We start from the raw sequence: 72,089 nt of genomic DNA, 5'->3' as shown, positions 1-72,089 counted from the left end.
TCCTGTTTCCTGTTTCCTGTTCCTAGTTCCTATGATTTCTGTGTTGCTGATCTGTTGACGACCCGGCTTGCCTTTTGGACTCTCCTGACCTCCGCCTGCATTTGACCCCGGCCTGTTTTGACTTCGCTTCTGCCTGCTCCTTCTGTACCTCTGCTGGCCGCCTGTTGTCAAACCCAGCCTGTGTACTAACCTGTCTCCAGCTCCTGCTCAGCATCTGTTGTCTGTGCCACTGATTATCATCTGCTGTTTGAAGACTGCTAGCTTCCGGAACACGGACTCCTGCACAGGCTCTCATACCACTCCGCACTCGTGGGCCTCCTGTCTGCTCTACCAGGGGCCGCGAGTCGGATACGTAAGGGAGCCTACCCTCTGCCCAAGTGGACTCTCCGGTCTGGTAAGTGAGAGACCTGATAGCTGGGGTGGCTGCTACACATAAAAGGTTTTTTATCTTAATGCATAGAATGCTTTAGGATAAAAAACCTTCTGTCTCCCACCCCCTTCACAGCTAGTGAGCTCTAGTGAGTGCTGGAGGGGCAGAGCAGAGAGTCAGTGAATGACAATCACTGCTCTCTGTTCAGAGTGGAGGGGAGAACTGAGTGAACAGCACAGTTTGATCGATCAGTTCTCAGGGTAGAGCCGGCGGGGGGACAGCTGCAGCTTGGATCGGTACTGCATCATCTAGGTGAGTATATATATATATTTTTTTATAACCATACTTACTTTTTAAGCATCCATCTATACATAACAATACTGTATTTAATGCCAAATGATAGCCACAAACCAACCCCAAGACTTACATGTTTTCTAAAATGTCCTATCTCATTCATGCTCAGTGTGAACCTCACTGATAGACAGGGCTGATAACATCTTTGTCCATTTGTTTATTTGCCTTTTTTTGACTTCTTTTCCCTAGGGTCCTACCTTCCCCTCTCATCACTGTGATAATGAAATGTTTGAATAGAACCTTACTGCTTTTGTTATTTACTTTATATTAGATCCAATTATGTAATTGTTAGATCTCTGTTCTTCTCTTTAGGCAGATCATGGCTGGTGGTGGGGGCCAGCAAGGGTGCTTTACACAGCTTTCCAAAAAGAATAACAGCAACCTACCTTAGTACTCAAGAGTCTTAAAAAATTGATGCAAAGAGTGGACAGGATTTTAGGAAAGGTTTTCCAAAAATTAAAGTACCTTGATGGGTGGATGCCAATGTAGAAGTGTGGACATTCCTTGGCAAGAGACCTCCCTTGGTAACACCCAGGGCTTTTTTCAGCAGGAACGCAAGGGAATGCAGTTTTGGCACCTCCAGCACTGATTGTAAGTAATAGCAAGGGGTGTTGGATGCGCTGGAGGGTCTATTGATGCTTGCTGCTGGGGAATCTATTGTCACTGGTGGGGATCTGTTTTTTTGTAAGGGTCTATTGATGTGGGGGGGCTTATGTTGCTGATAGGGACCTGCTGTTGAAGGACAGTCCTATTGGTGTTGGCTGCTGGAGGGTCTATTGATGCTGGCTGCTCAGTGATCTGTTGTTGCTGCTAGGGGGGTCTAATGTTGCTGGGGTGAATCTTTTATTGCTTGTTGTGGTATTTTGTTGTGGGTGGCCCATTGGTGCTGTGTGTGTGTGTGTGTGTGGGGGGTCTATTGTTGTGTGGGGGATCTATTGTTGTTGGGGTGAAGTTTATTGCTGCTGGGGTGGGATCTATTGTTGCTGCAGGGATCTATTGTTGTTGGGGTGGAGTCCATTGTTGCTGAGGGAGTGTATTGTTGTGTGGGTGATCTATTGTTGCTGTAGGGTCTATTGATGTTGGCTGCAGGGGATCTATTTTACTGATTTTCTTGTTATCATTAACACATTCCACATAAATTACTTAGCACCAAATGATACCTGGTTCTGTATTCTCTAAAATGGGTGGTACTAGGAGGTGGGTAGGGAGTGGAACCGAAAGACGGTGCTCAGAGTTGGCTAGGGGGCGGAGACAAGGGGTGACTCAGAAGGGGGGAGTTCCTGCACCTATTCTCTGAGAAAAAAAGCCCTGGTAACACCAGTGTGTGATACTGAGCCCCCAAGACTAAAAGAACTAAAATCTAATTAATGAAAGAGGTGTAACAGTCAGGCTGAAGAGGAAGGGCTATATGATGCTTGATGTCTTTCATTGCAGAAATGAGGTGGGCTTCATCTAACTTGCTGCAGCTTCCAGGATTTGTACAGGAGAGGAGCCTCTACAACTGTGCATGACTGAAGGCTGGAGTTCAACTTTAGTTATTATTTTTAGCAACAGCAACAATATACAATACTTTAGTTGTTTTTATTATTTATTTATTTATAGCTCTGCATGTACAGTATACCTCAATTTTTTTTTTTTTTATAAAAGAGCAGTGGAGGTATTACCCCCTACAACCAAATCCCATTTGCTTTATTAAAAAAAGTTTTTATAAAAATGTATGTATAGCCACAATTTTTTTAGTTTTTGATGGAATAGGAAAGGCTTAAAACCCGTCAGGTTATTTTTGTCAGCTGTGTACTAGATTTCACTTTAATTTCTGCTCCTAAAGGGAGGCTTTTAGACAATTGTCACTGGGACAGACTGGTGAACTCAGAATTTGGTACAGTTGTGCATGGTAGCCAATCAGCTTTTAACTTCAGCTTGTTCAATTAAAGCGCAACTCCACTTTCGTGGGAAAAAAAATAGCAAATAAAGAAGAAATAATATAGCGCATATCATTGCGACACTAATCATATTGTAATTGAATGTTATTAAAAATTATCTTTCCTTTTCACTCTGCAGCCACTGTAATTTTCTGAGAATGCATTACAATATAGCTACCTGAACTTTTTCTGTACACAGAATGTGTAATGACCACTCCCCATAAATTTCCTGCTTGTGAGATTGGGTAAACAATTTTCCCAGAAGTCTGCCTAAGCTACAAGTCAGATTTCAAGCATCCCTTGCAATAAAAATGTCATTTTTTGAGAGATACTTTCAATAGGAACACATCTAAAGGGATGCAGGCCCAGCAGATTTCCTCATTGGTGTTGTGCAGCTCCACACCTGACAGTTAATTATGAAACCACTCCCATTAGACCCACTCAGAACAGAGGCACAGAAAAACACACATGGATTTCTTCAGAATAACAAAAGGTAGGAATCTGTAACAAAGTTTGTTATAATCCTTGCAATGTACATAGATCACCCAGGAGGGGGATGTTTTTTCTCAACAAAAGTGGAGTTACGCTTTAAGCTTTGGCAATAAAACCTGGAAGCTGATTGATTTCTATGTAAAGTTGCACCAATTTTTGCACTCTCCAGTTTTAGCAAATATTTCCCACTGTGTACTGGCCTGAATTTAGCAGAGTGAATTCTGTGGGTTACTGCAGTTAGTAACAAGGACCAATTATCCAGTAAGTCCATATGCACCATTTTTATATTGCAGGGTATAAAAGGGAAAGCTATTATCTGGAGGGGATAGTAACAGCCCCTCCCTACTTTACTAAAAAGGTGTTAAAAAAAAGGTTGCATTGCAAGTAAAATGCCCACAATCCTATTAAGAGTTTTTTTACTGCCTAATAAAAAAATTATTATATGATTTGAAGGCTGGGATATTTTCTAACAAACTAAACTGTAATGCCCCGTACACACGGTCGGACTTTGTTCAGACATTCCGACAACAAAATCCTAGGATTTTTTCCGACGGATGTTGGCTCAAACTTGTCTTGCATACATACGGTCACACAAAGTTGTCGGAAAATCCGATCGTTCTAAACGCGGTGATGTAAAACACGTACGTCAGGACTATAAACGGGGCAGTGGCCAATAGCTTTCATCTCTTTATTTATTCTGAGCATGCGTGGCACTTTGTCCGTTGGATTTGTGTACACACGATCGGAATTTCCGACAACGGATTTTGTTGTCGGAAAATTTTATCTCCTGCTCTCCAACTTTGTGTGTCGGAAAATCCGATGGAAAATGTCCGATGGAGCCCACACACGGTCGGAATTTCCGACAACACGCTCCGATCGGACATTTTCCATCGGAAAATCCGACCGTGTGTACGGGGCATAAGACTTGAAAAGGTTATAAAAGGCTTTCATTTTCTTTTAATAGGCTGACCAGATTCTAAAGCAGTCTTTTTTTAATCTCCAGTTAAATAAGACAATGTCAGAGAATCTTATATCAGAATTTCTACAGTGAGATGACCGTAGAAGAGTGGAGGAGTACAGAATGGATTGTTGACCCATCAGAAGAATAAGACACTGGGGAAATACAATGTGTTGCGCTGCGAACATTTAGGAGACATCGTGGGGAAGTAGCCAGTCTGAGACCAGAAATGATGAATTAGGTTGCTGTCACCTCCATGTGACTTTCACCTCTTCCCATTGTCTGTAAGAAAATGTCTTTATTACGAGCATCAATCATCAATTTATGCGTACAAATTATCAACTACTCGGTGCGTACTGATCATTATGCATTTAATACAAATGATCTGTCAGAAAAGAGTGGCTCTCTCTGCCTCACATTACTAACTAAACTGTGCAAGGGTTCATTCACACCACAACCTGTGTTATAACGTGGGTTAAAGTAACACATGGCAACACATTGTATATGTGTTTTGCAGTGTGTTACCCTTCACTGTTAATTGCACCCCAGTGCACACATGGGATGAACTGCAGGATCTCTTTTTTTATATGTTGAGGGGCATTGACAGCCCATTCTAAATGTGTGTCAAAGCAGATTTTTTTTTTTTTTCATAATTTTTATTATTTTTTGGATAATTTGTACAAACAAGAGGTTATCATACAGAATGTGTCAAATAACGCTTATATTGGAAGAATGGTAAATATAGTATGTGCTGTTCATTTGGTACTCTTAACGTAATATTAATTGTTAAGGATGGATGAACAGTTGGACCATTTTACAGTTCAACATTTTAACAATTCTAGATTCCTTGTCAAAAACTCATTCTAACTGAGTACCGTATACTCAGTATAAGTCAAGGCCCTAATTTACCACAAAAAAATGGGAAAAATTTATTGACCCGAGTATAAGATGAGAGTGAGAAATGCAGCAGCTACTGTAAGTGGAAAACGAGGGTCAACAATGCCCATCTGCAGCTGTATACCTCCCTGTGTCCTGTGCATGTGTCCTGTGTCCTGTGCATATGTGCATGTGTCATGTGTCCTGTGCATATGTGCATGTGTCATGTGTCCTGTGTATATGTGCATGTGTCCTGTGTATATGTGCATGTGTCCTCCACCTATGTCCTGTGTATATGTGCATGTGTATATGTACCTGTGTCCTGTGTATGTGTCCTGTGTATGTGTCCTGTGTATGTGTGCATGTGTCTGTGTGCATCCTACCTGTGTCCTGTGCATGCCTCCGTGTGCTGCTCTGAACCGATCAGCATGTGCTATTACTATTCGGCAGCCATTCACTGTTCAAAAGCCGTGCCTCCTCCTCGTCCATGATAGTCAGAAAACTCCATTTCCCAGCAGTCAGTGGTCAGCCTATCAGGGACATTCTCTCATCCTCATACCACGGACGAGGATGAGAGAATGTCTGTGAATGGCTGTACACTGACTGCCTATCACAGACGAGGAGGAGGCGCGGCTTTTGAACAGTAATTGGCCGCCGAATAGTAATAGCACACGCTGGCCGCCGTCTGCCTGCATGACACGCTGATCATGTAGACAGACGGAGGTGACTCGAGTATAAGTCGAGGGGGGCACTTTCAGCCCCAAAAAAAGGCTGAAAATCTCGACTTATACTTGAGTATATACGGTAATTTAGAGTATTTTAGAGTATGATAAAGTATAATAAAATAAGATATAAAATAGGAATAAAATAAAAACAAAAATATAAAAATAAAGAATAAAAAACAAAATATAAAAATAAAAGGGAAGGAAAAGTAATGACTGAAACTGTTAAACCTCCACATAAAAAGTAATCACTTGGGTCTCAGGAGCTTTTAGCCTTAAAGTGGTTGTAAATTCTCAAGGTTTTTCACCTTAATGCATAGAGTGGCTGCCGGCCACGTGCATCGGGTCCCCCGCCTCGCAGCGGGCGCACGTCTGCTCTGGCTCTTGAAGGAGCCAACGTACAGCTACAGCAATTTGTGGGAAGGAGCCGCAGTATAATGACGGCGGCTGATCAGCAAGTGGTTAAGGCAGGAGCCAATAGGAGTGGATCAACTGCTGAAAGGACAAAGCGGGGCTGAGCCATGCTATGTTAATGGATACACAGAGCCCGGCTCAGGACCAAGCCAGCATGAGTGCCTCATAGCGAGTGGCTTGCTATGGGGTCACTTGGAAGGGGGAGGAGCCAGGAGCGCTGGGCGTGGGACCCCAGAAGAGGAGGACCAGGGCTGCTCTGCGAATTGGAATTGCTTAGAGCAGGTAAGTATGACACGTTTGTTATTTAACCAAAAATATTATAGAAAATGGGCTTAAATATTGATACCTCATCCAAGATAGATATAGTAAAAAATGAACAGCCAGAGCTTACGGACTTTAACGGCACCAGAGAAGGATTAAACCACATTAAGTTCACATAAAAGGTATTTTGTTACAAAAACAATTACATATAAAAGAGAATATAGAGCTGATGCTCTTAAAAACATCATATGATTGTTGGATAGGCTAGTACATATATACTCCACATATTGTTTCTTTGTAAAGCTGGCCAGGAGGTCGATGAGTTTCACAAACAGCTTCCTCGGGACCTCAATTCCTTGACCACAAAGAAACTAGATCTATCTATGAAACAAAATTCACAGTAATTAATTATATAATACACAAAATATACATCATGCAGCACAGTATATATCAATTATACCCTATCTCCCAAGGTGGAACAGAGGGGTCACTTACATGCATCTCCCGGAGCAAAGAAGGAGGCGGCAGCACTACATGCAGCAAAATATGCCTCAAAACAATGGTTTGTTCATAGGGTCACACTAGGGTTGTATCTAGTAGTTGTATCTGATCAATTACAGGAGGTGTTCTGTTTGAGCTACAGGTACACTAGAACAAAATGGAGGGGGAGCTACATATATAGGATGTATTATGTTTCAACTTACCAATTTAAGATATTATTTTCTACTTCTACTTTATGTAGATACAGCTATGATAATTGGTTTATTAATTGTGCCTGGGTGTTACAGGTTCCTCAGTATAATTAGCATACCGATTTTGGGGGACACCTATCTTCAGGACCACCATTCTCTTGCTTTGTCAGGAAAATAATATCTTAAATTGGTAAGTTGAAACATAATACATCCTATATACTGTATGTAGCCAGCTCTCCTTTTTGTTCTAGTGTACATTACATGTAGCTCAAACAGAACACCTCCAGTAATTGATCACTTCTCCAATACTAGATACAACTTTAGTGCACCGCTACAAACAAATCATTGTTTTGAGGCATGGTGTGCTGCCGGCTCCTTCTCTGCTTTGGGAGATGTATGTAAGTGACCCCTCTGTTCCACCTTGGGAGATAGGGTATAATTGATATATACTGTGCTGCATGATGTGTATTATATAAATAATTACTGTAAATTGTGTTTCATAGATAGGTCTAGTTTCTTTGTAGTCAAGGAATTGAGGTCCTAAGGAAGCTGTTTGTGAAACGCGTCGACCTCCTGGCCAGCTTTACAAAGAAACAATATGTGGAGTATATATGTACTAGCCTATCCAACAATGTTTTTAAGAGCATGAGCTCTATATTCTCTTTGATATGTAATTGTTTTTTGTAATAAAATACCTTTTATGTGAACTTAATGTGGTTTAGTCCTTCTCTGGCACCGTTAAAGTCCATAAGCTCTGGCTGTTCGTTTTTTACTATTGTTATTTAACCACTTAACCTCTGGAAGATTTAGCCCCCTTCATGACCAGGCCACTGCACCCAAATAAAAGTTATGTTATTTTTCTACCCACAAATAGAGCTTTCTTTTGGTGGTATTTGGTCACCTCTGCAGTTTTTATTTTTTGTGCTATAAACAAAAAAAGTCCATAATTTTTGAAAAACAAAATTATATTTGTAACTTTCTTTTATAAGACTTATCCAATAAAAAAAATGTAAAATATCAAATGTCTTCATCAGTTTGGGCCAATATGTACTCTGCTACATATTTTTTGGTATAAAAAAATCCCAATAAGCGTATATTGATTGGTTTGCGCAAAAGTTATAGCGCATACAAACTGAGACATTTTTATTTATTTATGTATTTTTACTAATAATGACATGATCAGCCATTTATAGCGGGACTGCAATATTGTGGTGGACAAATCGGACACTGACTGCCACTTTTTGGGACCAATGACACTAATACAGTGATCAGTGCTAAAATTATGCACTGTCACTGTACTAATGACACTGGCTTGGAAGGGGTTAACATTAGGGGCGAGCAAAGGTTTAACTGTGTGCCTAGCCTGTGCTTTCTCACTGTGGGGGAGGTGCTTTTACTCCGGGAAGCCACTGATCCATGTTCCTGCTTTGCAGGAACACAGGATCAATACCTTCCCTACTGACAGAGTGGCAATCTGCCTTTTTTTATATAGGCAGATTTCTGTTCTGCCTGTGTACTGTACAATCAGTGGGTGCCAGTGGACATAGAGTCTGCAGTACCTGCTGCTGGGCTCCTACTGTGTGTAATCACAGCGGGAGCAGGTCGCCAGCGGCATGCGTGCGCACCCCAGACTCGGAAGTGCCAGATCACGTATTAGGTACGTGATCTAGCACAGAGTGGCCGCTGTGCCACAATATATCTATGGTGGGTGGTCGGGAAGTGGTTAAAAAAATTCCTTTACAATCATTTTAACTGTATGCTAAAGTGTGTCAAGCAATGCAAGTTAATTTTTTTATTCATACCTTCACCTGTGTCTTTTTCTATTCAGCTGTAGACTTTCATTGAATTTAGCTGGGCTGTTAAAGGATTAGTTTACTTTTGTAAAAATAAATAAATAAATGCACATCTTTTTGAAGGTAAAAAAATGTGCATCTGTTTATTTATTTATTTTTAATATGAGCTTGCAAAGCATTTTACCCGCGATTTAGAGATTGCAAATGTTTTGCAGGCCTCTTGCAGACTGTCTGTGTGAGCTGTCTGCTTGTACAGTACCTGACTGCGAGATTGTGTTTCCAGTGCGATCCTATCGCGCTGGTTCTCGGCGACAGGGTACTGGGCATCTCGTGCTGGCTCGCTCATCGGGAAAGGAAAACTTTTTTTCCTTTCGCGATGAGTGACAGGCAGTGCTGACAGCTGTCTGGTATGAATCATGAGGGGGAACGCCGCACCAAATTTTAAATAAAAAAACGGCGTGGGTTTCCCCCCAGGGGCATACCAGGCCCTTAGTACTGGTATGTATTTTAAGGGGAACCCCCTACGCAGAAAAAATCGGCGTGGGGGTCCCCCCCAAAATCCATACCAGACCCTTATCGGAGCACGCATCCCGGTCGGTCAGGAAAAGGGGTGGGGACGAGCGAGCACCCCCCCTCCTGAACCGTACCAGGCTGCATGCCCTCAACATGGGTGGGTGGGCGCTTTGGGGCAGGGGGGCAGGGGGCGCCCTGCGGGCCTCTTCCCGACAACCCTGGCCATTGGTTGTCAGGGTCTGTGGGCAGAGGGCTTATTGGAATCCGGGAGCCCCCTTTAATAAAGGGGCCCCCAGATCCCGGCCCCCCACCCTATGTGAATGAGTATGGGGTACATTGTACCCCTACCCATTCACCTGGGTGAAAAAGTGTCAATAAAAAAGCACAATACACAGGTTTTAAAAGTAATTTATTAGGCTCAGGTACGGTTCGGGGGGGGGCGCTCGTCCCCACCCCTTTTCCTGACCGGCCAGGCTGCGTGTTCTGATAAGGGTCTGGTATGGATTTTGGGGGAGGACCCCCACGCCGATTTTTTTTGGCGTAAGGGGTTCCCCTTAAAATCCATACCAGACCTAGGGGCCTGGTATTCCCCTGGGGAGAACCCACGCCTTTTTTTAGTTAAAATTTGGCGTGGCGTTCCCCCTCATGATTCATGCCAGACAGCTGTCAGCACTGCCTGTCGCTCATCGTGAAAGGAAAAAAGTTTTCCTTTCCCGATGAGTGAGCCAGCCCGGTGCTGGCTCCCGCGACGGGGCTCACAGGTGTCAAATCTCGCCGATAACAGCGGTGAGATTGACACAATATCGCGGTCACCTACTGTATCTCATACAAGTAGGCAGTTACTCACTGACTGGAAGACTCAATGGAATACCTAGCTTGCTCAACAGCGCCCTGGTAGTACATGGAGAACTACAAGACGACTGTCGGTTCTTGTAGTTTTCACATTCACAGTACTCTGTAAATAAATGACGTGGCTGAGCAAGTGGGGGGAAGATTACATCTGAGCCCACCGGCTCCATCCACAGCCATCCTACCTCCGCTCTGCCTGCCAACACTGCCCGAGATGACGAGGCGCCGAAAGAATCCGCCGCAGCAGCCCACGAAGCTGGATTTCTTCATGATGCGCAGGCTCCAACAAAATGGTGCCGGCGCCCAGGAGCAAAGACAGAATCGCAAGGCCCACATAGGATCCAAGGGGCTCGGGGGGGAGTGGTCATGACGTAGGACGTCGGACGGGAGGGGAGGAGATGGAGGTGTGTGGGCTGGCCGGCGCTGAGCGGCCTCATGGAGGAACAAACGAACGGCACAGCGGAGGGTAGGGAGAAGAGGGGATTCCGAGTGCCGCTCTGTGCAAACACAGACAGACTCTCTGTGGGAAGCAGTAGATGCAGCCGCGGCGCCGTGAAAATCCCTGCTGTCCGTTCTGAGTCTCTCAGTCCTCCTTCCCCTCCCCTCTCTCCCCCCTCTCTGTATTACAGCAGTGAAGTAAAGGGCTCTGGGTCTAAGAATCATCCCTGCTGACAGGGACACAGAGCGGAACGCTGAGCGGATGAAGCGGCACATAAGCACCTGAGCCTGACAGTAACAGAGAGCTGATATCTTCTCCAGAAGATGCCGCACACACTGGCTTAGGGACTGGGGTAAGAACTGTCTCACAAACACAGCTCAAGAGGTAAGAGAATAAACAGCGCTCTCTATGTTAAATAAAAATGAAGAAAGGCTGAAGGTATGAGTTATATATCTTTCTCTTAAGAACGGTGAAAGAGACTTTACTTCTGGAACACTACTGTTTGCATTCTGTTGGTATTCTGTGGATTGAGTGGATGCTGCTGATGGTGATCAGCTATCTCTATGCTGCTGCTGACCGCAATACTAGCGATACTATCTGATTGAGTAATGTCTAGGGCAGTAATCCTAGTGTAACAAAGTACCAATAAAAAGCCTGGGGTTAATGTGTACTATCTCCGGCAGCATTAGAAAACCCCAGAATACCCCTAAGAATCCATAGGTCAACCCAAACCGCAGTACAGGAATATAAAACTATAATATATAAAACATCCCCAGGATATGGAAATACACCATTAGCAGAGCTGCGACAAAAACCGGGAAGTGGGGGTACCTAAGACCCCCAAAGATAACAGCAGGGAGCACAGCCATATAAGCAATATATGACCCGGGGAGGCAGCCCGAGAAAAAACCACCCTGAGTCCCAAAAGTTAAATACGGCAGATGGGAAGACGGGGGAGAATAATAAGGGAGCTCAGACGCCCGATCACTCCAGAGACAAGCTTTCAGGGGAGAATACTCTAGAGACAACTAGATGGGAAGAACATAGATTGGATACACAATTCCCCTCGAAAAATGAAATTTCTGAAATGTTTAAATCATTAGAAACCACAATTAAACTGGAAATAAATGCCCTAAGGACAGATCTGGGGAATATATTGGCCAGAGTTGAGAAAACAGAAGACATAATAGACAAACATGAGCAGGACCTTTCTGACTTAAAAGATCAATTTAAAATCATTCAACAAAACCAAATAAGAATCCGCTATAGATTAGAAGACCAGGAAAATAGGAATTGTAGACAAAATCTAAGAATCCGAGGGGTACCAGAAATGAGGGGTGAAGATCTGAGGAAGATCATCGCGGCAATCTTTACCCCCATCCTGGAATTAGATGGAGGAGACTTTCCAAAAATTGAGCGGGTTTACCGGGTAGGAAGGTTTGATACTAGACGAATGGAAAGAAGCCGGGACATAATAGTAAGGTTCAGATTCTATGAAGATAAAGAAAATGTATGGATTAAGTTAAGAGGGAAAACCCCACTTCAATACGAGGAAGCAAAGACACTCTGGTGAGAAGGCGCCACCTTAAGCCCCTCCTAGATCAAATGTTAAAGCAAAATATAAAATACACGTGGGGGTTCCCTGCTTGCTTACTAGGAAGTAAAGATGGCAGAACAGCAAGGCTTAGATTTCCTGAAGAACTGGAGGACTTCTGTGAGAAATTGGGTATCCAAGCTCCCCCGCTGCTGGACTGGTTTAATGATCAGTGGGTAGATGTAGGAATGGGGCCTATGTAAAATCTCTGGGGGTGGGTTGGGGCGCTGAGGGGGGGAGGGGGGGTGGGGAGAGATGGATTTTGCTAAAGTAAATGAGCTGTTTGGAGCTGGCCAGTCATGATACACATCGAGAGCTCCACCCTTGGAGGTGGGGACCGAGAGAGGCTCACGATATGCGGGTCCCTCGAAGGTCTAGGGGTCCACTTGGGACCGGGATGAGGGGGGGGGGGGGGGAAAGGGGGTGGGGGGAATGGGGGAGATGGGGGTGGGAAGGTGTCAATAGGGACCAAAGGGGGGGAGGAGGGGGAGGTGGAGGGGAATAGGGGTGTGATGACTTGGGGGGAAGGGGGAGGGCAAGGGAAGGGGAGACACTTATGTCATAAAATTAAGCTGGGGAATCTCTCCAAGGCCAAAAGAAAAAGGGTTTATCCATTAGAGCAGAAAGATAGCTAGGTCCATGTTAAAATTTATAACGTACAACGTCAGAGGCCTAAACATGATTAAAAAACGAAGAAACATTTTTAATGAGCTCAAAATATTAGGCCCTGATGTGGTGTTTCTCCAGGAGACACATATCACACAACAATCAAAGCTAAGATTGTATTCAAGGGATTTCCCGTCCTGGTATCAAGGTGACACTATTTCAAGTAGAACTCGAGGGGTGGCCATTGGGTTTGCAAAAGGAATAAGCTTTGTGCTGGAGGATAGATTAGTGGACCCAGAGGGTAGATTTCTCTTTATTAGAGGCAGATTAAATGAAGGGGAATACACCTTGGCTAACGTTTACGCACCTAATAAAAATCCAATGAAATATATCGGGCACATCCTAGAGAAATTGATGGAGTTCAGGAAAGGACACTTGATTCTGATGGGGGATTTTAATTTCTGTATGGACCCAAGAATGGACAGTACACCCCGTGCACAGGAGGTGAATGATAGACAATTAAAGGTGCTGAAACAAAAACTATCTAGGTACCAATTGGTAGATATTTGGAGGGTCCAACACCCAAGTAGACGGGATTATACGTTCTACTCCCCTGTGCACGGTTCTTACTCTCGGATTGATGTTGGCTTTATAGAACACAGAGAAATAGATGAGGTTGCGGATTCTAAGATAGGTAACATAACCTTTTCAGATCATGCCCCTATGATCATGGAAATGAAAATAGGAGGTGGGGGGGACCCGGGGTCAGTGGTGCCTCAACGAGGAATTGATTCAGGAGGAGGAGGGTTATGCCTTGGTTAGAAAGGAACTTGAGAATTACTTCCTAGTAAATGACAATGGGGAAGTTTCAGGATCCACATTATGGGAGGCACATTAAGCCTATATCAGGGAGGTCCTAATTAAGATGGGAGCTAGGAAGAAAAGAGAGAGACGAGAGGGAATCTTAAATTTAACAGGGGAAGTAGATAAACTGGAACAGGACCATAAAAAACAACCAGGACAGCAACCCTGTGAGGTATACCAACAGTTGATAACTAAAAGGACAGAGTTAAAAAAGGCATTGGAGTTGGATTCAAGAAGAGCATACAGTAGATTCATAAGGGACAGATACCGCTGGGGTAACAAACCAAGTAAATTTTTGGCAAAAATGGTACAAAAGAAGAAAACTAGAAATTTTATTGAGAAAATTCAGACTAAAGATGGCCAATTAGAATATTCATCTAGAAAGATAGCAGAAATTTTCAAGAATTACTATCAAGGCTTGTATTCTGTTAGCACACATGATCCCCACTCTAAAAACAGGAGAGAGAAAAATAATAACTATTTAAAGAAAGCTAAGTTACCCACAGTCTCAGACTTTACCAGGGAACTCTTGGAGGCGCCAATCTCGGAAGACGAAATTAGAAGGGCATTAACAGGGGGAACCTCCGGGAAAAGCCCTGGCCCGGATGGGCTCACACTGTTATATTATAAAAAATTTAAAGAGATACTAGTCCCAAGACTCTGCCACTATATGAATGGTTTGGGGGATAGCTACGAGATGAGCAGAGATGCCCTTCAGGCCTCCATCGCAATCATCCCAAAGGAGGGCAAAGAGAAAACACTCTGTTCGAGCTATCGTCCCATCTCTCTGCTCAACACTGACACAAAGTTATATGCAAGGTCTTGGCAGACAGGCTAAAGGAGTCTATGAACCTTTTGGTTAACCCAGATCAGGTGGGGTTCGTTCCCAGAAGGGAAGGTAGGAACAATGGGGTTAAGACCCTTCTTCTGCTGCAGAGGCTGAGGGAGAGTGGACCCCCAGGACTACTGCTGTCAATTGACGCCGAAAAGGCTTTTGACAGAGTAGACTGGGGGTTCATGTTTCAAACCTTGGAGATCATGAGAATAGGACCCAAGATGATCCGGCGGATAAAAACGCTGTACCATCACCCCACGGCCATGATAAAAGTCAATGGGCTAGAGTCTCAACCTTTTGAGATGAGAAACGGCATGAGACAGGGTTGTCCCTTATCTCCGCTGCTCTTTGTCCTGACCCTCGAGCCACTCCTGGCAACAATACGTAGAGACCCTGACATAAAAGGCATAAAAGTGGGGGAAGATGAACACAAAATCACAGCATTTGCTGATGATGTGCTGTTCTATATAACAGAACCAATGGCCTCCCTACCCAAATTAGTGGAAGTTTTGAGAAAGTATGGAGAGCTCTCCAACTTTCAAATAAACTCAGCAAAATCTGAAATATTAAATATTAATCTAAACAAAACAGAGGTAAAGAACGTGAAGAGAATATCTGACTTCGGGTGGACCAAGGAATTAAGGAACCCGGGAATCAAATTAACAAAATCAATAGAGAGGATATATAACATAAATTATATCCCCCTACTTGATGATATCAGATTAGACTGTAAGAGATTCGCCAGTAAACCCCTCTCATGGATAGGCCACATTAATATTACAAAGATGGTCCTGCTCCCTAAAATAACGTACCAATTCCAGATGATCCCTATCCCACTCCCCCAATACTACTTAACAAAATTAAAAAAGATACTAATGAATTTCATTTGGAAAAATAGAAGGCCAAGAGTCTCCTTCCAGACATCAAAACAAAGCAAAGTAGATGGCGGACTGGCCGTACCAGACGTTCGGAATTATTATAAAGCCATAGTCCTATCAAGATTAGTGGAGTGGGCAAAAAGAGATAATGAAAAAAGATGGGTAAAAATAGAAAATACACTCAGTAAAACACATTTAGGAAATATTATTTGGAATCCCCCACACTCTAGAATTCTAGATAATATTCACGTTATCACACAAAACGTTTTTAAGGTTTGGGATGGGGTATACAAGAAAGTGATAGGGAAATATAATTCACCATTGTTGGCACTTAAAGAAAATGAATATTTCTCACCGGGTACAGAAAGTGTAGGAGGAAAGGAGGCACTTGGGGGGATAACACAGGTAAGAGAAATAGTTAAAGATGGTAAAATAATAACACTTCAACAATTTAGACAAGGTAGGGGAACACATGGGATAGATGAGTGGCGATACCTTCAATTAAAACACTTCGTGAGTAGGTTACCACATCCCATCAGGTCAGGGGAAGATCTGACAGAGATGGAAAAGCTATGCGATCTTGAAGACCCGAGAAACACAATTTCGAAAATATACAAAATCCTGATGAGGACACAAAAATTGGAGATACCGCCATTCATTGAGAAATGGGAGAGGGATTTGGGCACGAAGAAAGATAAAAACACAATTAGTAAAATTCTTGATAGGATCTTTAATTTAACATTAGATATACGTTCAGCAGAAATGAACTATAAATGTATAAGCAGAAGCTACATAACCCCTGAGATATTAAGTAAATACCAGAGTGGCGCTTCGGCATTCTGTTGACGTGGCTGCCCAGATATAGGAACAATGGGCCACATCTGGTGGAATTGCCCCAAAATAAAAATGTTTTGGAAGAAGACTCTTGCTTTAATAAAGATAATTACTGGCATAGAGGTGGTAGAAGACCCGTAGGTGATCCTGTTCCATGGAGGGGAGGGAGAAACAAATAAATACAAGCAGACCCTGGTACCGTTTCTTTTGAATGCTGCAAAGAGATTGATACTGAAGGGTTGGCAGAGGAAGGAGGGCCCAGAGACATGGGAATGGTTTGATGCAATAGAGGAAACATACAACAACGAGATACTGGCGAATACTACAGAGGAAGCAGGTATTGGAAATTTAGAGGCTTGGGAAGGTTGGAAAAAATTTTAAAAAACCTGGAGATATGCTAAAGAATTGAATGCTTTGAACTAGAAACGGAGAGTTGAAGAGAAATTGGCCTTGGAGAGAGGGGAAATGGGTTGGGATGGGAGGGAGGGGATGGGTGGTGGGAGAAATAAATGAAGAGAGGAGACTTAATAGGCGTTTAGGGCCAGCTATTGTCCACAGGGAGGTGCAATGTTTTGTATATTAGAATTATTCGTTTTTGTTATGGCATAAAGCTACGATGATGAGACACCGAGAGGGTGATTGTATAATATGATCTACAAAGTTGATTAAATCCCCTCGAAAAGGTCGACTGAAGTGGCGAAAGAAAAGAAAAAAAAAAAGAATCGCAAGGCCGCAATGAATGACGGCCACGGAGGACAGTCTTCTACACCCTCCACAACACACACATATTACGAATCCTCCTCCGGAGCATCCAGCCCATCCACCAGAAGTCCGACAAAGGCAAAGCAGAGGAGACACTCCCCAGCACGGCTGCAATCTGACACTGGCATGGAGGTAAGCGGGCCTCAGCATGCTGATACCTCACTAGGTGCTCTCCCCAATGATCCCATAGCTGCATTCCCCACCTCAGACAAACCCATCTCAGACACTATGCTGAAAGAGATGTTGCTGTCCCTAAGATCATCACTATAGGCAGACCTGATCACAGGGATTAACAAGTGTCAGAGGGAAGTTCAGGCTGTGGGACTCAGGGTGGACAGAGTGGAGAATAAAATGGATGAATATGCATCTTCCTACAATGTTCTAGTTGAAGCACATACTGCTCAGGGAGAAGAAATTGCATGGCTGAAGGACAAAGTCGCAGATTTGGAAGACAGATCCAGGAGGAACAACCTCAAAATCAGGGGTATCCCAGAATCTGTCCCACCCAATCAACTCCTGCAATATGCCCAGACCCTATTCTCGACTTTGGTCCCAACGCTAACGCCATCAGACCTCATGGTGGACAGAATCCACAGGGCAGGGTCCCCAAAACTTCCTTCCTCCCTGATGAAATACCGAGGGACATTATATTAAGGGCACACTACTACCACGTGAAGGAACAGATCCTATAAGCATCGAGAAAACCAGACACCATTCCTACACAATATGTCACTATACGTCTCCTCCCTGATCTTTCCAGACACACTCTACAATGTCGCCGCAATTTAGCGATAATCACCAAGGCTCTACGGAACCACAAAATTCTCCACAAATGGAAATACCCTGCAACTCTCTCCATAACGCATAATGGAACCACCATATCCATCAACACACTGGAAGAGGGAATCGTAGCCCTCCGGAATTGGGGTATCCTCCCAGACCAGGCCCCGCACCAGCCATCTACATCAAGACCACACCAGGTCCCCAACGAATGGCAAGTGGTATCTCACAAAAGTGCTAACAAGAAAAACACCGGTGGTAGTTCACAACCAAATACAGGAAACCACTAGACTCTCCGGTCACAGGAGTAAACAAGAAGTTTCTCTCCTCTTACCCTCCTAACGCAGATAGCAGTTATGTCTGCACCAGGATCCATTACAAGATCCATTTCTTATGCTCTTTTCGTTAACTTTACCTATTTTTTATTCCTTTTGTTCCTTGTTTAATGCGCACAGCATGGACCGCAGCTATGACCAGTCCTCCATTGGAGAAGACAAGTCGCAACTTTCTATACAGCGATGTTCCACAATAAAAACCGAGGATCACAGTGAGTATCCACACAATATATTCACTCAGCAAGTACACTTAAATAACCATGACGATTACCTGCATATCAATCAATACTAGAGAATTAAACCACCCCACCAAAAGATTCTCACTGTGGAAAGAAGCCTGTAAACAGAAAGCTGATATACTTTCCGTAAAGGAAACCCACTTTCAAGTGAATAAGACGCCACAATGCTCACATAAAGACTACCCACATGTGTTTATGGCATGCACTCCCGACCACAAAAAGGGAGGAGTAATGTTAGCCCTCAAGAGCTCCCTTTCTTTTCAACACAAGGAGACGTATGCTGACAACAGTGGCAGATACCTCATTGTCACAGGGGTGTTAAACTCTCAACCATACACACTGGTAACACTCTAGGCACCGAACACACGCCAACTTCATTTTATAAATAAAGTCATCAGTAAAACCAAATCGATGAGATACGGGAAACTTCTGATATGCGGTGACTTTAACCTCACATCTGATCCAAAAATAGACAGCACCTCGAATAAACCCAGCGGCACAACATCCCTACGCAAATTGCTACACCAAGAAGATCTGTTTGATGCTTGGAGATGTCTCCACGCAAATGAGAGAGACTACACCTTCTTCTCCCATAGGCACATCTCATACTCACGCATAGATATGTAAATAATTGACAAATGGCTATTGCAACAAATATCAGAGGCTAAAATCTATGACATCACGTGGTCGGACCACGCTGTGATATCCTTGACTATAAACGAAAAGGGTGTCTCCCCTTCCTCCCCCATCTGGCGCTGCAACATTAGGCTGATACAAGAACACCAAACCCAAAAAATAATCTCTCAGCATCTTCAGGAATTTTTCCTCCACAATAACGCATCTGTACAAGACCCATATACACTGTGGAATGCACATAAAGCGGTCATATGGGGCATATTCATACAAATAGGGGCAAGAGAGAAAAAACAACATCTATTCAAAATAAATACCCTCCTATCTGAAATCCACATGGTAGAAACCCTAAACAAACAATCGCCCACCGATATTTTAACAAACAAACTCTCACAACTTGGAGAAAGTCTAAGAGAACATCTTTCCCAACAATATGATAGACACCTCAGAAGGCTACAACTTAACCAGTATGCCAATGCTAACAGAGCAGGCAAATACCTAGCCAACAGGATCAAAGCGGCCCGCACCAAATCCAAAATAGCACACTTGATACACCCCACCTTACAACACAAAATTACCAACCCACAAGACATAGCAAATCGATTTACTGACTATTACAGTGCGCTATACAACTTAAATAAGGACACGTCAACACCACAACCGACCACAGGGGAGATACAACAATTCTTACAAACAATACACCTTCCATCTCTCACACATATCCAAATAGAAGAACTAAATGCACCACTCACAAACCGAGAAATAGAAACTGTTATAACCACATTGCCAAATGGAAAATCACCAGGCCCAGACGGGTTCTCAAATGAATATTTCAGAACATTCAAACACATACTATCCCCATATTTTCAAACAATATTTACAACAGGGATGGAAACTTCATCTTTCCCCCAAGAGATGCTGAGAGCACACATTGTAACCTTACCCAAACCGGGAAAAGAACCCACCACACCAGCCAATTTTAGACCAATATCCCTTCTCAATACGGATATTAAAATCTATGCCAAACTATTAGCTAAACGACTGACGAATAATATTCCCTCCATTATTCAGCGCGACCAGATGGGATTTGTGAAGGGGAGACAAACCTCCGATGCTACAAGAAGAATAATAAATGTTATGCATTATGCTGAGCAGAGTCGGACGCCTTCTCTGCTACTATCTATAGATGCGGAGAAGGCGTTCAACAGAGTTCACTGGACGTATATGGAAATGGTGCTGTCAAAGTTTGGATTTAAAGGACCTATATTGTCAGCAATCCTAGCACTATACTTGTGCCCGTCAGCACAAGTGTACACCTCTGACCTTCTGTCCACATTCTTTGACATAACAAATGGGACTCGCCAAGGGTGTCCCTTATCGCCAAGTATATTCAACTTAATGATAGAGCCATTAGCAGAATCCATTAGAACTCATGCCTCAATTACAGACTTCCAAATAGGCTCCCAGGCACACACCATAAACTTATTTGCGGATGATGTCATCCTTCTTTTAACAAACCCGCTCATGTCACTAAAGCAGGCCCACAATATCCTAAAGACATTTGGAGAGGTTTCATACTACAAGGTGAACTATGCAAAATCTCTAATTCTTAACATGGGAGTGCCACCAAACATCCAAACCGTCTTACAAAATAACCTTCTGTATACATGGAGCACAAAAGGCATTACATATCTAGGAATTACACTAACCAACAAAACCACCTCACTAATCGGTGCCAATCTCAAACTGCTAATAACCAAAATAGAAACACAACTGCAAGATATCTGAAAAAAAGAATTATCCTGGCTAGGTAGGATAGCGGCCTTCAAAATGTCAATCTTACAGCAAATATTATACATATTCCGTACATTACCAACCCACATAACCCAATATTACATAACAACACTATCTAACCTCATCTGGAAATTCACTTGGCAAGGGAAAAAAGCTAGATGCTCTAGACACACTCTTACTCCACACAAAAAAGTCGGAGGAGCAGGCCTAGTGGACCTGGAAGACTACCTGTGGGCAGTTAGACTAGACCACCTCAAATTCTGGTTCCGTGACGAAGACATACCACTATGGGTAGACATTGAAAAATCAAGAACCCCAATTAATGACCTTAAAACATTTCTCTTGGGAGACACCTGGACTCCGTGGAATCTTAAAGATCTTCCTCCCCCAATACAGGTGACAATACAAGCATTGAGATGCATTTTAAAACAAACCCACGCTAACACTTGTGTAATAGAATACAAACTACCCACTGAACTACTGGAAGCTAAAATCCCCTCACTATCAGTAAAACCACTCATAAAACATGGGATTCTACACATACAAGACCTCCTCATTGACACAAAACCTAAATCTTTGCAACAAATGTTGTCAGAATTCAAACTGCCGAGCAACACGACTTTTACTTGTATACAAATAATACATTTCCTGAAGGCACACCCGATACCTCCTATAACAGTACCGACCACAGCATGGCACTTTTACACAAACAATAAGCCCAATACAAAGGGAATAACCGTATTCTACAACCTGTCCCAGGATAAACATATATTTAAAAAATCCACCACTATTCGGAAATGGGAAACGGAACTAGATACCACCTTCTCAGATACCCAATGGCAAGCTGCTCTTAAAGAAATCCATAAAGCCTCCCACTGCGTCAAACACTGGGAATTGACGATCAAAATATTAAATAGATGGCACTATACACCATTTAGATTAGCCAAATACTACCAGGACAAGTCGCCACTATGTTGGCGGAACTGCGGTCAAATAGGAAATCTGCTACATACATTCTGGGAATGCCCAAGCATAAAAAGCTTATGGAACCAAATTTTTAAAATCATATCCTCTATTACAGGCATCATCACCACCAACAATCCAACACTTGCAATCCTCCATATAGGAATAGAAACATTTCCCCCCCAATACAGATCTGTTGTCTCTCACATACTCCTCGAAACACGTAACCTTATACTCCACAAATGGAAGGATAATTTGTGCATAAATTCCTCAGACGTTATAAAACATGTCCACCGTAACTATACGTTTGAACGCCTCATTGCTATCAATTCTATGCACTGTACGAAGTTTGATACTGTTGACTAGTTCTGTATTTTGTGCATACACCTCAATCATTGTAGTAGTATGGACATGTACATATCTAGATCTGAGAGATCTTACAACAAAGAGGTAGTTCGTTCCACAATACACATTTATTAATAGGGTTACATAATCTATACAAAGTACACACCCGACAGTATTTACAACACAATGTACAGTGTAGGTCTCCTGGCTTACATGGTATTTACAAAATTACCCACAACACCCATATTTACAGTACAGTATAAAATACAAGTATATTAGATTACATGTTAACTTCAGGTCAGCCCATGGTGACTGCTGTCTGTTCCCACACCAAAGAGTGAGTTAGCTTGGTCACAAAGCATTATATCCCCCCCTCCTTTCTGTAGTGTGGCTAATATAATTCTCCCTAATTGGTCACTGTACCTAGTAAATGTATATTGGGCACAGCCTGATTGGATGAGTCAAAGAAGGCTGTTGTTTACTACCCAGGGAAGATGTTCTCAGGGAGAACAAAAGGCCAACCTTTGAAGTTGAACTAATTACAATAACACCAACACAACACTCAGTATTTTAAATATATTTCCCTCTAACTGAAATATATTTCTAATTGCAATATTTTACAGAGATTAATGGAGATTTCACATAATCCAATAAGGCAACAGATGGCCCCTTGTGGCCAGTTGAAAATATGAGACTCGGCCACACCTAGAATAATGGTTTATGTGCAATCTCCTTCAATATCTGGCACGTTTGACTTTGTCCTCTGAAATGAAATAAAACTCTTTGAGAAGAAAAAAAAACTTTTAAACTCTCCATCTCTACAGTTCACACTTCTGGATCCCAGTATTGGTAGTCATCACTTGTTCTGGATGTCATAAGTCCAAAATAGAAATCATGAGAAACAGCACCAAAACAAAACAATAAGGAAAAAAAAACAAAAACATGAGGATCCTTGTTCTCAACAGTCCAATAATAACAATAGTCCGATAATAACAGTACGAAAGTCCATAAGGCGAATCTGGTCATGTTGCCCTTTCTTCTGGGACGGCCTTCACTGGTGATTCCAAGTGGATACAGCATGCAATAATAGCCTGGGGACCAGCTTTTCCTGGCTTTCTAAGATTATACTTTATTAATGTGGACAAAGGTAGAGAAATAAAAACACAAGTACATTTAAAACATATGCATTCAACTGAATGCTTGTCTGGTAAGTCTAAGCCGTAAGGACCTTTTGATTAGAATTGTCATAGATATACTGCGACATACTAATGAGACCCCTTTCCCAGTGACATGTGTAACAATTTGAATGGTTACGCCCTTCAGCCAGGTGTCTGATTTTCATCCCCCCATCTTTCTTCCTCCATTGTCATATACCTGCAAGTACCTCTGCCCCACCTTCTGTGGAATACCACGTTGTGTGTGCGTGTATGACCCTTCACGTGTTCCGGGGAGTTTTGTTGCCATCGCAACTCACCACTAACTCCTTTTTACTGGAACTGTGTTCCGTTCAACCTTGGCTAGTGCCAAACCTTTGGGCATATAGCTCCGTCCTGCCTTTAGCAGGCTACAGAAGAGGTCATCACTTTAAGAGTTCTCCGTGCAGATTAGGCAGTGTCGCCTACGCAGACAAAAATAATTCGGAATACGGATGAGTGTGATGTCATCAGTCACTAGTGGCTTCAGGAACAATCAAACTAAATTACTCTTAAGTACAATTGTACTATACTCCCTGCTATTTGCCAATCACTATGAGTATCATCAGTCCCAGTATATCTATATGATATTCACACAATGCTCTTTGAACTTGGTTATGGCACAAAAAAGAAAACTGGCCAACAAACAAACAAAAAAAAATTTGATCAATGACCACATATGATGACTGCCCAATATTAGAACTGTAGAGAGGATTGTATGTCACATATACAGAGAAAATAGTCACATGACTTTTGCTAACACCCAGGTGTTACTGTCATAGTTGGTAATAACTACCATGACATACATTTATATAAAACAATTATCCAGTTTCGAAAGAGAAGAAGAAAAACTGTTGGAACTTGGTCCATCCCCAAAATGCTATAGGGAAGCTTTAATATTCTATATCAACATTTCTAACCATTTTAAATGTTCTCCATATAATGTTCCCCCTACTCCCCTCTTTTTTTTTTATTTATTTATTCATTTATTTCACCCTGGTGACACCAAACTCAAGAATCACAATAAAAAATAAAAAAAATAAATAAAAATAAAGGTACTATAGGAAAGAAAGAAAAATAGTAAACATTAAAAAAAAAATTAATAAAAAAAATTAAAAATCTTTCTTCCCCCCCTTTGTTTTTTTTTTTTGTAAACAAAAAAAATTACCGTTAAGAATAAAAAAAAGAATAAAAATGAGAGAGAAAAATGTAACAAATTTAAAAAAAAATTGAATCTGTATTCTGTCAAAAAAAAACATTGAAACTGCCTTCAAACATTGTAGCTATTCAAAAGGCAACACCCTCTGTCGGTGGTGATTAACATATTAATTGACTCTCAGTGCAAATCTGTTTGCAAGTCAATCAGGCCACAAGAACTTGTAATACAGAGAGCAGGATCTCTGTTTTAAAAAAAGTTTAAAAATTTTTCTTTTTAGAATTTAGTTGGACCTGACTGCAATTAATTAGATTCAAGGCTTTTCCTTAAAACGAAAATAAAAATTATGTTTTAAGGTCCTCTGTGTTTCAAAGTACTTTGTCCAGTCTGGGTCCAATCATTCGTCCTTGTCTGTGTATTTCTCCTAAAATACAAAACTCAAAAATTAATAACACCTCACTGTACCTCTCTGAGAGGTTCATAATGGACTAAACTAGTAGTGGATGATTGGAACAGACTTCCAGCTGAGATAATGCGTCCATCCACAGTAAGTACAGTCAAAAATGTACCGACACACCCACATATCTGTACTCTGACAAACAAAAAGTTATAGGAAACCTGGTGTGTTTGTAAGTACTTAAAGTTTAAGAAGACAACCTGTAGACATAAAACCTTTACACATATTAACAGCACATGCGTCAATTTAGAAGGAAAAACAAAACACCAGACCTACTGAATCCATAAGATGCCACAAAGTGCAAAGCAATGCATTGTTATGTATTTTCCATGTATCAGAGTGAATGAAACTTCACTCTAAGCCACAGAAAAGGAAAAATTATCAAAACAAAATCCCTACAGTTTCTCAGAGTTATAGGGATCGAGATCTCTTATCTGTGCACAGGTTATTTATTCGCGAATACATATAAACTTGTAAAAAAAAAAGTATTAATTTAAACTGGTACCAGTATTGAGCTCATTACAAACGAGAAAAATTAATAAAATAATCATAAACAGTACAAAGCATGCGCATTAGTGTGATCACACTTATTGTTGGCTATAAAAACAATGGTGAGTATACCCCTACAAAAAAAAATCTTTCTTTACACATGGACAGTTCATACCCATGCATTCCATCACTCAGACACACACATTCATTTGGATTGAACCCATACATCCTAGATAGAGCTTTGATAAATCGCAAATGAATTGTTATGTGTTTACGCAAACAGGAGAAAGGAAACAAAAAAAAAACAAACAAAAACAAAGAACACCAACCAAAAACAAATACATAAATAAAAAAATATATAAAATGAAGCAAGAGTAGGCTTCTGTACTAAACACTACTTGTACCCTATACCTTTGAATATTTATGGCAGTCTTCTGATCCTTTGGGGAAGATAAACACCTGTATTACTAATAACCATGTTTGAATACCCAGCCTAATATACATTACCTTAGGTGTATGTATTTATGTATAAATGCATCTATATTGATACACCTGATTAATATGTAAATACTTTTTCATGAGCTCCCTGCACCTGGAAAATATAACTTAGACAAAAGTTATTACCCTTTTCCCTTTCTTTCACACAAAGAAAACAAACACTGCCACATTGTTACATTTACATATTTACATTGGTATATGTTCACTGACATTCACCCTTGGATCTGGTGAAAACAAATGACTCAGATCATAGACATCTGAATGACACATTAGATCTGGTATTTCTTTTGCTTTTTCTAAATTGCTTATATTTAAGGTTTGTTCCCAGTAAGGTGAAGTCCTAGCAGATAGCATAGATAGGTTTGCCCCCCCTCCAGTATTTTCTGTTTGAATGGAACAGATGGTTTTCTGTGGGACCTTAACAATTTGATCAAAAGATTGTTTTATTTCTTTCAGTTCTTTCCTACACTGTACCACATCTGCATGGCATGCTTCATATTTTACCTTAAGAACATGTTGTGATGTTTCCATTATTTTATTGGTATTTTCCCAATTATGAATATGCGACTTCAGTAGTTCAATCTCATTTTCAAGAGAGGTAATTGTGCTAATTAACTTAACCTCTTTCAAAACTGATCTCCTGTGCTGTAATCTGAGATCACTTTCCATGGAATTTACATTCAAAGGGGAGCATGAGGCTATTTGCCTTTGAATAGTACCTGGGGGGCCATGCCTATAGATCTTATCTTTGGAGGCATTGAAATTGTAATGGTGCCTCTTTCTGTTTGAAAAGGTGGCAAATTCTCCTGTAGTGTGACTTGCTAAACAGGTTTTGTTGTTTGCACTCTGGTGATAAATCTTTGATTTCACAGAATTAGACCTTCTGGCTACATGAAAAAATTTGTGCATACAGTCCATGATGCATTGATATGAATCTTTAAGGGGATTTATAAAAAATCCACATTTAATTTTAAATTTTGGATGGGCATTAGCTATTAGGAGGGTTTTGTACTCTGGGTCCTCTCTGTGTACGTTTCTCCGTTTGCCTACATAGTAAGCTGACCATAGCCTCTTTGCATAAAAAAGTGGATTCTCATTATTTTCCTGTTTTGTTCTATACGCTGCTTTTAAGCCTAGGTCAAAGGGATATATTATTTTTAGCAATTCATCTACAGTTTCATTGTAATCTGCTCTTCCTTCTTTAACATGGTCTGGTAGGGAAGACCATGTGTCTAAGTTAACTGTTAATAGTAAAACTTTAACCTGATCTCTGGAGTTGGCAACTCCCAGCAATTTACATCGTTGCAAGACATTATCTGCATGAAATGTTATGTGCACTCCTGGCAACAGTTTGCCAATATTGTTAGCTACAAGTAGCACATTTTCTAAAGACTGTCTGTCCTCCCTATCCATCTTTTGTGCTGTGCTCTCAATTCCTGTTGATATGCATACATACAGGAAACAGCTCTCTTTTTTTTTTTTAAATAGACTGAATCTTCATGCATAGAAACATTGGGCAACAGCTCTTTTCATCTCCTTCTAATGCATCTGGACTCTTCATGTACCAATTCTATATTATATTTAGCTTTTAACAAAAGTTATGTGTTCCTTGTAGGCTCCCTATTAATTACACACTGTAGAACACCGCTATTTCTTATAGCCCATTTCTATATCGAGCACATAGAGCACCCAATGTTCATTTTTTTAGCATTCAAATGAAAAACCCTTTCAAAGTGTGCCTTTTGTAGATATTGCAACCCCTTGAGATATTGCTGAAAGAGACCACCAAATTTTTCTGTCCATTCGCCGGTCGCCATTTTGTTGACTAGTTCTGTATTTTGTGCATACACCTCAATCATTGTAGTAGTATGGACATGTACATATCTAGATCTGAGAGATCTTACAACAAAGAGGTAGTTCGTTCCACAATACACATTTATTAATAGGGTTACATAATCTATACAAAGTACACACCCGACAGTATTTACAACACAATGTACAGTGTAGGTCTCCTGGCTTACATGGTATTTACAAAATTACCCACAACACCCATATTTACAGTACAGTATAAAATACAAGTATATTAGATTACCTGTTAACTTCAGGTCAGCCCATGGTGACTGCTGTCTGTTCCCACACCAAAGAGTGAGTTAGCTTGGTCACAAAGCATTATATCCCCCCCTCCTTTCTGTAGTGTGGCTAATATAATTCTCCCTAATTGGTCACTGTACCTAGTAAATGTATATTGGGCACAGCCTGATTGGATGAGTCAAAGAAGGCTGTTGTTTACTACCCAGGGAAGATGTTCTCAGGGAGAACAAAAGGCCAACCTTTGAAGTTGAACTAATTACAATAACACCAACACAACACTCAGTATTTTAAATATATTTCCCTCTAACTGAAATATATTTCTAATTGCAATATTTTACAGAGATTAATGGAGATTTCACATAATCCAATAAGGCAACAATACGAACTGGTCAATATGGATAGAGAACTATTGTAACATATGAGTTGTATCGACCACATTACCAAATTCTGAATATATGGTTATGTGCAATGTGTGCATTGACCTTTGTTCATTTAATTTTTGTATTGTCTATTACCATGTTAAAAACTATAAAATCAATAAAAATTTATTGAGAGAAAAAAAAAAACTGGGGATGGGGGGATTGGGGGGGGGGGGGGCTGCTGCATCTGTACCCTGTTACATGCTACACCCTGAATATGGGTGTAACATGTAACATGTTACGGAAGGTGACCTTATACTTTAACCAGTTGAGGACCAGCTGCCATAGTTTTAATACAGCAGGTTGGCTCTCTTGGGTGAATTGCTGTCATTGCATGTCGGCCGCTTTAAGGCTACTAGGTGGGCGCACGCAAGGCTGTGGCACGACGCCGGAGCTGATGCGCGTGGCCGGCGGCAGTGATGTCCGCCGACCACCCGTGTACACTCCTGAGAGAGACAGAACTGGGATCTGTCAATGTAAACAGACAGATCGCCATTCTGTCAGGGGAGGATAGACAGATCCATACCCCCAACTTTTTGAGATGAGAATGAGGGACACCTATCAGCAAAAGTATGCAGGCATAGGACACAGGCCTTGCCACGCCCCCTTAAAGGAGAATTGTACAAAAAATAAAAGATTGGTTCAACCCAAAAGTGCTTTTTTACCACTACTCTTCCTTTATATTGGCTTTTGGAATTTACAAATGCAGCAATTTAGAAATCAGATGAAAGGTTTAGCACTGTAAAACACCTTTTCATAGATTAAAAAGTGCATTTTTTTTATACCTCTATATAGATCAGACCAAAATAAGGGACAAATGAGGAGGAATGAGGGACAGAGGGACATTGCTCCAAATCAGGGACAGTCCCTCCAAATCAGGGACAATTGGGAGCTATGCAGATTTGCTGTTCCTAGTGATTAGGAGCAGCGATCTGTCTCCTCCTCCAGTCACTACACTGCCCCCACAGTTACAAACACCTCCCTAGGAAACACTTAACCTTAACCTTTTCCCTGCCAGTGACCTTTATACAGTAATCAGTGGCTATTTTTAGCACTGATCGCTCTATAAATGTCAGTGGTCAAAAGTGTCCGATCTGTTCGCCGCAATGTCACAGTCTCGCTAAAAATCGCAAATCACTGTCATTACTAGTAAAAAAAAAATAATAATAAAAATGCCATAAATATATCCCCTATTTTGTAGACGCTATAACCTTTGCACAAACCAATCAATTTAATACGCTTATTGGGATTTTGTTTTACCTAAAAATATGTAGAAGAATACATATCGGCCTAAACTGATAAAGAAATTTGTTTTGTACTTTTTTGGGGGGATATTTAGCAAAAAGTAAAAAAATATTTTTTTTTTTTCAAAATTGTTTTTTTTTTTACTTATAGTGCAAAAAAAAAAAACCAGCAGAGGTGATCAAATACCACCAAAAGAAAGCTCTACTTTCAACATCGCATGACTGTGCAATTGTCAGTTAAAGCGACGCAGTGTCTTATCGCAAAAAATGGCCTGGTCATTAAGGGGGGCAAATCCTTCCGGTCCTTAAGTGGTTAAAGATATCCTTATGTATGTATAAAAGTGCTGTTTCTTCTTACTTAGACTTATGCAAAGGTCTTCTGCAGACACAAAAACATGAAATATTTGTGCCATTAAAAGTTTTGAAGGTATGGATTTCACCTGTGCCAAGAGAACTTCAAATGATAATTGAATTTAAATTAAAACAAAACAAAAAAAAAACCTTATTTTATGACCAAGTAAGCAATGATAGCAAGAATGACAGTACACAAATATAATGACAGATACCTATTTTAATTTATAAAGACTGCTCTTGTTGTATATTATATTAGACAGACAATATTTTCATTTGCTTCTGGATTGTAACACATAATATTATATATGTGTAAATTAATATGCTATCCTGTGGTTATTCACCAGGCAGCTATAAAAATAGATGGTGATTTCACAGTTTTCTGCTTATGATTGCTCTACTCTGGTGCTGCTAATTATAGAAAGACATATAGTTTTACAGCAATGCAATGATAAAACCACTAGAGGGTGCTTGTGATATAAAGAGTCACTGCAACTACCCTCTCATGACTTACTATATTCCTTTACATGATTCAGCATCTCCAACTTGCTACAGTTTCAAATATTTACAGTTTTTGAGTGCTTCAAATGCTTTTAATATAAGATGATGCTTCAGTGTGGTTATAGATTTCCTTTAAGACTAAGGTGAAAATTATTTTTTGGAGAGCATATTGTTGATAGACTCTCTTCACTTAAATCCCATCATTTAGACATACTGTCATTATTCTGATCTCAAAAAGATAGTACTTAACAAGCTCTCTACTGGTGAGACAAGCTGATAATACTTACTCAACCCTTAACTACGTTGTTTTGCTATTAGTAGGCCAGTCACTTTAAAATAGGTTTGTGCCATCTGTTCCACTTTGTTAAGTGCAAGTGTGAAAAAGGAGCAGAAGTCCCATTTGCATCATTAAAATAAGATTTGTGATGTAAATGTCTAAAGAAGTTTTTTTTTTTTTTTTCATGCAACACTATGCTTACCACCTGCCTAACACACCGATCATGGAAAATGTTGTTTTTCTTGATGTAAAGAATACTTAGTTGATGTGATTTTGTTTTTGTTTTGTTTTTTACCTGTGTTGTTTAGAAAACTGTCACTATAACCATCGTTCTGTGTGACAGTTGACATTTTTATTCTGTGAATTTTTCTTTTCTCCAAATGTGGACTTTGCTCAATATATCTGTTTCATCCATCCACATAGTATTTTGCAGTCTCAAGCTGCTTTTGGAGTCACTGTATGAGGTTTCAGGTGATTTGCAGTAGCTTAGGCACACTGCTAAAATGCTAGCATTATTCCCCACACTTATAGATTAAAGCAGAGTTCCAGCTAGTTTTTTAGGAGGGATGAAGACAGCGATATCCGGAACTCAATGGGGGTGTGGAGCCTCCAGTCAAACAGTACCAAGCTGATGTAAAGGCTAAACAGTTAAATAAATAACTTGCAATACATACAATGCCAGTTCACTATAGATAGGTATGGGTGGGCTAATGTCCGGTGGCCAGAAGGGTAGAATGGGTCCACCATGACAGTATAACCAGCCACTGGTGCGAAGCCGTGGACGCTCAGGAGCCAAGCTGGAGTCTGCCAGCACTCCCGTGTGACATCACCACAATACCAGGACGGAAGAGCCAAACCAGAGGGAACTGCCAATCAAACCAGCTTGGGATGCAGGAGAAGCTTGTTGCCATGAAGATGCGTTTTTCACGCATGCGCTTTGTCAAGTCTAGTTTTTTTTTTTTAACTAATCGCAACTAATCCAATACATTATGGAATTAAGAACAATAGTAGGTTTTCTAATTCATTTTCTATTTTAAAAACACACTCTGCTCACCTCAGCGAGCGCACTCCCATCTTCAGTGTGGCCATCTGAAACCCACTCTTTGCTCCTTCCAGGATACGGTGCTGCTGACTGCCCAGCATGCACCTCCCGATCTTGCGCATGCAAAGTGCATACAAAGCGCGGTGCACTCATTGAAGTGGAGGATGCACTTTGACTCTTGGGATTGATGACACTTATATCCCAGAAGCTAATTGGCGGGTGGAAATGGCGTACCTCGCTGCAGTGCGGTACAGCAGAAGTGGAACCTTCAGCTTCATAAAAAGGTAAAAAGTTTAAAGGAAAAAAAAGAGGGTCTGATGAGTAATTTACATGTGATCATGAACGCGGGGGTGCAAACTTTAAAAAGTAGGTGGAAATCCCATTTAAATATTTCCCTATGGTGTAAGCTACACAATTGGCATGTAGTAGCAATTAATTTTTTTGGATTCTGTGATAATGTGAAAATAATCACAACTTTAAGGAGGAGGTTTATTCCATCTCTGTAGAGGTCAATCACTCTTAGCAATTTAGCGCTAGCAGATTTAGCGGTGTGATTGACCTTTTAAAAATGCTATTCACCTAGTCCAATGCTGGCTGCTAGTAATAAATTGTAGTACATTCATGTAAAAAAGGGAACTAAGGTGTGATTAAATATGCAATATTAAAAAAAAATACTGACAGCAGGCGGCAGAGGTTGGTGGATGGTGGTGCAGTGGTGATGAAGAGTACATTTTACCTCAATGGCCTCCTCCCCTGTATCAGTAGTATATTCATTTAAAAGGTCCTGGGACAAGTCAGAGCTTGATGTTATCCTTATGGCAGAAGATGTATACACATCTACACATGTCCATTCCACTCTTCCTTCAACAGGACATTTGGGTTGATAGGTGAGGGGGATGACAGCAACTGTGAGTCCACCCAAAAATCAACTATTGTGTCTATACCAGTGATGGCGAACCTTGGCACCCCAGATTTTTTAGAACTACATTTCCCATGATGCTCATGCACTCTGCAGTGTAGTGGAGCATCATGGAAAATGTAGTTCCGAAACATCTGGGGTGCCAAGGTTCGCCATCACTGGTCTATACAATGAATCTGGTCTGAGGGAGCATGGAAAATGTATTGTAGTGACCAGTGTTTAGGTCACCAGGATATGATGTGGGCACTGCTAGCAACACCCTCCCACTGTCTGGAAGAGAGAGCTGCACCACTGATGGTCATGCAACTGCTATTGTAGGTTAGATTGTGTTGATAGAGGTCGTTTTGGAAAGATAAAATGCCAGAATGACTTATGCCCCGTACACACGATCGTACATTGATCGGACATTCCGACAACAAAATCCTAGGATTTTTTCTAATGGATGTTGGCTCAAATTTGTTTTGAGTACACACGGTCGCACAAAGTTGTCGGAATTTCCGATTGCCAACAATGCGGTGACGTCAACCACGTACGATGAGACTAGAAACGGCCAGTTCAGAACCAAGCGCGGCACCCTTTGGGCTACTTTTGCTAATCTCGTGTTAGTAAAAGTTTGGTGAGAGACGATTCGTGCTTTTTCAGACTCGTGGCTTTCAGATCATTTTCTGTGGTTAAGTTTGTGCTTGTGGGTTTGTATCTGCTCTTCAGTGCGTGCAAGCAAGCTCAGCGTGACTTTGTCATTGTGTTCTTGTTGGTTCGTTACTGTTTTTCAGGTCGCTCTTCACAGGCCTTACTGTTCTTCAGTGCATTCTGTTACTTCGTTCTGAGCAGCTGACCGTTTTCTAGCCATGTTGCGTATACGTACTCCTCGTAGAGTTCGTGCTGTGCAGGGGCTTGGTGTTGGGGTCCTGACGTTGACACAAGTCCAGTCCATGAACAGGGTGGGGAGGAGTTCATGGACCAAGAATTGGTTGCTTCAGCGTGACCAGTTCTGTCATATGCCTTTGCTCCGTGAGATCCGTGAGAATAATCCTGATGATTTCAGGAACTTTCTCAGGATGACGGACCCCGTATTTCACCGTTTGTTGGCTTCGCTGACCCCCTTATATCAGCAGGCAGGATACCTGCATGAGGCAAGCCATTACTGCGGAGCAGAGGCTCGTCGCTACCCTGCGGTACTTGGCGATGGGGAGAAGCCTGCAGGACTTGAAGTTCTCAACAGGCATCTCCCCCCAGGCTCTGGGTATCATTATCCCAGAGACCTGTTCTGCCATCATCCAGGTCCTGCAGAAGGAATATATGAAGGTAAGATTTTTATCCTTTAATATCACATTTTATTGTATTGAATGTTTGATAATATATTGTATTTCTTTCCTCATTCCCTAATTACCATGATTGGAATATGCTGTGAATGTCCCCTTTGTCCTCATGCATGCTGGATTTTTATGTAATATTTTTTTTAGTCCTTCATACATTTTTGCCTTCACTTACCTCCCCAGCATGGTCTCCTGCCCCTATATTCACCTCATGTAGTCACTTAACAATGTATTTTATCAGCTCCATAGTAGTGCTTTACCCCAAACACCCCCTAAAATGTTTAGAAATGTGATTTGTGCTTTAAATTCAGGCAGAGTGCCAGAGGCTTTTTTTTGTGGTGTCCCCAAATCATTTGGAACCCTCCATCCCCCCAACTGCTAAGTCAGCTGATACCAATTCTCTATCTATCCACAATCATCTATCTGCTGACTTTGCCAAACCCATACACACTATACCCACCTCTTTTGTGGTCAGATTTATGGATGAATTCCCCAAAGCATGTAGTGCAAAGGCCTGCCTGTATACTTTCAAATGGTACTGTTTAAAGTTTTTGTATCCTATTGTTATCTTGATAGGTAATAGCAGAATGTCCAAATGTGCTCAAATGTGTACAATGTGTATTTATATCTTTGTATTATGACACTTCTTACCTGTCCAGTGGTCTGCCAATAGTGTAACTAAGCAGGGGCTGTTCCAAGTAATACCCATTATTTAGGCATTCATCTCTCAATGAAGTGAAGAGGGTTACCTGTCCAAGATCCCCCCCCTATAATGTTAGAAATGGCCCATGAGAGGGGGGGAATATGATAGGTGTACCTTATACTTTGGTGTGGTAAAATTCCCCTTAATAAATGTTGTCTGGATGTTGGCCAAGAATGTTTGTGTCTAATCTGCTTTCCATGTTTATGTGCAAAAATACTAAGTTTTTTTTGTTTTCCTCAACAGTTTCCTTCCACGCCACAGGAATGGCAGACTGTGGCCTCCCACTTTGCCCAGCGGTGGGATTTTCCTAACTGCGGAGGGGCAATTGATGGGAAACATGTCCACATCATCCCACCACCCAACTCGGGGTTGTACTATTATAATTACAAGGGGTTCAATAGTATTGTGATGTTGGCGGTGGTGTCGGTTAATTACGACTTCCTGTATGTGGACGTGGGGAAGAATGGCCGGATGTCCGATGGTGGAGTCATCACCCAGATGGAGTTTTACAGGCATCTCCAGAATGGCAGCTTGGACTTGCCACCTCCCGAAGACAACGTGGAAGGACTCCCATTCGTCTTCGTTGTGGATGAAGCATTTGCGCTGGGGGACCATCTTATGCGGCCATTCCTGATGAGGACCCTCACCCCGGAACAGAGGGTTTTTAATTACCGGCTGGCCAGAGCCAGAAGAGTGGTGGAGAACACATTAGGAATCATGGCCAGCCGGTTCCGCCTATTTCTGACACCCATCCATATGGCGGAGTATAAACTTAATCATATAATCCTGGCATGCTGTGTTCTACATAACTTTTTATGCCAACATTCTGCCAACTATGCTGGCTCAGTTGGGCCTGAGGCCAGAATTCTAAATGAAACAACCCTGACGGCGCTTGAAAGTGGTCGTCCTGGCTTGCCCTCCCTGAGTGCCTGTGATGTCCGGTTAAGATACCTTGAGTTCTTTGCAGGTAGGGGGGCCATCAATATGCCAGACAATTTGTGAAGCCTTTATCAAATAAAAAAAAAGCAAATCTTTGGTGACATTTACTGCTTGTGTTTGTTTTAGCTGACCCTGACAGCAATGTGGGGAGTCCTGAAAATGGCGTGATTGTGTAACCTTATACAAAGCACTGTGGGGTGTTATTTACTAAAGGCGTAGACACTTTGCACTACAAGTGCACTTGAAACTGCACTGAAACTGCACTTGTAGTGCAAAGAGGATTTGCCCTTAGGAAATAACCCCCATTTTCACAGAAAGCAGCAATTACATCACCACAAAAGTGTTGTAGCGTTGAGACAATAATCCACACATTCTTGATAACAATCTTTTTAATACCTGCACAATCACATGTGCATTTAGAAAAGGTTTTTAAAACAAACCAACATGTTTGTTGTATAACAGTTTTTGGGGTGGCATTATCAAAAATAGAAATGTCCATTTAAGATAAAACAGGCATGTGTAAAACCATCAAGAAAGACACAAATCTTGAACTTACAAAGTTCACATATGGTAAAACTTGAAGGCAATATCAGACATGAGTATTTAGGAACTGTGTTTGATATTGCCTTCAGATGGGGTGAAGTCACCCCTGGAAAAGCCAAATTTTGAAGATGCACACCAATTTACGAATGTCAATTTACAAAGTGATTTGGAGGGGTTTTAAACTCGCCCCAAAACACCAATGATGTTATTATTTTTTTTAATAACATCATTGATTTTTTTCTTGAGGTTTTCCAATTCTGCATTACACCCCATGATCTCCCCAATCAGGATCTGGGCACTTTCTGATGTGAAAGGATCTGGATCCACAACATTACGATCACCTAAAAAGAGAGAAACCAAACAAAAACAGGTATCAAAAATCTGCCGGCATCCATCTCTTACCTGAGTCTGTGGTCGCAGACACTCACCTGTTGTGGTGCCAATTTCCACCACATCTTCTTCTTCCTCCTGTTCTGCTTGGGTTGGGGGTATTTCCCCTTCTTCCCGAGGTGGGGGGTCTGTGGTCTCCTCGGATGAGGGGTGTCCTCCGAGTCTTTTCTCCCCTATGTAAAACAAAAATGGTATAATTAGAACACAGATATTTGATGGCCAAAATATAAAGATGAAACATTGCTTGGAAGTGTGGTACAATTGTCTATTTTGGCAGAGTTCCAAGATGTAGCATTTTTATTATCCGTTGTCAAGCTTCAAGACTTTACCTGTCTTGTACAAGCTTCACAGATGGAGTCACCCCTATAGTATACACTGGAGCACCTGTGTGGGCCCCCTAATAAAAAGGGTGTTCTTGTGTCCCACACTAATGCTCCAGTGTCCAGATGTGAAAACAGCTGCTGAGTGTCCTCTCTTACACAGAATCTAGTTTGCATTTCATTCTAGTAACAAACCCATCTACACAACCAAATATTTTTCATACAAGTAGGCCCAAAAAATGTTGGGAAATGCATATGGCCTAAACAATGGTGTTTTATAGGCAGAAAGAAAAATGTTTGATACGAACGAATAATGGGCCCATGAACATGAAAGTTGCCATTTTAAACTGTACAACACTTAAGAAAAGCATATGGAGCAGCACGGACGTAATAAAGACAAAAAGAATAGGAACAGAGCACAACTACTTACTTTTTTGCAGCACTCTTCAGATCTTTCTGTACTGCTCGGGCTTTCTTAATTTCAGGTCCGACCACCGCTTCCTGAGCTGATCTTTCAATTGTCGTACCCCGAAATTCCAGTGCAGACTCTTGACCACTTTCACCATGATCTTGGCCTTTCTGATATTGGGGTTGGGGTAAGGTCCATACTTCCCATCATAGCCGGCCTTCTTCAGGATGTCGACCATCTCCAACATCTCCCCAAAGGACATATTTGAGGCCTTAAATCGTCTCCTTCTGGATCGGGACGTTTCCTCCTCCTCGTTGCTACAATTAGCATGCACCTGCTCTGACTCCGCCATGTGCTCTTCACCCACTGCGCCGAATAAAAAGGGGAATAGACTAGAAAGAACGTCAGGGGCAGGCGGAGTTACACGCATGCTCAGTGTGTATAAAGCGTAACACGCGTGCGTAGTACGCACGATCTGTGAGCGGACGAAGGAGTATCGGAGGCGCCGATCGTGATAACGAAGGTAAGCGCCAAACTTGGGCCTATACTGCTTCTAGATTGAGGCCTATATTGTAACTAGATTAGGAGAGTTTTGCCTGACATTAGGGTTTGTCTTGTGTTGTGTCTTGCAGTGAAAATGGATATCTTGAATGATACCGACTTCATGGCAATCTTCATTGACATGTTCAGGGAGCTGCCTTGTCTGTGGGAGATCAACCACGCACATTATAAGAACCAAACAAAGAGGAAGGCAGCGCTGGATCAATTGTTTGAAATTGTTAAGCAGGTGATCCCCACGGCAGACATGACCTATTTGAAGATCCTAATTGGTGGCCTGAGGAGCACATATCTAAGGGAGCGCAAGAAAGTCCAGGATTCGCAGAGATCCGGAGCTGCAGATGATATTTATGTCCCCAAGATGTGGTACTATGACAGGCTGCATTTTCTGGCAGGTCAGACTGAACCCAGGTCATCACTCTCCAGTCTTCCTTCCACGCTTCCTCCCCCCCCAGCTGAGGCTTCTGACGCCCAACCTGGGCTTCCAGGCAGCAACATGTGGAGGAGCCCAGCTTGAGCCAGGTATAGCATTCCTCTAAATAGTTCAGGTTGTCCAATCAATGATGTTAACTAGATGTTAGTTTGGAGTACTAATTTATGATTGTGATTGATGATGCAAAAACTAAAACCATGCCCCTTTTTCATACACAGGGAAGTCTTAGCCAGGAGGTGGCCGGGCCAAGCAGGCTGCCTGATATGCAGGTCCTTCCCCTACACCTGCAAAGAGAAGGTGGCAGGAAGAGGAGTACCCTAGAGGAGGCTGCCATAGGCCTCTTTTGGAAGGCTACAGAGGCCCTGGGAGCACCACACACTGTGGAGGAGGACTTTGCTGGCATAATTGCCTGTAAAATGCAGCGGATGGAGGAGGGCCAACAACTCATGTGTGAGTCATTAATTTTGGAAGCTCTCAATAAGGGGTTGAGGGGCCAAATAACATCTGATACCCACATTTGTGACCTCACACATGGTCCGCCTCCTCCTCCTCCAGGTCCTTCTACTTCTCCTCCTCCTCCTCCTCCTCCTCCAGGTCCTACTAGTCCTCCTCCTCCAGGTTCTACTCCTCCTCCTGCCACATCTCCAACAGCAGAGCCACAGCCGGGAATGAAGCGTGGAAGAAAGACCAGAAAGTGATGACCCTGGATCCAGTCTGGTCTGGCAAAAGATGCAGCCTCTTGTGGTACCACAGCTTGGGGACATAGATGTCATCTGCTGCTTTCCGGATCTCTGGGACTTCTGGACCAGACTGCACTCCCTTACATATGGACTCCTCAGGCCACCAATTTTGATGTTCAAGAATTGATGTCTGCCCTGGGGGTCCAAGGCTTCGCTAATTTCTGCTGTTTATCCAATGTTGCCTCCCTCTTTGTTTGGTTCTGAGCCCTTAATAAAGGATTTTTGTTTCAATTATACTTGCCTATGTGTTATTTCCTTCAAAAAGTTTGTGAGGATTCAGGTACATTTCAAAAATACAATGTGAAATTAACAAGGGACACCAACACCAAACAATCTCCTTGAGATTAAATAATACAAGATAATGAAGGTGTTGTGGTAACTTGACACACAAAACACACACAAAAATATTCTGGAGTAAAACTAAAAATAAAATAAAACAAAGATCAACCTTGGAAAAAATACAAACCTAAAATATAAAAAAAATCTGCCTTTAAAAAAAAATAATAATAAATATATTTTTGTCAGATGTGACAAATCAAAATATATTAAGGGGATCCAGATAAATAATAAAGAAATAAGTTTGTGAGGAGTCTGTGTGAATATGAGCAGCAAAACTACTTCATTCTTCTCACATTATAAAGAAGAAGAGAGTGCGCTGTATTAAACCATTTTTAACATTGCACCGTGACGAAAGTGTTGTATCCATTGCGAACGCTAATTTTACCCGACCGAGCTGTTCCGTCTCGGAATTTCTTCTGAGCATGCGTGGCACTTTGTGCGTCGGAACAGTCCACACACGGTCGGAATTGACGCAATCGGATTTTGTTGTCGGAAAATTTTATAGCCTGCTCTCAAGCTTTGTGTGTCGGAAGATCCGATGGAAAATGTCCGATGGAGCCCACACATGGTCGGAATGTTCGACAACACGCTCCGATCGGACATTTTCCATTGGAAAATCCGACCGTGTGTACGGGACATAAGAGTGGAGAAGGAAGAGTCCAAAATTGTTTTCTTTAATTTGCCCAGGCTTCATCTTTCAAAGCTGGCACTAAGCGCCATGACTGTGCAAAATGCAGTAAGCTATAGCAAGCATTTGATTCCTTATGGGTTCGTAAACAGGATGGCCTTAACATAATAATGAAAAACACCACACCAAAAATGTATTTAACAATTTTATTTTTATTTATTTATTTTTTAATTATTTTTTTTGTTGGATAATTTCTTTTGGCCATGGCTTATTTCCTTTGCTTTTATTTAAAAAACACAATGTAAATAAATTAATTCACCAATTCACCAATATTAACATTCTTATACACATTTAAACCCAGCTCAGCCCAATCAGACTCAAGCTGAAATAACTTTGTATTTAAAATTAATTTGATTTGTTATTTTTTTTTTAAATTGTCTCTTTAAACTATATTCTAAGCTGCGACAAATATATTTATATATAATTTTTTTTTAAAGGGGGGGGGGTTTGGGTGGGGAGCTCCGCTGTATGGTCCTCCCTCTGACGACTGGCCCCGGACCTATTGAGGGGGTCCTTTATATATTGAGCCCCAGACATTCTGGAACCCTCCATGAGGTCATCTGACCCATTTGGAACTATCATGAAAGGGGGGGTCTATACCAGAATTTTCCAGTTCTAACTGCCCTAACTAACCTCTAATAGACCCCTGTTGCCTTCAAAACTAGTGAGGGGGCCTTGAAACTGCTCCTGTCACGATCCCATAGGAAAAAGCGGGCCTTGAAACAGGCTTACCCTCCTTTTCCTTGTATTATGCTGAGCAGCACTGAATATGCCTGACTGTTTGTGAGGTTGCCCACAGTTCACCATCTGTCTTCACTAAATGCATCTTGGGTAATCTGTGACATTGTCATTTCTATTTTAAAGACATTGAAAAAGAAAAAAAAAATGGTTTTGTTCCTCGTGTTATTTACAGGGTGTGCCTTGGTAGATATCTCAGATTGTTTAAAGTTTTTATTGGTATTTGGTATTTTGACTGATATAAAAGCGGACTGGTCACCCTTTGGAAGAAAACAACAATCTGTGGGACTGTCCCTACTGATTTCACAGAACATTTTTATAAATGCATCTGACAACTATTAAGCCCTGAACATAAATGTGTCTTGACAATAATGAAAATGTACAATAATAGTGGATAATATCTGGAGCAGAATGTTGGATGTTAAAGAAGATTATATCATTTTAGCTCAGTGCTTCTTTACTCAGTTATTTATAGAGAGCTGCAACTAAACAAATTATGCTGCAGAAATGTCCACATGAAATTACATGTACAGTGTTTTGGGAGCTAAGGTATTTGCAATCTACGGTAAATATGAGTTCAATTCAGACTCCAAAAATTAGACAAAATGTCAGACCAGGAGATTTAGAAAATGTATACTTACAAAAGGGGTTCAGAATTTGGAAAAGCATAGTTTTCTGAGCTGCATTGATATAGATCCTCAGCTTTAAACTTAGCAACATGGGTGAAAGAGAGCCTTGGCTACTGTAAGTACTGCATGTAACTTCATATGCCTTAGAGCAATGCTTGGGAGGGCATGATTGGTTGCTAAGAATAAGGAAGTTGAGCTTCTACTTACACTATATTAAAAAAAAGTATTGGGACAGCTGCCTTTACACGCACATGAACTTTAGCCCGTAGAGTTCAATACAGTCTTGAACTCTACGGGCTAAAGTCTTAGCCCGTAGAGTTCAATATTGAGTTGGACCACCCTTTGCAGCTATAACAGCTTTAACTCTTTTTGGGAAGGCTTTCCACAAGGTTTAGCTGTGTGTCTATGGGAATGTTTTACCATTTTTTCAGAAGCACATTTGTGAGGTTAGGCACTGATGTGGATGAGAAGGCCTGGCTTGCAGTCTCCGCTCAAATTCATCCCAAAGGTGTTCTAGGTCAGGCCTCTGTGCAAGCCAGTCAAATTCCTCCACGCCAAACTCACTCATGCATGTCTTTAGGGACTTTGCTTTGAGCACTGGTGTGCAGTCATGTTGGAACAGGAAGGGACCATCCCCAAACTGTTCCCACAAAGTTGGGAGCATGAAATTGTCCAAAATGTCTTGGTATGCTGATGCCTCAAGAGTTTCCTTCATTGGAACTAAGGGGCCAAGCCCAACCCCTGAAAAACAACTCCAAACCATAATCCACCAACCACCAAATGATTTAGACTAGTGCACAAAGCAACATAAAGCACCATAAAGGCCCATAAAGACATAGATGAGCAAGTTTGGGGTGGAGGAACTTGACTAGCCTGCACAGAGTCCCAACTTCAACCCGATACAACAGCTTTGGGATGAATTAGAGCGGAGACTGTGAGCCAGGCCTTCTCCTCCACATCGATGCCTGACTTCACAAATGCACTTCTGGAAGAATGGCCAAACATTCCCATAGACACACTCCTAAACCTTGTGGACAGCCTTCCCAGAAGAATTGAAGCTGTTATAGCTGCAAAGGGTGGGCCAACTCAATATTGAACCCTACGGACTAAGACTGGGATGCCATTAAAGTTTATGTGTGTAAAGGCAGGTGTCACAATACTTTTGGTAATATAGGGTATGTCAGTTTGTCAGTTTGTCAGTTTCTCCGTTTCTTTCAATTATTTTTTAATTTATCTTGAAATAGCCATTATTTTCAAGTTCTTTATGGTTAGGAATGGTAGCCCTACATAGCTATCGTGTTAATTTTGCTATTTTCTTAACTGGAAATTTGTATACAAATAAGGTTAAAGTGCATATTTTTTTTCTCGGATATCAAGTGATACTTCTAGTGCTCAGTTTAGATATGTATATAGTGCAGGCGGTATTGTGTGAGTATCTGAACACTTTTTGTTGTACTATATAAATTAGAGTTTGTTTGTTTGTCATATACAGTACCATTGCAAACCTCAATGACTGCTAAGCAAGTCTTTCCAGAGCTTAATCATATATTGAGTCTTTATTTAATAAAATTGCTTTTTATCACTATTATGGATGTACAGCTCTAACACATGTCCTGTCCTTCACCTTCCTCTCGCACAAGAGAAATTACTATTTTAAGCACTTTCTACACTCTTTAAAGAACATTAGCTGGCTTGCTTCTCAAATGTACAAGAGGAATGCTTTTATTGTCCAGCACTGTTTAGAGTTAAATGCTTAAGAAACATGTCAATCTTTACACCGAGTGAGGCAACCTCTTTTTCTGTGGTTAAAGCAGCTTGCAGTCAGGGTGTCTGACTTGAAGCCCGAGGGCATTCTATTGAGTGAGGTCCTAGAGCAAATTAAAAGCTTGTAACTGGTTCCTAATGGAGTTTTTTCAAACATGTATGTGTTTTTGAATTGAAGTGCTGCTTTTTCTCTTAACTAAAATTTAAAATAAATCCCATAACAAAATTAGATGATGGATTAAATACATTCAACTAGAGCTATGAAAGTCTACTAATGCCTGCTTGAACCAAAAGTACAATATAAAATAAGAATCACAGAACAGAAAACAAAACACAAGTAGTAATTTAGAAAACCACTTAAAATAATTTAGCAAGATGCTGTTTTCTTTTTGAGGACTTGGTTTAAAATCAATAAGCCATTTTGTTAATTTCTTGAATGCGGTTGCTGAATTATTGTTAAAAAAAGTCAATTAAACTACAGAACAAACATTACAGGCCTAAGGGAAAACATGCTGTGTTAACATAAAGTAAAATATATGATTATGCTAAACAACTAATGCTATAAATGTGAGGTTAGTGTAATGATTAACAAGTAGAGATTGTTGTAAGTAGAAGTAATGCTCAGGTAATGTCCTGAAACAGAGATTCTCCTAAAACTCTTAAAGTGAGCGGTTGGTGAGCCACTGGGTGCAGTGGGAAGATTTCGGCATCTAACACACCCAGAAGTGCTTAAAGTGTTACTAAACCCAGAACCTACATTCACTATATCTGGTCTCCCACAGTACACAGAACATGGGAATGCAATTATTTTAGTAAATATAAACTGCTAAATACCTTTTCTCATCAGTAATATATAACAGTCTTGTGACTTGTATCAGTTCCTAGTAAAGCTTGTAGGAGGAGTATTTATTCTCCCCTGATCCTCTGTCTCGACAGTGTTGATTGGCCCTGTGCTGATCACATGCACTCTCCCAAGAAAAAAAGAAACATTCTCCCACAATACACACCAAACTGAGCATGTGCAGCCTGACTCCAAATTCTCTATTCTATCATGAGATGGACTGGAGTCAGTTAAGGAAGAGGAGGATCATAGAGACAAGATCGCGCAGCCTTTATACACAATGCAGTGGATTAACCCCTTCCACAGTGAGTGTAACAAGTATGCTTTACTGCATATACAGGCTGATTTTATGGTTGTGGGTTTGGTAACACTTTAAGTTTAAGAAATACTTACAGTAGAACTATAGGCAAAACTTTTTTTTTTCATTTTGGACAGAGTAAGGAAGGGTTATAAACTCTGTTAGTTAATTTTTTTGCCATCTGTGTCCCATTGCAGAGATTTCCCTTCACTTACTGTCCCATAGGCAAACAGGAAGTGAGAGGAAATCCCTGCTAATTAAGAGAATTTATTGGGGACCCCCAGGTTACCAGAAAGAGTGTCCCAATTAGAAAATTTTCCCTCTATTACTTTTCGGGGAACAACCCAAAATTTGGGATTTTCTTCTACTTTCACTTTCAATGATAATGGTAAACATGACAAATAGAGAGGGCGAATCCCTCTCCATTCTATCCAAAACTAAAAAAATAACTTTTGCCTTTAAGTTATACTTTAAGGCTGGCCATACATGGTTCATGTTATTTTTTGTTCAACCAGTGGGTTGATCGAAAACAAATGAACTGAATCCCCCATCCACACATTTGATGTGGATATGTGAATCACCCCCATTGAGCTATTATATTCTACTAGCAGGAAGCCTTCCCCACTGGCATATTACAATGATCGGTGTTGCCGGCTTTAGCTGGTGGCACTGGTAGTTCAGGAAAAACCCGACAGTCTGGTTGTACACAAGTCGATCGATAGATCAACTTGTGTACAACTTATTCAAAACCTCTTCAGCTTGATGTAGCACCCTGGAGTTTAGGCAGGGTTAATCCTCACAAATTTACTTGCTAGGAGTAATTATCCTGGTTGATTGGTAGAGATCTATTGATTTCTCCCTAAGTTTGGTCTTGTTGCACTTTTCTCTTCTTCCACTAGGTGGCTGGGTACTTGGTGGTACTAGATATGAAAAGGGCAATGCAAGGTCTGGTTATGGTATATGGGGTATCTTAGCCATTGGGCAGGGGTTTTCTTCAATCCCTTGGCCCTGCTGGGAGAGCCTATGTTCTGTGCCACCTGGATGGCTGTCTGGGTGGATGTGTGTCATATTGCCCAGGCTGCTAGGCCGGAGATGGGGCCTATCCCGGGCACATCTGGCTGCTAGGCTGTCCGAGGGCCTATCCAGAAGCAAGAGAGCAGCACAGGGTTGGGAATGCGGCTTGCAGTCCAACCAAAAGTGACAGTTCTGCCGGCTGGAGAACCTGTCGTGGTCGAAGGTAGAGGGGAAGCTGTCGCCAGTAAGGGACTATCCATCTAGTTACCAGGGACCACAGTGAGTAACTGAAGCAAGTACCGGAGCAGCATTTTCACCAACCGGGGACGGTGAAGAATCGGGAAACTTCAGTGGGTATCAAGCCAGGGACCCATGCCAGCAGAGATGATGCTTGCAGAGCAGCCTTGTGTGTCAAGCCAGGGACCGAGCAGGCCAGCGGGGTGAAGCTTGAGAGGTATCTAGAGTGCCAAGTAGGGATGTGCCGAACACCCCCCTGTTCGGTTCACACCAGAACATGCGAACAGGCAAAAAATTTGTTCGAACACGCGAACACCATTAAAGTCTATGGGACACGAACATGAATAATCAGAAGTGCTAATTTTAAAGGCTTATATGCAAGTTATTGTAATAAAAAGTGTTTGGGGACCCGGGTCCTGCCCTAGGGGACATGGATCAATGCAAAAAAAAGTTTTAAAAACGGACGTTTTTTCGGGAGCAGTGATTTTAATAATGCTTAAAGTAAAATAATAAAAGTGTAATATTCCTTTAAATTTCATACCTGGGGGGGTCTATAGTATGCCTTTAAAGGGGCGCATGTTTCCCGTGTTTAGAACAGTCTGACAGCAAAATTACATTTCAAAGGAAAAAAAAGTCATTTAAAACTACTCGCGGCTATTAATGAATTTCCGTCCGACAATACACATAAAAGTTCTTGATAAAAATGGCATGGGAATTCCCCACAGGGGAACCCCGAACCAAAGTTAAAAAAAAAAATGACGTGAGGGGTCCCCCTAAATTCCATACCAGGCCCTTCAGGTCTGGTATGGATATTAAGGGGAACCCCGGACAAAATAAAAAAAAAAAAAAGGCGTGGGGTCCCCCTCAAAATCCATACCAGACCCTTATCCAAGCACGCAACCTGGCAGGCCGCAGGAAAAGAGGGGGGACGAGAGAGCGCCCCTCCCCTCCTGAACCGTACCAGGCCACATGCCCTCAACATTGGGAGGGTGCTTTGGGGTAGCCCCAAAAACACCTTGTCCCCATGTTGATGGGGACAAGGGCCTCATCCTCACAACCCTTGCCCAGTGGTTGTGGGGGTCTGCGGGCGGGGGGCTTATCGGAATCTGGAAGCCCCCTTTAACAAGGGGACCCCCAGATCCCGGCCCTCCCCCCTGTGTGAAATGGTAAGGGGGTACAAAATTGTCCCTACCATTTCACAAATAAAGTGTCAAAAATGTTAAAAATGAAAAGAGACAGTTTTTGACAATTCCTTTATTTAAATGCTTCTTCTTTCTTCTATCTTCTATCTTCTTTCTTCTATCTTCTATCTTCTATCTTCTATCTTCCTTCGGTTTCTTCCTCCACCTTCTTCTTCTTCTGGTTCTTTTGGTTCTTCTGGTTCTTCCTCCGGTGTTCTCGTCCGGCATCTTCCTCCGTGGTGTCTTCTTCCCTTCTTCTCGGGCTGCTCCGCATCCACCATGATGGGAGGCTCCCGCTGTGTGACGCTTCTCGTCTTCTGATGGTTCTTAAATAACGGAGGGCAGGGCCACCCCGTGACCCCGCCCCCTCTGACATACGGGGACTTGACGGGGACTTCCCTGTGGCATTCCCCGTAACGTCAGAGGGGGTGGGATCACCGGGTGGCCCACCTCCGTTATTTAAGAACCGTCAGAAGATGAGAAGCATCACACAGCGGGAGCCTCCCATCATGGTGTATGCGGAGCGCCCCGAGAAGAAGAAGGGAAGAAGACGCGGCGGAGGAAGATGCCCGACGAGAACACCAGAGGAAGAACCAGAAGAACCAGAAGAATAAGAAGACGGAGGAAGAAACCGAAGGAAGGTAGAAGATAGAAGAAAGAAGAAGCATTTAAAAAAAGGAATTGTCAAAAACTGTCTCTTGTCATTTTTAACATTTTTAACACTTTTTTTGTGAAATGGTAGGGGTACTTTTGTATCCCCTTACCATTTCACACAGGGGGGAGGGCCGGGATCTGGGGTCCCCTTGTTAAAGTGTGCTGAAGAACTACAAGGGGCGATTGTAGTGAAAGTGAAGGAACTGTTAAGCTTTGTGTTTGGAACTGTTAAAGACTGTTATCATAGGAGACAGCATTCCTACACATGCAGATGTGTCATCTTGCTGGATGCCTTTCCCTGCATGGCTGTCCTCCTTTTGAAGTCTCGGAGTCTGACAATTAATCTTGCAACTACCTATGGTTGTCCTGGCCCTAACCCTCTCTCCCCCCAAAAAGTTGTTAAGAGAAATAAACTTTCTTTTGCATTCAAGAAGTGCCTGGCGTCCAATAACTTTAACTATTCTACACCCACCATGCCTCACAACCCACTACATACAGAAGGATGTCAGCTGGCCCTGGCCCTGGAGGTTCTCATTAGATCAAAGGAGGCCTAGGACCTTGCTACATTGAGCACGGGCTCTTTTTAGTAGATTGCTTTTATTATCACTGACTTTTAATATTATCACGGATTTCTTTTGTTACATATTTCCTTTATGAATTCACTTGTTTGTATTTAATATAAGCACCGGAACTTTACCGGAACCGCTGGGTCATATCTCCGCCAAAGAGGAGCACAGCTGCTTCTTCGTCCCTGGACAGGTACCGAAGAACGGAGCGGGACCACGAGCGACAAGATGGCGCCTCATCACCAGAGCACACAGCTCCCCAAGCTGACCAGGGGACGGCTGATACAGCTAAGGTACTGGAGGCGATATCCCTCTGCCAATCCACCCTCACAACAAAGCTGGAAGAGGTAAAAGTGAACATTTCTTTAATCAGACAAGACATGACTAAGCTCCGCGAGAGAGTTACTGAGACGGAGACCAGAATCAGCCGGGCGGAAGACACGCTATATCCCCTGCAACACTCCCAGGAGGACTTAAAGCGCCAACAGTTGGCACAGAAGCATGATGACTTAGAAAATCGCGCCCGCAGATCCAATCTACGTTTCATTGGCCTCCCGGAGGGCTCAGAGGGAACGGATCCAGCTACTTTTCTAGAAAAGCTCCTAATTTCTACATATGGCAGAGAGGCCTTCTCTGGTACATTCGTAGTCGAGCGAGCTCACCGTATGCCAGCGCGCCACCCACCTGAAGGAGCTCCGCCGCGTACATTTATAGCGAAGCTATTAAACTTCAAGGACCGAGATACAGTACTATGACTAGCCAGACTGAAGGGAAACATCCTATTTCAGACGGGACACGTGTCAGCATTTCCGGATTTCTCCGCCGAGGTGCAGAAACAGCGAGCCCGCTTCATGGAGGTAAAACGGCACCTTAGAGCTCACCATTTAAAGTACGCTATGTTGTTTCCTGCCCGGCTCCGTGTGACCGGAGATGATCGCGCTCATTTCTTTGAGGATCCAGTGCAGGCGTCGGAGTGGCTAGATCACCGCGATGCGGAGCAGAACCGTCATGCCCAAGAAAGATCTCCATGCATTGGAATGTAAAGGTGAGACTCTGTGTTATTATCCAAGCTACTACATTCACATGCACCCTACCCTTCATCAAACCTCTGCAACATGCAGTGGTTTGGCCTTGTCGGATGCTGTAACTGTACCTTTGGAATGACTTTCCTCTCAATACAAGCCAGCGCTCAGAGAACTGCCTGTTGCACATGTTAGCGCCTGGAGTTTTACACATGTTTCAGCTATAGATGAGCCGTACTCTGACAACGCCATCACATAGCTCACGGGGCCTAGATTAGAGCTTTGCTAAATCCTGAACTCCGTAATCGTGAGGATACGCACCCACAGGGATGAACTACCACCATACGGCCCTCTCTCCTATCTCACAAGAACTTATGCTAACCACGCCACCCCTGAAAGAAGCAAGGAGAAGTACAGAGGTTATAATATGTTATGTGGGGGAAAAGTAGTTCTTGACTCCAGTGATAGTTTTTTCAGGATAATTATAATTCCTATATACCACAACCGGAAAGGAGAATGTCTCTCATCTCCGGGTTTCAACCCAGCGTTTGTTCGCCCTCACTAAAAGTTCAACCCACTACCAAGTGCGTAACTGAATAGGCCTCCACTGAGGATGGTAGGGGTGTTGTGCGCTACCTTGGTTTACAAAGTTTATATGATGTTCAAAGGTAGAAGCACTGGTTTTGGGTTTAATGTCCCAGCTAAGTTGGGGTGGCTGAGGGCTGGGAGGGGGGTAAGGGAACTGTTTCAATTAAGTTTAAGGAACATGAGTTTTATTTCAATGCAACATATGGCGGATGAACATAGAGTTTACCTTACACTGATACGATGCAATAATCCAAGATTTACTGTATGGAAAGTATACGAGCCTGCCCTGGGAAATGGTCTCGTACCAATTCCACATAAATATCTGTTCGCTAGAGATGACTGACATCAAGTTTTTGACTTGGAACGTCAGGGGAATCCGAGATACGGTTAAACGCACCGCAATCTTTGGATGCCTCAAATCATATCGGGCAGACATAATTGTATTGGTTGAAACACACATTACTGGCCAGCTTCAGCTGGCAATGAAACGCCCATGGATAGGATGGGCTTATCACACCACTCACTCCCCTTACTCCAGAGGGGTATCCATATTAATTGCCAAATCGGTCTCATTTGGACTTATTTCGGTGCGAACAGACCCCCAGGGCAGGTTCATTTTTTTGCAATGCATAATCTGTGGCTCGCAATACCTACTTATGGCCTTCTATATCCCGCCGCCATACAATTCTAGCCTTATTAATGAAGGCTTAGCATATATGGCGCAGTATCCAACAACACCTGCTATCTGGTTGGGAGACTTCAATGAGGTAGTGAACCCTACTGTAGATAGATTACATGTGCAACAAGGAGGCCAAGCCTCAGATATCACCAGATTTGGGCGTCTGTTGCGCGAGTTTTCCCTAACTGATACGTGGCGCTGTAAACATCCACACACCCAGGCCTACTCATGCTTTTCGGCAACACACTCTTCTATGTCCCGAATAGACCTAGTACTAATTTCAGACATGCTCCTACCAACCCTTATGGACTCTGGGTACCACACTAGATCCCTGTCAGACCATGCCCCTTGTTGGGCCACTTTGCGCATTGCTCCTCCTGCGGGGCCCCGTACTTGGCGTCTACACTCCTTTTGGCTGTCAGTACTTGATGACCAGCAGGATATTAGCTCGGAATGGCAATATTATTTTAACACAAATCGTGACACCGCCCCAATAGGCATGGTATGGGAGACATCTAAATTACATGTCCGTACGATTATTTCCTCTCGCATAAACAGGCTGAAGGCCACATCTAAAACCAAACTGAAACAGGTTTCCAAACAACTAGACACAGACACCAGGGAATTTAGCTTAGACCCTACACCTGCCAAAGCATCTCTGCTTAAACTACAAACGAGAGTTTTAGACCGACTACTTTTTGAAAAAGCTAACCAGAAACTTCTCTTCTCCAGACAACGGGTATTTGAGCAGGGGGAACGGGCGGGCAAGCTCCTGGCATATTTGGCGGTCTCTTTGACGGATCCACAGGGCACAATAACATCTGATCCAGAAACGGTAACAAACATCTTCCGCAGATATTATGCTGACCTATACTCATCTAAGGTGGGGGTTGCTGCGCAGGAGACCCAGGCTTTCCTCCAGAACATACCCATCCCTAAAATTTCATTGTCCCAGATGCAAGACATGGAGGCCCCAATAACAACAGACGAGATAGCGATAGCGTCTCTGGCACCAGCTAAAGCCCCTGGGCGGGATGGTATTCCTCTAGATTTTTATGCCACCTTTTCAGAAATACTAATTCCTGAATTGTTAAAACTTTATAAACATATTTTTGAGTCTGGGTCTCTCCTGCAGTCCCTTCGACAGCCAGTAATTGTAGTGATCCCCAAGCAAGGAAGAGATCCCCTTTGTCCAGAGTCTTACCGCCCAATCTCGCTCCTTCAGGCAGATATCAAGATTCTAGCCAAAATATTAGCTCTCCGCCTCAACCGTATCATTCTATCCATAATTCACCCCGACCAAACGGGGTTCATGCCTGGGAAAAACACAGCTATGAACCTGCGTAGGCTTTATATTAATATTCAAGCAGAACACAACACTGTCGGGGACAGAGCAGTGGTGGCGCTAGACGCCGCCAAGGCTTTTGACTCCGTGGAGTGGGAGTATTTGTGGGAGTGCCTTAGGGGGTTCGGTTTTGGTCCCAACTTCATTAAGTGGGTACAACTATTATATTTCTCACCAGAGGCCAGTGTATTTGTGAACGGGAGGACCTCAGCACCTTTTCCATTGCAACGTGGAACTAGGCAGGGATGCCCACTGTCCCCTCTCCTATACGCCTTGGCAGTTGAGCCTCTGGCTATATCCCTTAGGGTACATCCAGACATTCATTGTCTTAAGCTGGAGAGTCTGGTGGAGACGGTGAGCCTATACGCAGATGATATGCCGCTATACCTGCAAGATACTGGCCCTTCCCTCCAGGCTGCCCTGCAGACTATCGAGGACTTTGGTAGGCATTCAGGATTAAGCATAAACTGGAACAAATCACAAATTATGCCACTAGATTCAACAGCACCCACACACCGATCTGCATCCCTCCCTCTACAAAGAGTAGCATATTTTAAATACTTAGGTATACAGATCACCAAAGAGCCCTTAGAATATCTCCCTAATAATATTGAGCCGCTATTCACATATTTAAAACTACGCACACAATCCTGGGCAAGGCTCCCATTGGGAGATATGGGTAGGATCAACCTATTCAAAATGGTACTTCTCCCAAAATTCCTATATACAATGTGGAACTCGCCAGTTCTTATTCCTCTTAAAACCTTTAAAACAATAGATCATATTCTCAATTCAATTATATGGGGACCCAACCGACATAAGTTGGCGTGGCACATTATGAAAAATCCGACTTCCTCGGAGGGAACGGCTCTCCCAGACCTACACGCATATTATATAGCGGCACAACTCTCACACATATATCACCTCCACAAAACTGATAGCATCAGATATCAAACCTTGACATGTAAAAAACCAAACTCAGCTACCTGCTCCCCTCTTCAAGTAATATTCAGAGGCAGGGGCAGCGGGAGGGGCTGGGCTGCTCGGAACCCCCTGCTGCACCAGCACAAAAGCATCTGGGAAATTGCAATTAAACTTACTGGGGCAAATTTTTTCCACTCACATACACCATTATAGCACAATCAGCAACTGCCAGAGCTGATACATATGTCAGGAGTGACTGCATGGGCGGCAAAAGGTATAGTGTACCTATTTCAAGTAATCTCCCCTCTGGGTGTAAGAAGTTTTCAATCATCACAGGATGAGTTTGAACTACCCCCCACACATGAAATTCAGATACATCCAACTACGACATGCGTTGAGAACCCAATTCGCGGAAGGACTCCCCAGCCCACAAACGCTTCCAATGGTTGACATAATCATAGGCAATGACCCAGAGAAATTAATATCCAGTCTATACAGCATTATACGCACATGTACGGTAGCGAGAGTTATTGACACAGCTAGGATCAGATGGGAGGTGGATATTGGCCCAATGGATGACTCGGACTGGGATGAGATACTGGAAAATGTAAAACAGACGTCACCTAGACTCTCTGACTGCCTTTCCCAACTATATATCATTCATAGGTCCTACCTTACTCCGTCTAGACTATCCAAATTTTGCCCAGATCAGAGCCCAGACTGTCCAAGGTGCTCAGACAATCCATGGTCTTTTTTCCACCCAATCTGGTCCTGTCCACATATTCAGAGTTACTGGGCACAAATTATCAAATTCCTACATGACCAAATGGGCTCTCCAGTGCAGATGGATCCCAAGCTGTGTTTCCTGTGACTGCTTCCAGACACCACAATCGAGAAATACCAGGCCACATTCTTACAGGAAACTCTTTTTTGTGCCAGAAAAGTAGTTGCCAAATACTGGATGAGGACCCATTCCCCCTCAATCCAAAATTGGATTGCTGAGACCAATAAGTCACTGCCCAACAAAAAATTGCTCTACAAACATAGGGGATGCCCGAACAAATACAATCGGGTATGGGATAAATGGCTAGAAACTAGCGATACCTGTACGGAATAACCTGTTGTATGTATAATATAAGGGTGTAGGGAGACCATGATAAATTTTACAATTTGAAGTATTATCATATTTTGATGTATAATATGCTAGAGCAATACATGATCAGTAAAGATAATTAATGCTTTAATGTCACGTTACTACATGAAAAATACTGTGTTAGTAACAAATCCGAGATACAATGTTTTTTTTCTTGGTCTGATGCGTAATACATTTTACTCCTGTAACTGTATGTTGTATACGCTATCTATGTATGTCATAAATATAAATAAACATGTTCTTTTTAATAAAAAAAAACAAAACATGTTGACAGATTTTTTCCTTCGGTGAGTTGGTAGGTGTTGGTTATCTTGATTGACATGGATCTGCTTTGCTGGATGACATAATTGACAATGTAATTAGATTGTGGGGCTTTTTTTTTTTTTTTTCATAAATTACACAAAAAGTGTGTGTTTATTTTACTATTTACATGTAATGTACTCCTTAAGTTGTGCAGGGTGGTATTTTAACCAGAGGGCATGACCACACGACCCTTTCAGCTACAAACAGTCATCCTGGGACTCATCGCAGCGGGCGGGACTTATGGATTTCTGACCAGCAGTGAGCTGACACTGAGACAGGCTGTATTTTATTACTTTTATCTTGTAACCATAACTTGTACCAGGGGGGTTTTGATTGTTATTAATAAACAGTTTAACACTATGGAAAGCCTCCCCTTGTATTCCTATATGGCATGTCTGCGGCATTGAAAACTTTCTGGCTGAGGAGAGCAGATCCACCCAGTGGCAGAGGAGCAGATTTCCACTTGGAAAGTTATTATGGGCTTTGTTGACACTTACCTCTGGTAAGCATATATCCAAAAGGGGTTATCACGAGGTGTTCCGGTGATGGTGTAGCAGCCCTTGGATTATGCACTCCGTTTGATTTAGAAGCCCAACTTTTATTGCTGTAGACTGCATGCATGGAATAGTTTTAAAAAGGACTTGTTACATCACTCTTTTCATGTTGTATAGTCACTTTGGAATGAGTGTTTGGATTTTTACATCTACTATTCACCTTATTCATGTTATTTTAATTTTTTTGCTTTGATTAGCAATATTTTAGTATGTACCAGGATTTTGTTTTAAGCAGCATACACAATATAGTATATATGGGCGGCACAGTGGTGTAGTGGTAGCACTCTCGCCTAGCAGTAAGAAGGGTCACTGGTTCAAATCCCAACCACGACACTACCTGCTTGGAGTTTGCATGTTCTCCCTGTGCCTGCGTGGGTTTCCTCCAGGTACTCCGGTTTCCTCCCACACTCCAAAGACATGCTGGTAGGTTAATTGCATCCTGTCTAAATTGTCCCTAGTATGTATGAATGTGAGTTAGGGACCTTAGATTGTAAGCCCTTGAGGGTATGGACTGATGTGAATGTACAATGTAAAGCGCTGCGTAAATTGACGGCGCTATATAAGTACCTGAAATAAATAAATATAGTCTCCTCAGATCAGGTACATTAGATCCTCAGCTGGCAGGTGTTCTATTACTCATTGTCTTCTGAGTGTAAATAGTTTATTTTTGCACTATATGTTACATCATATTGGTGAATATTTTATTCACATTTAGCGCTGTAATACTTTCTTTTTATAAGGGGGTACATTTTCTATATCTTTGGTATTTTAACCACTTGACGACCAGCGATGTACTGGCTGCAGGCATCATCTAAAGAGTGGCGACTGGTGATGAGGGCTGCTTTCACACTGAGGTGCTTTACAGGCGCTATAGCACTAAAAATAGCGCTTGCATAGCACCTGCATAGCACCTGTAAAGAGCCTCTCCTTTCACTCCAGTGTGAAAGCCTGAGTGCTTTCACACTGGAGCGGTGCGCTTGCAGGACGTTAAAAAAAGTCCTGCAAGCAGCATCTTTGTAGTGCTGTAGGAGTGGTATATACAGCGCCGATGCCCCAAATGCCTCAGTGTGAAAGCACTCAAACTTTTTTGGGGGGACGGCAACTCACCCCTCCATGGTCGCGGCACCTCGGCTTCTCCTCACCGGCCAACCCGATGAGACCTCCTGTCCTGATTGGCTGGGAGGAGAACCTTTTTCAAGCCAGTTGGAGCCTTGGTTTCCAACCATGTGGCTTGAGAAAAAAGAAACTCATAGAAACCTATGAGTCTGGCGCCCCTATGCATCCCAGCATGCAAACTAGGGGGCAGCGCCCCTGCGCCCCTTATGGACCAGTTGCGCCTGCATCCCAATATTATTTTTTAGAGCCAACGGCCGTCTCATTTATAAAAGCAATCTTAGCAGCTAACACCCCCCTCCCACTGCCCCACCGGGACACCCGATTGACCAGCTGATGCTTCTGCTGGCTGATCATAGAGGCAAGCACAGACTGGAATGGCTCTGTTTGCCTCTATGATGTAGAAACCTGGAAACGATGGGCATACATAACTTCTTGTTTACCCTCATGTAAATGGCGCCATTTTTTAAAAAGAAAAGCATTTGATCACACGGACCTTGGTGTGTTCAAATAATTTTAAGGGCAGAGGAGGGATCTGGGGTTTAAAATACCCCTGATCTCTCCATAAAGAGTACCTGTAACTACCTATTGCTATCACAGGGGATATTTATATTCCCTGTGGTAACAATAAAAGTGATAAAAAAGTAAAGCGCAGTGTAAAAATAAATAAACAAAAAATGTAAAGTGAAAAAAAATGATCAGCGCAACTTTCTAATTATTGAATAAAGTTAATAATAAGTAAATAATGTGCTAAAAGATAAAAATAAGTATTACAGTGAAAACGGTGATCCAAGTCCAAAATATCCAAATGTGGTAAAGCGATTCTTCTAAAAAGTATATATATATATATATATATATATATATATATATATATATATATATATATATATATATATATATATATATATATATATATATATATATATATATGAAATAATGTGAATAAAAATGAGTAGCGCAACTTTCTAAATCCTGAATAAAGTTAATAATGAGTAAATAATGTGCTAAATGGTGAAATAAATATAACAATGAAAATGGTGATCAAAGTCCAAAATATCTAAATGTGATAAAGGATTCTCCCATATATATATATATATATACTTTTGAGAAGAATCCTTTATCACATTTAGATATTTTGGACTTTGATCACCGTTTTCATTGTTATACTTATTTCACCATATATATATATATATATATATATATATATATATATATATATATACTTTTGAGAAGAATCCTTTATCACATTTAGATATTTTGGACTTTGATCACCGTTTTCATTGTTATACTTATTTCACCATTTAGCATATATATATATATATATATATATATATATATATATATATATATATATGCTATATGGTGAAATAAGTATAACAAAATATATATATATATACTTTTGAGAAGAATCCTTTATCACATTTAGATATTGCTATTAGATATTTAGATGCTACCACCACACCACTGTGATATATATATATAGTATATATATATATACAGAGGTGTGGTGGTAGCACTCTCACCTAGCAGTAAGAAGGGTCGCTGGTTCGAATCCCAACCACGACACTACCTGGCTGGAGTTTGCATGTTCTCCCTGTGCCTGCGTGGGTTTCCTCCGGGTACTCTGGTTTCCTCTCACACTCCAAAGACATGCTGGTAGGTTAATTGGATCCTATCTAAATTGTCTCTAGTATGTATGAATGTGAGTTAGGAACCTTAGATTGTAAGCTCCTTGAGGGTAGGGACTGATGTGAATGTACAATGTAAATTGACAGCGCTATATAAGTACCTGAAATAAATAAATAAATAAAATATATATATATATATCATCCCCCTGTCAGGTCACCTGAGTCCAGGTGACAGATGCACTCCATAGGAGGAGGAGTGCACCGCTAAGGTAGTAAACCCTAGGACTGACTGCTGCGGATTGAACCCTGGGAGGCTCAGGAAGCAGGTCTACTAGATCACTAACACAGATCCCAGATCCCAGTGGGAGCTAGAGCACAGATTCCCCAGTGCGCGGAGTCTAAGAGCCAGCAGGTGTTCACCAGAGCCTCTAGTGGTGACGATGGACTGCGCTGCAGTCTGGCTCCAGCTTGCGCCCCCCAGGCTCTCACAGCTCACGGTAGACTACAGGTGATAGAGGATAGAGGATAGTTCAAGGTCACAGGCAAACAGGGATAGTCGAGGACACACCAAAAGGTCAGGGTCATGAGCAAATAGTAATAGTCGAGAACACACCAAGGTTGGTAACAGAGACAAACATAGAGCACACGGCAAGCGGGAAACAGAAAGCCAAACACACAATGATTGATCAGCAAGGTTGGCTTGTGAAGCACAGATTAATATAGTCTTTCTAATTGGAGGCTGAGGTGGAGCTATGCTGAGGGAAGATTATATATGCAGTCAGGTGAGAGTGGCTGGCCTCTAAATGAACGCCATTTTTTAAAAAATTTTGGTGTGGGGTTCCCCTTAAAATCCATACCAGTGGGACCCACGCCATTTTTTTCAATTTTTTTTTATGTATATATTTAAAATGTTTTCCTTTAGGAAGTCATTTTGCTGCAATACTGTTAAAAACATGGGAAATATGTACTACTTTACAGGCAGACTAAGGGGACCTCCCAGACACGATGTTTAAAGGAATATTTCATTTTTATTGTTTCACTTTAAGCATTATTAAAATCACTGCTCCTGAAAAAATTTTAGTTTTTAAAAGTTTTTTTTTGCCTTGATACATGTCCCCTGGGGCAGTACTCGGGGTCCCCATACATTTTTTATGGCCAAAAACTTGCATATAAGCCCTTAAAATGAGCACTTTTGATTTTTCACATTCGTGTCCCATAGACTTAAACGGTGTCCGCACAAATTGTTTGCCTGTTTGCATGTTCTGGTGCGAACCGAACCGGGGGCTCATCACTACCCACACAAATCGGCTCATCACTACCCACAACCATTAGCCTGGGGCTGTCGGGGAAAGGTGCTTGTTCTCATCAACATGGGGACAAGATGGCTCCCAGTGGGTTCCTATGACAAAGTATGTTCTATGTTGAGGGCATCTGTCCTGACATAATTCAGGAAAAGGGGAGCATATGAATGCCCCCATTTTCCTGGCCTATCATACTGCATCATTAAAAAGGTCTAGTGTAGGTTTGAGGGAACCCACTTTTTTCTTGTTTTTTATTTTTTTTCATTTATAGGGTCCTATCTTAAAATCCATACCAGGCCTGAAAAGTCAGGTATAGAATTTAGAGGGGTGGGGGCACCTCATTTTGGTGGAGTACCCCATGAAATCTATACCATACTATAAAGCGTTTCTCATGGGCTGAATATACAAACAGCTACAGCATTATCAGAATACCCTTTTTTGACTTTACACCAAATTTTCTCTGCCTTAAAATAAAGTCTAAGGAGATTTTATAAGACTTTGTGTAGATACATCAGTAATGAAAACTGTAGGCCATTGTCACCAATAGTAAGAATTCATTCCTGTATCTAGCTATGTAAGGCACTACTGTCAAGAAGGAGCATTACACAGAAAAATATGAGGAGTCAGGCAAGAAGTAGAAGTAAAAAAACATGGAAATGGGTAATGGATAGGAATGGGACAGGAATGAGGCAGACAACTCTGATGTCTAATGGCTGAACTACATTTATCATTCTACCTATGACAGTTGTTCAGTTGTATGTGTATGTATGAACACCTGAAAAATTTGTATGTGAGGATCACAACTGCTCCTGATCACTATGGCTACTTTAAAGCGTGGTTCCCACTAAAAAAAAAAAAAAAAAAAATTAAAAGTCTTTTAATAATCGGACACTTACCTGTCCAAGGGTCCAGCGATGTGGGGGATCGAAGCCCCACTCATCCCCCCCTCTGCTCGGTGGCGCTGGCATTTTAACTGTGGGCGCCCGGCTGTGGCTTCACAGCTGGGCACCCACTGCGCATGCGCAAGCTGCGCTGCGCGCCGTCACTGGCCGCACAATTATCTGGGACCGGTCACGTGTCCCAGATGATTGACAAGAGGGATGGGGAGAGGTGATCTCCCTTCCTGCACCGAGGGAAGTGACTTCAGGAGCCCAGGTGCTGAAGGAGGCAGACTACGAGGGACCCCCTAGCAACAGGCATTTAAAAGTGAGTAAAAAAAAATTTCTCCAAATTTTTTTTTTTTTTTTTTTTTAAGCACATTAATATTTTTTTTTTTTTTTTTTGGGGTGAAACTCCACTTTAAGCACATTTATATGCAGACTAATTACTCATTGATGTGTTTTATATAGAACTCTGCTCTCTATTGCCTATGTTGTCTTTTAAAGGTTGATTACTTTCAGGGTATGGGGCCTGTTAAAGAGAATACTCCATTTGTTATATTATCTGATTGCTATCAGCCTCATTTTGATAGATTTAATAAAAATTGACCTATGGTCTTACTCAGTGCATCACCTGGTACTCTGCTATGATTTTTCTGGACTCCTGATTGCCACTAGTGAGGCCATTCATGGGTTTGTGCTCTAGGGCTGCTGACCCTGGTAAACCTTGAGTTATCATCCTTCAGTAAAGTTTTCCTACCATATTGTTTGTGGCCTGGAGAATCTTCTGCTGCATGGACCTCCTGCACACCCGAGTGATCCTTCAATGGTCATGGTATTTGTAATTGCACAGCTCTACTTCTTAAGCAATGAGGGGAGGGATTATGAATAAAACTGTAATCTTGTAGCAATCTGTCTCATAAAATACCTCTGCTCCTATTTTCTTCTTGCTTGTTGTACAACATAGGGATTTTTCCCTGAATGTCTTGGTTGTTAAGACTGAAGCTGTGCAGCTCTGCCTTAGGCTAATATGATATATGAGATCAAGACATTTTTGCCAAGCTTTAATATATGTAACACTCTTCAGTAAGTCTTCCCAGAAGCTTATGTTCTTATAAACCGAATCTCTTTCTACCAGATAGAAAAGAATACTTATTTCAGTTTTAACTAACACGAGTTCAGCATTAAAAGCAGCATTAAACTATCTTATTCTTGGACCCTTAAATGTTAAGTTTCTATTTGTGGTTTGTTTTGATGGCTACATAGCAATAAATAGCTAAAAGTGTGATGGGAAATTGATGAGTCATTTGAAATGGACCAGGTTTGTATGTGCCAAGTGTTTTTCCCTCAACAGTCAGGTAAGCTGCAAAAGCAATGATTCATGTACAACTCTCACACAACAGCTTAATTTATAGACTGTTAGAGCAAAGCCTATCACATCATGTAGGGCACTTCAGCCTTAATATCTGTTATAAATTGTTTATGTTTTAACACCGAGGTGCAGAAATCCAAAAGCTCTAACTTAAAGATTATGGAGTAATTGGACTCTGAAAAATATTTTTGACATTGGTAATGATGAGTCTTTAACTGTACTAATTTATATTCTCCTGAGTCCTGAATGTTAGTCACAGATTGCTTATAGCATATTCAGAAATCAAAATGTTAACCTAAAGAACATAAATTACAGGAAATAAAGGATCGTACCTTGTCTGTACATGGTATATACACATGTGCTGTAATAAAAAGCACACTGCAGCATAAACTGAAAATTAAAGCTGCAAAAATGGGCAAAATGCATAAATCCACCCTAGCCTCTTTTGTCTGTAATGTAGTGATCTGGGAACCATATCTTGTGATACAGAAGAGGAATTTTCAAGAGAAGCTTAAAGTAAAAAAAAAACTGTTGCAGAGCACAGCAGGGATAGCCAAACCTCAACCCTCCAACTCTGGGAGTCATGCTTGTGGCTATCATAATTGAGCAATTCTTCATGGGTCTCTTGAAACTAGCAAACAGCTGGAGGGCCAAACCCTAACCCTGGAGTACAGGCTTTAGCAGCAATGCAAGAAGAAGTGGCTACACACCATGACAATGTGTGTATGTTTATTGTAATATCCCAATAAGTTAAAAAAAAATCACCACAGGACAGTAGCAAAAACTCTGGTTATGGGTAAGCACAGTATAATTGTGTGAAACATGTCAACCTCTGTATTTCCTACTGTCCTGTGATGATATTTGTTGACATATGTGTCCCATGGAGGCTGGCTAGGGCTAGCACCCATGTGTGGAGTCTAATCTACCTAATGATCTCACCTGGAGCGGCACAGCTCTTGTTTCCTTTAGCAGCAATGCTCCAGTGAGGTGCTCTTTGGATTCTGGAGTGAACTCTCTGACTTTATCATACCTGCAGTGTTTTTTTTTTTATTCCTTTAGTAACTCATTGATTTAACCACTTGCCAACCAGGCCATAGCCGAATGATGGCTACAGCGTGGTGGCTAATTCTGGGAGGGCGTAAAAAGACATCCTCCCATGAACGAGCATCTCGCACCCTCCCTGGCAGGGTCTGGGGACCAGGCACATCACAGATCGGGGTAAAGGGCCAATCCCAGTGCCCTTTACCATGTGATCACTCTGTCCAATGACGGAGCAATCACTGTCAACAAACTGGCGTCATGTCCGGTTCTCTCCTCACACTGATCGTATGAGGAGAGGAGGGAGAAGCTGAGTGTGATGCTGATTGTGTTTTTTTTTATTCTAAGTGCCCAGCCATGCTCTACAGTGTCCAGCAGTGCCCCATGTGTGCCACATCTGTGCCCCATGCATGCCAAATCTGTGCCCCAGCAGTACCCCATCCATGCCACATCTGTGTCCCATCAGTGCCACATCTATGCCCCATCAGTGCCACAGCAGTGCTCTACAATGCCCCATCAGTGCACATCTGTGCCCCATCAGTGCCACATCAGTGCACATCTGTGCCACATCAGTGCCACATCAGTGCCACATCTATGCCTAGAAGTGCTCTACAGTGCTCTACACTGCCCATCTGTGCCCCATCAGTGCACATATGTGCCACATCAGTGCACATCTGTGCCCCATCTGTGCCACATTAGTGCACATCTGTGCCCCATCAGTGCCACATCAGTGCTCTACAGTGCCACATCAGTGCCCATCAGTGCCCTGCAGTACCACATCTGTGCTACATCAGTGCCACTAAAGTGCTCATCAGTGCCAATACAGTGCCCATCAGTAAGTGCTCATCAGTGCCACCATATCAGTGGATCCTCATCAGCGCCCCTCAGTGCTGTACAAAATGCATAGAAAAATGCATTTTCATTTTCTTTCCATATTTATCAAAAACTTGTGGAAACAAATGACATGTTCAAAAACCTTTCCTCATAGAACATTGGGGTGTTTTCTTTCCAAAATGGGGTCATTTCCATTGTCCTGGTGCTCCAGGGCCTTCAAAAGTGTGATAGGTCGTCAGGAAATTAGATGTGTAATTTGTGCTTTTAGAACGCCTGACAATGCTCCCTGCATGTTGGGCCTCTGTATGTGGCCAGGCTTTTTAAAAGTCTCACACATATGGTATCGCCATACTCAAGAGGAGAAGCAGAATGTGTTTTGGGGTGCAGTTGCAAGTATGAATATGCCACGTGAGAGAAATAACCTGTAAATATGACAATTTTGTGAAAAAAAAAAATTTTTGCAAAGAATTGTTGGACAAAATTACATTGTGAAAAAGCTCACCATGCCTCTTACTAAATACCTTGGAATGTCTACTTTGCAAAAAGGGGTCATTTGGTGGGTATTTGTACTTTCCTGGCTTGTTAGGGACTAATGAAATGAGATCATCAGTACATCAGGTGTGTTCGATTTTCAGTGATTGGCACCATAGCTTTGTAGACTTTCACAAAGACAAAATAGTATACACTTATTTGGGTTATTTTTACCAAAGATATGAAGAAAAATTACTGATTTGCATAAATGTACAACCAAAACAAAGAAAAATGCATTTTTTTACAAAATTTTCGATCTTTTTTATTTTTAGTGCAAGAAATAAAAAACCCAGTGGTGATTAAATACCACCAAAAGAAAGCTCTATTTGTGTGAAAAAGGACAAAAATTGAATATGGGTACAGTGTTGTATGACTGCAATTGTCATTCAAAGTGTGACAGCACTGAAAGCTGAAAATCGGCCTGGTTTGGAAAGGGAGTTTAAGTGCCCAGTGGGCAAGTGGTTAAAGTATGTGTGAATCCTCACCTTGTAAAACAACCCATTCAGTTTATTCAGTTTAAAATAGAAATGAAAGGTAGAACATTTGTGTGTGTATATGTGTGTGTCAGAAACCATGAATCAGACCGATACAGAAGTGCCGTTAAAATGACACTTGTTTAATAATAATAGTAAAAGGTAAACAGAGCAACATGGTCAAATCATAGCCAGAGTTCAGTAACCAGAATGGATAGTCAGACAAGCCAAGACGTCAGAAAGCCAGAGATCAGCATACTTCAGGACAGGCCAGGAAATCAGGAAACCGGAGAATCAGCGTAGTGGAACAGCAAACAGGATCAAGAAACAGAAGGGACATCAGCCAAGCGAGTCTTCAACAGATACACAGGAGGGAGCCTCTGGATGTGTTGACCAAGGCGAAGGCAGATAGGATCTGGACTGAACAGTTTAAGTAGCCAGCAGGACTGACGAGCAGGATATATAAATATATATATATATATATATATATATATATATATATATATATACTGTACATACATACTACTATGCAAAAGTTTTCGGCGGGTGTGAGAAAATGTTGTAAATTAAGAATGCTTTCAAATATAGAAGTCTTACTAGTTTACAAAGGATGAGCCGAACCCCCCCCTTTTCAGTTCGCATCCAGAACATGCGAACAGGCAAAAAATTTGTTCGAACACGTGAACACCGTTAAAGTTTATGGGACACGAACATGCATGATCCAAAGTGCTCCTTTTAAAGGCTTATATGCAAGGTATTGTCAAAAAAGTGTTTGGGGACCTGGGTCCTGCCCCAGGGGAACATGTATCATTGCAAAAAGACGTTTTAAAAACTGACGTTTTTTTCGGGAGCAGTGATTTTAATAATGCTTAAAGTGAAATAATAAAAGTGTAATATTCCTTTAAATTTCGTACCGGGGGGTGTCTATAGTATGCCTGTAAAGGGGTGCATGTTTCCAGTGTTTAGAACAGTCTGACAGCAAAATTACATTTCTAAAGGTATAAAAGGCATGTAAAACAACTATCGCTAGCGCCGGATATAATGAATTGTCGGTCCGGCAATACACATAAAAGTTCATTGATAAACACGGCATGGAATTTCCCCACAGGGGAATCCCGTGCCAAAAAAAAAAAATGGCATGGGGTCCCCCCAAAAATCCATACTAGACCCTTATCCGAGCACGCAACCTGGCAGGCCACAAGAAAAGAGGGGGGATGAGAGAGCGCCCCCCCTCCTGAACCGTACCAGGCCACATGCCCTCAACATTGGGAGGGTGCTTTGGGGTAGGGGGGTTTATCAGAATCTGGAAGCCCCCTTTAAGGGGACCCCCAGATCCCAGCCCCCCCTGTGAATTGGTAATGGGGTATAAATGTACCCCTACCATTTCACAAAAAAAGTGTCAAAAAGGTTAAAAAACATAAGAGACGCTTTTTGACAAGTCCTTTATTAATTTCTTCTTCTTCCATCTTTTTTCTTCTGGTCTTTCTTCGGTGTTCTTTTTCTTCCTCCATCTTCTTCTTCTCCATCTTCTTCTTCCTCTGCTCTTCTCGTCCCGCATCTTCCTCCGCCTTCTTCTCCACTCCGTCCGCACGATCTGCCTCAGTGGGAGTGACCCCGCCTCCCTTTGATAACATGGGGAAAGCCACAGGGAAGTCCCCGCAAAGTCCCCGTGTGTCAGAGGAGGGCGGGGTCACCGGTTGGCCCCGCACTCTATTATATAAGAAGTGTCAGAAGAACCGAAGCGTCACACGGCGGAAGACTCCCACTGAGGCAGATCGTGCGGACGGAGCGAAGAAGAAGCCGGAGGAAGATGCGGGACGAGAAGAGCAGAGGAAGAAGAAGATGGAGAAGAAAAAGATGGAAGAAGAAGAAGAACACCGAAGGAAGACCAAAAGAAAGAGGATGGAAGAAGAAGAAATTAATAAAGTACTTGTCAAAAACCGTCTCTTGTGTTTTTTAACCTTTTTGACACTTTTTTTGTTAAATGGTAGGGGTACATTTGTACCCCATTAGCAATTCACATGAGGGGGCTGGGATCTGGGGGTCCCCTTGTTAAAGGGGGCTTCCAGATTCCGATAAGCCCCCCGCCTGCAGACCCCCACAACCACCGGGCAAGGGTTGTGGGGATGAGGCCCTTCTCCCCATCAACATGGGGACAAGGTGCTTTGGGGCCTACCCCAAAGCACCCTCCCAATGTTGAGGGCATGTGGCCTGCTACAGTTCAGGGGGGGTGCTCTCTCGTCCCCCCTCTTTTCTTGTGGCCTGCCAGGTTGCGTGATAAGGGTCTGGTATGGATTTTTGGGGGGGACCCAACGCCATTTATTTTTAAATTTTGGCGCGGGGTTCCCCTTAAAATCCATACCAGACCTGAAGGGCATGGTATAGAATTCAGGGGGACCCCCACGCATTTTTTTAAAAATTTCGGTTCGGGGTTCCCCTGTGGGGAAATTCCATGCTGTTTTTATCAATGAACTTTTATGTGTATTGCCGGAACAACAATTCAATGTAGCCGACGCTAGCAATAGTAGTTTTACATGACTTCTTTTTTCTAGTAGTGGCTGCTGATCTGCAGGATGGCCAAATGTTGCATAACCTGTCATGCTCAAAAATCACTATACAGCCCTAGGTTGCCATTATACTACCCCAGCCCATCCCTATACTAACCTAGCCAGCCCCTATACTGTCCTAGCCTGCCCCAGCCTGTCTATATACTACCCTAGCCTGCCCATATACTACCCTAGCCTGCCCCTATACTGCCCTAGCTTGCCCCTATACTGCCCTAGCCTGCCCATAAACTAGCCTAGCCTGTCTATATATTGCCCTAGCATAACATAATAGTATGTCATATAATTTTGCATATAGACAAGGTGCTGATGCATGCAAAGTTGACTGCCTGATACATTTAATTTTAGTTTTAATTATCATGATATAAAATAATGGATGTGGGGGCCTTTTGGTGGGCATGCTTTTTTTGAGGGGTGGGGGGGGGGGCAGTATTTCATTCTAGGACAGAGGCAGCACAATATCTTTATTGGAAGCTTACCTGTAGGTAAAAGTGTCCATGTGATGTTTACTAAAGCTTTAACTGCATGAGTGGCTTGGGGAGGTGGGGGTGGATAAACAGCAGTACATTGATCTTCCCAGTGAATGTCTGTGTAGGGTGTGATGGGAGTCACTTTGGATGGAGGGGTTGTGTCAGGATAAATGGTAGACCAGACTGTGTGGACTGCACAGAGATAACCCAAAACACATGTAAGTGAATAGTGATATTTATTAAAATAGGTGATAATTCAGGAAATACAAACAGTGCAACACCAACACAACAAACCCACTACAAACAACAATATCTACAGCAAGGGGCAATACCGGAATCACAGATGTCAGCCAGGCCAGGGTCATACACAGCAGGTCAGCAAGAACAAGGGATATACCAGAGACATAAATGTTTAGCCAAGCCAAGGTCATACACAGGAAGATCAGTAAATGAGGGACAGGTAACCAACAGGACAGAGAGGGAATGGATCGGGCTGAAGGGTACAGGAACACAGAAGGGATTGGGTCAGGATAAGCTCGGGCACAAGGTCAGATGCAGGCTCAGGATCGGGTAACAGGCGAACAAGGTCAGGGCTCAAGGAGAGAGATACCAAGGCAAGCATATGAGGGCTTGCCGGGTATTTATAGGACTGACTGTGATTGACTTCAAGTCACACCTGAGCGCAGGGAGTGTTGTCTGCTCCATACTGCCAGCATCTATCTGCTGGTGGACGTCAGTACTGCAGCCAAAAGATGAAATAACACCAGCAGGGAAATATTCTCCTGACAGTTCAACACTGCCAGGAGACACCTGCTGGTGGACCCCAGTACTGCATGCCAAACGATATATCTTACCAGCGGATGAATCCTTTCCTGACAGTACCCCCCCTAAAGGAGCGGCCTCCGGACGCTCCAACTAGTCTTAATTGTCCATAGTCTATGGCATCAGGCAGAATGGTGGAAGAAGGCTGGTCATCAGGCCCATCCAGGCAGACAGCTGGCACATCAGAGTCATTGAGCTGGGTAGCGGACAGGAACAAACCAAGCTGGGCAGCAGACAGGAACAAACCAAGCTGGGCAGCAGACAGGAACAAACCAAGCTGGGCAGCAGACAGGAACAAACCGAGCTGGGCAGCAGGCTCCGGGTCATCGAGCTGGGCAGCAGGCTCCGGGTCATCGAGCTGGGCAGCAGGCTCCGGGTCATCGAGCTGGACAGCAGGCTCTGGGTCATCGAGCTGGGCAGCAGGCTTCGGGTCATCGAGCTGGGCAGCAGGCTCTGGGTCATCGAGCTGGGCAGCAGGCTCCGGGTCATCGAGCTGGACAGCAAGCTCCGGGTCATCGAGCTGGGCAGCAGGCTCCGGGTCATCGAGATGGACAGCAGGCTCCGGGTCATCGAGATGGACAGCAGGATCTGGAACATTAGGCCGAACAGCGAGCACCGTAAGGGCAGGCCGGATTACAGGCACCGGCTCAGCAAGCTGGGTAACGGACCCAGGCCCAGTGGGCTGGGTAACAGGCCCCGACTCAGCGAGCTTGACACCGGGCACTGGTTCGGCAGGCTGGATAACGGATACTGGCTTGACAGGCAAAGTGACGGACTTCGGTTTAGCAGACTGGGTAACGGGCACCAGTTCAGCAGACCGGGTAACGGGCACCGAAACTCCAGGCTGAAACACGGGCACCGAAACTTCAGGCTGAGACACGGGCACCGAAACCTCAGGCTGAGATACCAACATCACGACATCAGGCTGGAAGACAGGTACCAGGATATCGGGCTGGAGGATGGGCACATCAGACCGGAAAGCAGGCTCATCAGGCTGAACAGTGGGCACATCAGGCTGGAAAGTGGGTACCAAGACATCAGACCGGGCAGCAGGTGCTGGAACTTCAGGCTGGACAGCAAAGACAGGCGCTGGCACATCGGGCAGAACAGCAGGTGCTGGCATACCAGGCTGAACAAAGGGTGCATCGGACTGGACAGTAGTCACTGAAGCGTCAGACTGGAACACTGGTAGCAAAACTTTAGGCTGGAACATGGACACAAGGTCATCAGACCGGTCAGCAGGCACTGGACCGTCAGGCTGGGTAGCAGGCACTGGACCGTCAGGCTGGGTAGCAGGCACTGGACCGTCAGGCTGGGTAGCAGGCACTGGACCGTCAGGCTGGGTAGCAGGCACTGGACCGTCAGGCTGGGTAGCTGGCACTGGAACGTCAGACTGGGTAGCTGGCACTGGAACGTCAGACTGGGTAGCAGGCACTGGAACGTCAGACTGGGTAGCAGGCACTGGAACGTCAGACTGGGTAGCAGGCACTGGAACGTCAGACTGGGTAGCAGGCACTGGAACGTCAGACCGGGTAGCAGACACTGGAACGTCAGACTGGGTAGCAGGCACAAGAAACGTCAGACTGGGTAGCAGGCACTGGAACGTCAGACTGGGTAGCAGGCACGGGAACGTCAGACTGGGTAGCAGGCACTGGAACGTCAGACTGGGTAGCAGGCAGAGGTTTGGCAGAATCAGGTGGGTTAGTTGGTGTGGAAGCAAGTTGGGTTACTGGCAGGATCGTGTGGGTAGGAAAGAATTTTTGTTTCTTTTTTGGTTTAGCCCGTGCAGTTTTGTATGTAGGTGCAGGGCTGTAAGAAAAGAAAGTAGCTGGGCAGAAGGAAGACCAAGGAACTGTAGCTAGAGAGGGGTTTTGTGGGACTGTTACAGGTGGAGGAGGAGAGACAGGTGGATTGAAGGCGGGATAGGTGCTACACTTGGAGACTGGGTAGTAGTATTTGGTAGGGGGTTGAGTAAACTGGGCTGTAGCTGAGGTTACCATAGGTGACGGGGAGATAGATTTTTGGGAAGGCAGATGATTAATGGTAGGGCTGGAATATTGTGGCTTAGCTAAAGACAGGAGATCTGACCATGCCTGCAGCACAGGTTGAACAAACGCTGATTCACACACAGCCTGACTAATCAAGGATTGCACCGACTGGATGCAACTAGACAACACCTGCTGTGAACAGGAGGAATAGTGTTCCATGAAATAGGCTGGATCATCCTCTAACAACCAAACCAGGGATTCAATTTGGCCATAATTGAAGGGGGGAGAAAAATCATTGCTTCCTTCGGGAATGCATGAAAGGGCTAGTTTAGCACATAACTGAATCAGGGGCTGAGCATCTTCAAATGACATACACCCCTGATCTACTAGGGAATGAGCTGATCGGATAGTTTCCATCAGCTGGTCACTAGTCCACCCTTTTAAAATCTGGCCACAATATTCACCATCCTCTTCTGCTAGCAGAGAATAATAAATTATTTCATTGCAATCCATGTTAGCAGACCTAACAAACCAGGATGATTTCTCAATGCAGCCACGTCTGGTCAGGGATGGCCTTGGTATACTGTCAGGATAAATGGTAGACCAGACTGTGTGGACTGCACAGAGATAACCCAAAACACATGTAAGTGAATAGTGATATTTATTAAAATAGGTGATAATTCAGGAAATACAAACAGTGCAACACCAACACAACAAACCCACTACAAACAACAATATCTACAGCAAGGGGCAATACCGGAATCACAGATGTCAGCCAGGCCAGGGTCATACACAGCAGGTCAGCAAGAACAAGGGATATACCAGAGACATAAACGTTTAGCCAAGCCAAGGTCATACACAGGAAGATCAGTAAATGAGGGACAGGGAACCAACAGGACAGAGAGGGAATGGATCGGGCTGAAGGGTACAGGAACACAGAAGGGATCGGGTCAGGATAAGCTCGGGCACAAGGTCCGATGCAGGCTCAGGATCGGGTAACAGGCGAACAAGGTCAGGGCTCAAGGAGAGAGATATCAAGGCAAGCATATGAGGGCTTGCCGGGTATTTATAGGACTGACTGTGATTGACTTCAAGTCACACCTGAGCGCAGGGAGTGTTGTCTGCTCCATACTGCCAGCATCCATCTGCTGGTGGACGTCAGTACTGCAGCTAAAAGATGAAATAACACCAGCAGGGAAATATTCTCCTGACAGTTCAACACTGCCAGGAGACACCTGCTGGTGGACCCCAGTACTGCATGCCAAACGATATATCTTACCAGCGGATGAATCCTTTCCTGACAGGTTGTGGAACCCAGCTTTCTTTAGAGAGCTCTGGAAACTCTCTTCCAGCTCCCTCTGCCCCTCCTATGTGTAAGTCACCTGTGTCCATTAGGGACAGAGGGTGACTGAGAACCCCAGTTGTGTCTGCACTACCCAGACTCACCGTACAAACACACCGGACACAGCACTTATTTTTACCCATGTTATCCTGAGTCTTATATTCGTGGTTTGTGTTGAAAGAATGAAGGGGTTCTTTCACTTGGAACAGTAATATTTCTGAACAATCTCCCTCAAGAAATATATGAAGATAAATTAATTCCACCTTTCCGACTTCTGGAAAATTGTATGAGCTTGGTCTCATAAACTGTTGTAGACTTTTTGCTAGATTGTTTGAGGTGTGGCTGTATCCCATTGTTCTATTGTTTCTGTCTGTCTTGGGAGTAACCTATTATGAGATGTATATATGCAAAGAAGGGGGGTTGTCCCTGAGTATGTATCTCTTTGTGCCTGTGTTTGAATAAACAGTGTTATGTTTTCCACCCTACACTTATGTCTTGACAAGTGACTGGGTGGGCTAGGGGACCTTGGATCGTGCTGGTACCGGACAAAGGAAGCATATACGGCGGACAGACTCTTCTTGAGTATGGGGGTCCGTGACATAGGGGGGGTGTCAGCACAAGTCTGATAATTGGAGGGCAGGCAGACTGTTTCCCAGCATAGCCAGAAAACTGACCATGGTCAGTTTGAAATAGTAGCACAGGACAACTGATGGGATCACCAGGTATTTCACACAAAGGAAGCAATGCAAAGAGAACAGGACACTTTCTTGAAATTTGTACATGGTACAACACACACATATCAGAAATATGAAACACTGGGGTAACATATTCTTTAATTTGTTGCGTGTAATTTATTTTATTATAATTTGATAAGACTTGTTGCCGTGTTTGAGAGTCTGTGCATTAATAGGTCAAGATATAAACTAAAAAATGTAATGAAAAAATGAAGTTCATCAAAACACTATCTGTCCAACTTAAAATGAATAAGTAATATAATATTAATTTTGAATGACCTCATTACCCGTTGTTGGCTTTACCAATGGATTATGTAACTAGATCTTCCATAAACCTAGGAATAGTATTGCTGTCCAGTAATCAAGCTCAATAAGTAAA

The sequence above is a fragment of the Aquarana catesbeiana genome, linkage group LG08 (genome assembly GCF_042186555.1).
Source record: "Aquarana catesbeiana isolate 2022-GZ linkage group LG08, ASM4218655v1, whole genome shotgun sequence".
NCBI lineage: Eukaryota > Metazoa > Chordata > Amphibia > Anura > Ranidae > Aquarana > Aquarana catesbeiana.
This window is presented reverse-complemented; position numbering follows the sequence as displayed.